General features: G+C 45.2%; 1 protein-coding gene, 1 long non-coding RNA gene and 1 other non-coding gene across 4 annotated transcripts; 2 read left to right on the forward strand and 1 right to left on the reverse strand.

The window, feature by feature from the left end:
- Window positions 1-21,847: 21,847 nt before the first annotated feature.
- LOC114689754 lies at window positions 21,848-25,626 on the forward strand. Of its 2 annotated transcripts, none has more exons than XR_003733963.2 (4): window positions 21,848-21,938; window positions 23,536-23,574; window positions 24,077-24,119; window positions 25,145-25,626. It is a non-coding gene; the product is annotated as an uncharacterized LOC114689754 (long non-coding RNA). The 2 variants fall into 2 exon arrangements; XR_005091088.1 differs by lacking the exon at window positions 21,848-21,938 and adding an exon at window positions 21,956-22,252.
- LOC114689809 lies at window positions 23,634-23,704 on the forward strand. Its single transcript, XR_003733974.1, has one exon. It is a non-coding gene; the product is annotated as a small nucleolar RNA SNORD93 (small nucleolar RNA).
- Window positions 25,627-37,112: 11,486 nt separating the features above from the next.
- Window positions 37,113-56,116, reverse strand: LOC114689787 (solute carrier family 40 member 1-like). The gene is given in 9 exon segments (XM_037204303.1): window positions 37,113-37,731; window positions 42,984-43,363; window positions 43,365-43,710; window positions 45,393-45,473; window positions 47,256-47,382; window positions 47,784-47,899; window positions 49,587-49,746; window positions 54,922-54,989; window positions 55,927-56,116. Coding segments are annotated over 9 exon segments (1,764 nt in total). The 3' UTR covers window positions 37,113-37,435.
- Between the last annotated feature and the right edge of the window lie 4,832 nt (window positions 56,117-60,948).

Raw genomic sequence — 60,948 nt, forward strand, 5'->3', positions numbered from 1 at the left:
CAGATCTTTGTGAGTTCGAGGCCAGCCTGGGCTACAGAGTGAGTTCCAGGACAGGCTCCAAAGCTATACAGAGAAACCCTGTCTCGAAAACCAAAAAAAAAAAAAAAAAAAAAAAAAAAAAAAAAAAAAAAAAAAAAAAAAAAAAAAAGCTGTGAGGATGAAGCCTGGATTGCCTTAGAGACCCCAAGATGTTGGAGATGCCAGGGCGATGAACCAAGGAAAGCTGCTAACAAGGAGCTAACAAGGAAGTGGAACCAGCCCAAGAGAGAGAAGTGTAATGCAGTCAACAAGGCTGGAGAAAGTTGGAGATCTGAAGAGCTCTTCGACATCAGACGTGGAGTCTGTCCTGCTGTTTTCATTCTTCTTTTGCTCCAGCATTTCCTCACTATGCTCCCTTTCCTCCCTGTGGTCATGCATATCCTGTGCCATTGTATGTTGGAAGCATGTGATCTGCTTTTTGATTTTGATTTTACAGGGGCTACTGTTAGATAAGTCTCAGACGAGACTTTGGACTTTTAAACAGTGTGAAGACTGTGAAGGACTCTGGGGACTTTGAAGTTAGACTAAATGCATTTTGCATTATGATATGACTATAAGCCTGTGGGGGCTGGGGAGTAGAATGTGGTGGTTTGGATAAAAATGGCCCCCATAGGCTGATATATTTGAATACTTAGTCATCAGGGAGTGGCAAAAAAAAAAAGTTAATGAATACCATGAATGTAATTCATATCTTGAATGTAATTCATGGTTACAATTGCAAATATTATTTTCATTAAAAAAATAAGGTGGAATGTAGTCACCATACATTTTATAATTTCATGATTTTCTTCCATTCCCCTTCCTTCTTCCAACTCCTTCAGTACTCCCCCATGCCCTCCAAAATGTTTGACCTCTTCAATTGTTACTGTTACACAAACACACACACACGCACACGCACACGCACACGCACGCACGCACGCACGCACATAAATATATAAATATAACCTGCTGAGTCTTTTCAATGTTGCTTGCACATACATACCACTTGGGATAATCAACTAGAGGCCTCATCCCTGAGGGAAGACTATTTCTCCCACTCTCTACATCCCTTAACTGCTTGTAGTTCTTTGCCTAGAGGTGGGGCCCCATGAGATTCCTCATTCTACATCTGCATGTCTACTGGCATTATCATTGTTCAGCTCTTATTTAGGCAGCCATATTGTTGAGATATCATAGCTGTAGCTTTACTGTCATTCCTGTGAGGTACATGCTCACAGCAGACTTCTTGACTTCTGTCTCTTTGTCTTGCCATCTCTTCTGCAATGTTTCCTGAGCCTTAGGTGCAGAAGCTGTGTTATGAATGTATCCACTGAGACTGGCACCCCATACCAGTTACTCTCTGCATTTTGACCAGTCCTGCTTTTCTGTAATATCCCTGTCTGTTGCAAAGACAAGCCTCTTTAGTGAGGGTTGAGAGCTACACTTATCTGTGGCTGTATGCAGATAGGATTATGTGAGTTTAGTCAAGCGGCGGTAGTAGGTTCTCATTAAAATCCTTGACCTCACTAGCCCCTAGGCTTCTGGTACCAGGCCCTGTTTTCCTCCTGTTGCGCAGGCCTTAAGTACTACTAGATAGCTGTTAGTCACTGCCAAGATCTGAGGGCCACTATTTAGCCCCAGTGTTTTAAATCTTTATATAACTCCTCGTTAACTGAGCTCAACAGACACTTTCTCATCTCTCTATTCAAATGCTTGGTTGATAATGCCATGAATTGGCATGTGGCCCCTCAGGTCCAATAGAACTGAGGTAATCTTTTCTCAAACCTTCATTGAGCCTTACTGTATGGTAGACTATCTTTGTGTTTATTTGCTTGTTCATTCATTAGTTTTAGTGCAGAAATGGAATCTGGAGCCTTGCACTTGTTAAGCATGGACTGTACCATTGAGCTACAACCCCAGCCAGCCCAAGATTACTTTCTAAAGAGGTGCTTTTCTTTCATTATTGAGTGGTTAAGAAGGGACTAAATAGCTTATTCAAATCAAATGTGAATATATATATATATATATATATATATATATATATATATATATATATACAAAATCTGACAATAGGCCGGGCGGTGGTGGTGTACGCCTTTAATCCCAGCACTCGGAAGGCAGAGGCAGGCGGATCTCTGTGAGTTCGAGGCCAGCCTGGGCTACCAAGTGAGTTCCAGGAAAGGCGCAAAGCTACACAGAGAAACCCTGTCTCGAAAAACCAAGAAAAAAAAAAAAAAGATTACACACAAATATGATAGACAATGGAAGAAACATAACATTGCCTAAGAAAGTCAAGAAACTTTGAAGAAAGTGTCAATCAAACCAGAAAGAAGAATAAACGTGAGAAGGAAAAATCAATAGAACCTGTGTGTTATGCTGAAAGAGGTAGGCAAGGGTGATGGCCCAGTTCTGAGTTTGTTCCATTTACCCAGTGAAGAGTTTTGCTCCTTGACAACTGTCAAGTGATGTTACTGTCCCTCAACAGTGATTTCTACTAAAAGGTTGGGAATGGGGGCAATACTGGAGTGGCTGAAGCTTGTCATTTATGTCCCTTAGATATTTCTGCTAAAGGAGGAAGGTTTAGAATGCGATTGTCCTTGATGTGTCCTCCAGGTTCAGGTCTCATAGCGGACAGGATTATGATAGCCAGAAGCTAAGGGGTCTTCCCTGTGGTCTCCACCCATACTATCTAATCAACACACTAGACAAACCTTAGTCTTCTGATAGAGTCCTACCCTTGCCCCTCCTCTTTTCAAATGCCTCCAGGCAGCTGCCAAGGATTACTCTGTAATCTGTTTGGTTTGTGTGATGGTTAATCTTTGTTGTCAACTGGACTAGATGTAGAATCACTATGACAAACACCTCTGGGTGAGTCTAGGAGAATGTTTCCAGAAACTGAGGATTTAAGACTCACCTGAACCTGGCGGCACCATCTCATGGGCTGGGGTCCCAGACTATGTAGAAAGAAGAGAGGTAAGCACCAGCATTAACCTCTGCTCTCTGTCTAGGAGGGGCTAGGAGGAGCTGTCCCGCTCCTCCCACTGTCATTTCCAGACCAGGAGAGACTAATCACTCAAACTGATCCCCAGTTAACCCTTTCTGTCCCGAGTGTGCCCTGGTCAGAGCAATGAGCAAAGCAACTGAAACATGGGGGGAAGGTGCTGGGGATTGAACTCGTGGCCTCAAGAATGCTAAGAATGTGCTGTGACTGAGCTGTAGCCCTAGTCCCTTTTTTTTTTTTTTTGTCATTGTTGTTTTGTTTGTTCGGTTTTTTTTTTTTTTTTTGGTTGTTTTTTTGAGACAGAGTTTCTCTGTGTAGCCCTGGCTGTCTTGGAACTTGCTCTGTAGACCAGGCTGGTCTCAGACTCACAGAGATCCGCCTGCCTCTGCCTCCAGGGTGTTGGAATTAAAGGTGTGGGTCACTATCGCCCAGCTTCCCTTGTCCTTCTTTATTTTGACAAAAAATGTATTAAACTGTCTCAGCTGGCCTTGAATTTGCAATCATATTCCTTAGTTTCCCAAGTAGCAGGCCTGTACCGCTGGGCTGGCTATAGATCACACTAAATCTGTCTTCTGAAAATAAGCATAATTTTCAGAATTACTGTGAGGGATGAAAGTAGTTACTGTTTATGAAAGGTTTTCACAAATATGAGTATGTTGAACATGTTGTAATCTCATAGTCAATGATAGATGAGAAATGACACCCTGAAAGACAATAGTGATTAAGTAAAAAATAGTTTTCCTTTGTTTCTTTTCAGAATCAACAAAGAAAATTGACTGAATCAAAAGAGAGCTAGCATTGTAAGATGAATAATCAGGAGAAACTTCACAAAGAACAAGGTACCTAACTAATTTTAACATTGCACTTGTTAGTCTTTTTTTTTATTTATTATTTATTTTGGAGGATTGAGTATGGAGGCTTTTCGGCAACTTGTGCTCTGGGTCACTAAGGTACAGCTCCCACCCACTTAAAGGTTTTACCATCTAGTTAGAGTTGAAGCATACAAATAAATTATGCTCCATATGACTAACTTTGGGGAAATAATAAAGATAAGATGAGGCACAGAGACTAGGTCAGAAGGTTTGCACATTCCTGATTCTCTCACTTAGCTGTGCAATCACGGTCAAGTCACTTAACCTCATGTGCAGAAGAGAACAATACCTGCCTCCATCATTTACTGTAAACACAACTCCTGAGCCTCAAACTGTGACTACCTGAGTGCAGTTCACTGAGCTAAGTCTCTCCCTCCTTGACCTCCACAAAGTGGTAAGTTAGGTAGCATCACCTAACAGTGATTCACACATGTAACAAACGTCATATAGCTGTCGTTCTTTGTAGTTGGCCTTTTTACTTTTACTAGTTTCAAGGATCAAAGTTTTCTAGACTTTTTTTTTTTCTCTCCAATTCTAAAACTTCTATGGAAAGCTTTCTGGGCACTAGACCCACCTGTTACACACACCCCATAAGTGGAGAAGAAAAAGGAATATGCAATATATGAATAATGGCGTATAACACACTCAAAGCATAGATGTAGAATTCCCAAGAGCGTTCACTTCAGTGTCCTTACGGTAGCCATACAGACACTTTTGCTGGCTTCTGGAGTTACATCTCAAGGGTTGCTAAGGAATTCAGTGAGCTCACAGGGCGTTTCCCAAGGTGCGCTGGCTAGGACTGCAGGTGATAAGGTAAGGCTCTGGGTCACAAGGGTGTCACAGGGAGTTAAGATACATTTTTACTGTCAACAAAGTTGTAGGCTTTTGTGAGATTCCCAGAAAACTTCAGGTTCACATCTGGGAAAGGAGGAGGGCCATATATGCTTCAGCCTTAAGCATGGCCATTGTTTCCACATTCTTATTTGAAAATAGTTCTACAAAAAAGGAATATTGGGCTGGAGAGGTAGCTCAGAGGCTAAGAACACTGACTGTTCTTCCAGAGGTCCTGAGTTCAATTCCCAGCACCCATATGGTGGCTCACAACCATCTGTAATGAGATCTGGCGCCCTCTTCTGTATACATAATAAATAAATAAATCTTAAAAAAAAAAAAAAAAAAAAAAAGGAATATTGTCTCAGGGTAGGCAGCCTTCATAGCAAACCCTGTTAACTGTGATGGAATTCTTTGCTCACCTGGGGGAGCCGGACTCCAGAGTGAGGAGCTCCTTTCCCTTCTCATGTCCGCCTGACTTTCCCTGTCTTCCTCTCCTACCCTGCTGCATTATCCTCAAAGACCCCATTCTGTTGTTAGTACAATGCAATGAGAAAAGAACGTAGCTTTAGAAAACAAAACTCTTAAGATCAGAAGTGCCAAGATTTGAATAGAATTCTACAATTGACTCAAAATAAGGTCCTTGAGAATTCGTTGATAACGCACCAGAGAAGCTAATTCGTTCACCATGGTTACCAAGAAAACAGTGCCCTGTTTCTAAAATGCAGCCAAGTAGATGAGCCAAATGAGAAAGGGAAAATTTTTTATGCATCTTCTTTCAAAAATATTCTGCTTAGGCGGGGGGGGGGGAGTGGGAGGAAGAATGAGAGGGGGATCTGTGGTTGGTATGTAAAATGAATAAATAAAATATTCTGCTTAAAAATATACAGTAGTACAATACCATGTGCTCTCCTGGGTTTTAATTCTTACGTTGATCTCTCTTGTTCTGCTAGGGTGCTTTTGAGTGGCAATTTCTTGCTGCCAGGATGCAGCTTAGAATTGTTAAGCACATCAAGTAAGCATGTGCATGAAATAAAATTTTAACAAAGAAGAGACTGATTAATCTCTTCATTGCAGCCAGGCCTGGTGGCTCACACCTTTAATCCTACATAGCATTCAAGAGGCAGACAGATCTCTGTGAATTTAAGGCCAGCCTGTTCTACATATCAAATTATAGACTACCCAGTGCTACATAGAGAGACCCTGACTCAAAACAAAACAGAAAAAAAACCAACCAAACAACAAGCTTTATTGCAGCTGCACACACTTGTAATCCACCACTCAAGAGGCTGAGGTAGTAGGATCAGGAGTCAAGTTTATCTTTGGCTATACTACACAGCAGATTCAAGGCCAGCCTGGGCTACATGAGACCCTGTCTCAATAAAACAAAGAATCACCGGGACACCAGCCAAATATATGACTACATTAGAAAAAAGGAGTTTCAGAAAACTCTCATACCCAGCCATTGTTGGAAAGAATTTGGTCATTTGTTTGGGGACAAATATACATATTCCTAATAACACTAAAGAGAACAGGCCCAGGTATAGGACAGACTATGTATTGTTATAGGAATCTAAAAGAAGAGTCATAGAAAGCCGGGCAGTGGTGGTGCACACCTTTAATCCCAGCACTCAGGAGGCAGAGGCAGGTGGATCTCTATGAGTTCGAGGCCAGCCTGGTTTACAGAGGGAGTTCCAGGACAGCCAAGGCTACACAGAGAAACCTTGTCTCAAAATAAAATAAAATAATAAAATAAAACAGTCATAGAGGGCTGAGAGTTGAGGGCAAACTTCACAGACCTGCGCTGATCTGAGAGCTGATTTCTCCCCCATGCTAAGTAAGTTCACCACTGAGCGATGCCCCAACTTCTCTCTCTTCTCCCAGGTCCCTGATTTTTTTTTTTTTTTTTTGAAGGCTTGGGAAACAGAAGACAGAAATGTCAGAGCATGCATATTATTCGGGGAGGGAGAAGGAGGGGGAGAGAGAGAGAGAGAGAGAAGAGAGAGAGAGAGAGATCACAGGAGAGAGAGCACTTGAGAACAGAAAACTCCAGGCAGGAAACCATGAGACAAGTTATAAGAAACTCGACAAACAACAAAACTGTTGAGTTAAAAAAAGACTTGGGCTCTAGCCAGTGAGCAGTTGCAAACCTGCCCAATATTTTAGGAGGAAAAAAAAACACATGAAAAGTGAAAGCATTTTAGAGCTTAGGTGGATTCCACCCCCCTCCAATTTTCTTTTCTTTGTCCCAACAGAAATTATAAAGCAGGGCAGAGAAACTACCAAACTAGACTGCTCCCTGGACTGAAGAAAAGATTTGTTGGGGACCAAACCATCTTTCTGCTCACATGACCAAAGTCCTTTTGTTTAGGACAATGTCACCAGCACTGATTATTTTTTCAATGGGGAGGGGCCACCGAACCTAAGAGAAATAAGATCACGTGATCTAAGTTTAGAAGGTATGAAAGGGCACACAGCGGACTTTCTCCTCCCCACTTCTGTCTTGGGGCCAGTGTTCTTACATATTCTTCTAGAGACATTTGCACTTGAAAGAAAAGACACACATAAATTTCAACCCATCCTCTTTTTAAATGGGGTGAGTTATACACTTATTCATCTCACATTCTAACTCAAAAAAATATATCGAGAATTCATTTGTCTGAATATATAAAAACAGCCTTATTTATCTTTTAAATACATAAATGAATTGGATCATAATAACATGTATTTAAAATCTATCTCTTCTGCACCTTGTTGCCCAATTCTCGCTGGAGGAAACCCTGTGTCTACCTTCTCATATTTCTTTCTAGAGGTAGTCTGGGCATATGAAAATGAATAAAAGATCTCTCTCTCTCTCTCTCTCTCTCCCCCTCTCTCTCTCTCTCTCTTTCTCCCCTGCTTTTAAAATAGACAAATAAGATACATACTATATATATTATCTTCTTTCTCTTCATTTAAAAGTATTTTTAGAAATGCAAATGAAGTCTCTGAATTAATAGTATTACACAAGCGTCAGCTTTCTAATTTTGACAGTGTGTTATAGTTCCGTGTGGTTGTCTCATTAAGGGAGAACTGAGTAAAAGACACATAGGACTCTGCTATTTTGGAGCTTCTTGTGAAGCATGTCAAAATAAAAAAAATATATAAGTATTTCTTGATGATTATTCAAAAACCATATATGGTTTCCTTCTTACAGAAGCCCAGGATTACTTCAGATGATTTATTTTATTTAACTTGCACCCAAGGAAGACCAACTATTTCTGTGTCCATCAACTATTTCTATGTATGTCCAATCTTTGATTTTATTGTCGGATGTCATCCAGTTAAAAAACCACAATGTGCTGGTTAGTTCTGCATCAGCATGAGGCAAGCTAGAGTCTCAGTTGAGGGATTGCCTCCATCAGACTGCCTGCGGGCAAACCTGTGAGACATTTTCTTGATTGGTGATTGATATGAAAGGGCTCTCAGCCCACTGTGGGCCGTGCCACCCCTGGCCAGGTGGCTCTGGTTTGTATAAAAAAACGCAAACTAATTGAACCATGGAGAGCAAGTGTTCCTCCATGGCCTCTGCTTCAGTTTCTGCCCCCAGGTTCCTGCCTGTGTTCCTGCCCTGACTTCCCTCAGTGGCAGAGTGTGATTGGGACATGTAAGCCCAATAACCCCTTTTCTCCCAAGCTGCTTTTGGTCCTGGTGTTTTAACACAGCAATAGGGAAAATAAACAAAAACAACAACAAGACAAACTCACATCCACAGCAAAGATCCTAACAGGAACACAGCAATAGGGAAAATAAACAAACAACAACAACAAGAAAAACATCCACAGCAAAGATCCTAACAGGAACACAAAGGCCAGAGAATCAGCAGTGTGCAGCTCTGACCTTTGCAGTCTCTCGTCACTTCTTTTTAAATCATTATTATTATTATTATTATTATTATTATTATTATTATTATTATTAGTTGTGTGTGCAGACAAGCATATGCCACAGCGCACATGCTCAGATCAGAGGCAAACTTTCAGGACCATTTCTCTCCTTCCACTTTTACATGGGTTTGGGGGATCGAACTCGGCAAGTGCTTTTACCCACAGAGCGGTCCCACGGGCCCAATTCTCATCACTTCTTCCATCTCCGTTCCCTTATCTATAACGATGGAATTGTCAACTCTGTTACTTCCCAGTTATTCAGAGGAATCAGTAAGTTGGTAATTGCAACAATGCATATTCAAGTTGAATCCACTGGCAGGCATGATTCTCTCCTACAGGCCCATATCTCAATCTTCTATTCACAGACAAGCAGTAAGAGATACTTTGTGTCAAGGTCAGTCTCCGTTGAAGGAGTGTTAAAGAGAGCGGCCTCTTAGTTCTTGTCATCTTTCAAACTAAAATGAGGGGCTGCAGAGACACCAGTAAAGCACTTAGAGAGAGAGAGAGAGAGAGAGAGAGAGAGAGAGAGAGAGAGGGAGGGAGGGAGGGAGGGAGGGAGGGAGGGAGGGAGGGAGGGAAGGAAGGAAGGAAGGGGACCTGGTTAAAGAAAGAAAGAAGGAAGGAAGGAAAGAGAGAGAGAGAGAGAGAGAGAGAGAGAGAGAGAGAGAGAGAAAGAAAGAAAGAAAGAAAGAAAGAAAGAAAGAAAGAAAGAAAGAAAGAAAGAAAGAAAGAAAGAAAAGAGAGAAAGAGAGAGGGGACCTGGGTTGATCCCTAGCACCCACGTAAAAGAAAAGGTTTTTTTGGTTTTGGTTTTTAGCAGAGGCACTTGCCTCTAATACCAGTACTGGGGAGGCAGAGGGGGCACAGAGGCCTTTGTGCTCACAGACATGCACTAGGGGAACCTGAGATGTTAAGCACACAGGGTTGTTCTACAAGGGAAGGAATAGAAAACCCGTTTTCCTCCCAGAAGCCTGGTGCAGACATATTTTCTAGCCTGGTAATCTTCGCACAACCTATGTGGCCGCAGAGTCCCCAGGACCAGACCCTCCTCCAGACTCATTCTTGTAAGCTTGTTTTCCCTCAGTCTGCAGAACCTCTCCTCATGGAAGATGCCACGTACTCGACGAAAGTTTTAATGCAGTCATGTCTGATCTGTATTTAGCCTATTTTGTTCCTCCAAGAGATTTAGGTATGGTGGCGCACCCCTTTAATCCCAGCGCTCAGGAGGTAGAGGTAAGCAGATCTCAGATCTCTGTGAGTTTGAGATTAGCCTGGCCTACAGAGAGAGTTCCAGATCAGCCAGGGATATACAGAGAAACCCTGTCTCAGAAAAACCAAAAGTGGGAGTGGGGGGGAGATTTAGGTGTGTTTTGTTGTGCATGTGGGATTGAGTTAATCATCACAAGAATAGTTTTCACCAGATTGTGCTGTGTTTAAATATGCCTAAAATAAACTACTCAGGGTCAGACTCTTGAAGTTTTCGTCCTGTTGTGCCGAACTGCCTTCTCGCCTTCTGCCTCCCACGGCTCTCTGCTGCCCTTAAAGATTGCAGACACCCGCAGGGAGGGAAAAACTGGAAGATTCCTGAGGCTTGCTGGCAAGGAGTCTAGCTGAACCAGTGAGGTCCAGGTTCAGTGACAGAACCTGTCTCAAAAAAATAAGGTGGAGAATAATTGAGGAAAACACCAACATTAGCCTCTGACTTCCACATACATGTACAACATGACCACACATATAAAGACACACATACACATATATTCATAGGCAAATACATAGAAAAACTTATTTAAGTGGCTATAGATATGTTCCTATTAAAGCACTTAGGAGTCTGGCAGGGCAGAATTGCAAACTTGAGACCAGCCTGTACTACACATTGAGCTATAGGCTAGTCTAGGCTGTGTAGGGAGACCCCATCTCAAATAAATAAATAAATGAATAAACAAATAAATAAATGGATGGATGGATGAATGAATAAACAAATAAGCAATTAAATAACAATTTTGAAATGAGTTTTTGGGTCCTTCTGGGTTGTTTTGGTTTTGCTTTTCTTTTTTCTTTTTTTAAAATTCAATCAGAAGATGTGCCATGTGTAGTTACAATGATAAATTAATTATTGCATTTGCACAGTGGACTCAACTTGAATACATATCCTTAAAGCTATCAACTTACCCTCAAAATAATTAGGGACAGTTAATAGCTACCCAACAGGTTGGCCTCTTGACAGTAGAACAGGAACATATCACTCTCTTGGACACACACAAAAAAAGCAGCTTTTGTTTAAAAGCTAAACAGTCCAAAGGGTTCTCATTGACTTTCAAAATATTGGACCCACCAACCCAAAGGGCCCACTGATTAACAAACTCCAGTCCAGTTCATATAGGCTGGAGAGTGGAATGCAGCTTTTATTTTTGTTTCTGTTTATTTTATTTTATGTTTTCTCCCAAAGAGATCTTTATAATAACTTTCCCTAAGCTCAAGATAATTATGTTGCCAACACTTGTCTTTAAACGTTTTCAAGCTAAGCTCAACATTTGATAATCTGTGGCATTAGACAGAACTTGAAATAGCCCAAAGCCTTCTTATAAAGGGAATTGGAGCGCCCCCTGCAGGCACATCCTACACACTGCGGACCCAAAGTGGACCGCTCTTTCCCAGGTGATGGCAGCTCATTGTTGGAAACCTTCCCAGTATACCATTTATGGGCACACCACTGGTGAGGGTAACCAGATAGCGTTCTCAGAATTAACTGCAAGGCAACTGTGGACACTCTGAACGTGCTGTCAGCCTGCTACAATCCTTTTGGCTGCCCTCCTCCTCCACAAGGACGGTCTTTAGCACCTCTGTCCTTCAGGATACATCGCTTGACAAAGCATAGAGTCTCAACTCAAACAGAGTCAACCAGAGTCTTTCTCAAAAGAAGAAAAGAAAAATGTGGAAATGGGACAGAGAAATTCTACTTCAGTCAAGAATGGATTCTTGAATGAAAGATGTAATATATAATATGGAGAAACAGAAGAGGCCATCTCTTCCCACCACGGGCCTCAAGAAACAGAAAGCTAGGAAGCAATGCAATAAAAAACGAAGCACACACAGAAGCAGTTCATCTGACTGCTGGGTGAGTCCAGTCCTTTCCAGTCTACCGCTTTCCCTCTGGTGGCCCACTTGATGCAGGGGCAAAGATTACGGCACGCCTATGGGATTTGAAGTGTAGGTGATGGTGTTTTGATGCTGTTGACACAAACAGGAAGGGAGGAGGAAAGAACCAAAGGGGGAGGAGACAGGAAGTCCAATGGATAACGGGAAAATAATGCCCCTGGAAGCACTCTGATAGTGTAGAACTTACCACCATTTGTTGGAGGTAGAATCAAGTTCTTAGCAGAGGCATAGAGCTTCGATCTTCACACTCAAATAGAAAATACAATCACAGGGGTAAAACAACCCACCCACATATCTTAGCTAACTTTTAGCAGATCCTGGACTTAAAAAATTCAAATCCAGTGTACTCTATACTCACATATTATTGTTTATTATGGAATATCTCCATTGAGCTACAGAAAAGAAAAAAATTTAAATGTTAATGTGAAAACATAATTTACAAAACTTTTCCCATTGACCTATTGCTTAATTTATTAAGCTCTCATCTCAAAGTAAATTCCTTCCCATAAAAGCATTGTTATTAAAGTATATTGACTAGATAAGTGATTATGGATATAGACAAGTTGTTCAGGTAGCTGATCAAATAGCATTTTGAAGTGGTTTTTTTTTTTATTCTAAGGTAAAACATGAACTGAGGACAGACATGTACATCAAAGTCTTTCCAAGCAGGACGTATCAAAGTACAGCACACCATCTGTTCAAACCCTGGCTTTTACAGCTCACTGGCTCTGTAGCCTTGGTATATGAGAGACAAAGTTACATTTTAAGTTTTAGTCATTATGCCATAGAGATCCATGACACAAAAATGCCTCTGATCTGCAAGCTCCTTGCCCATGGACAGACAGTTCCTGAAATGCTGGAGGTCATTGTTTATGGGAGATAACAAGTCACATATTTTTCACTCCCCTAAACCAGTTTGTTTGACCCACCTACACCAGATGTGCTTGATCACATGTGGGTGGGAGGTTCACAGGCAGGAAATATGTCAGGATATACACTTGTTCCCAACTGGATGTAGGCTGGAGGTACCTCAGGATGTGTGCTTGCCCCTGAATGGACCTGATGGGAAATGCAAAGAATTATGGGTTTCCCTTCTGAAACCACTGCAGACCGTGTCTCAGGGCCATTTCCCAGGAACCCAGAGCCCATCCACTTGGCCAGTATTCAATTAAAGCTTGCTTCAAATTTGGCTTTAAACTGGTAGTGGTCTTATTCCTGATTGACGGGATTAACAGATGATATAACAGATGCTTATAAGTGTTAGCCCTTATCATTGGCCAACCAGCGTGTAGGACTACACACTATCACTGCTGATTTCAGGCCAAGACTTTGAAGTAGACTTAAGGATATTTGGAACACGCATAGCAGAGTCTTCTTGGGTAGACTAAGCGGTACCGGGCCCTGGAGAAGCAGGCGGGTTGAGTAGACACAGTAGCTGAAGTCTGAGCAAAAGCTCACACTGGGATGCCAAGAGAAGGTTCCATAAAAGGTTAGGACCCCAGCAGAGAAAAGTGGAAAAGAGGCTGAGGAGACAGATTCAGTCAAGTGCTTGCCTTACAAGCGTGAGACCCGAGTCTGAGCCCCAGAACCTACCTTAAAAAAACAAAAACAAGAGCACAGGAAAACCTGCTTTTTACCTAGGAGTCATCCATTGGCTCTGCAGGGGCTTCTTCCTCCAAAGATGAGAAAGGATCACCTCCTAAATAACCAAGAAGGTTATGAGCAAACAAAAAGGAAGAAGATTGGATTCCTTTTTGCTTGTTTTACTTTGTAAATCACCGTACGAAGTGACGGGTCTCACTGTGACATTCTCACCCCGTGTGCCATTACACTTTGTTCTAATTCATCTCCTCCCAGTTGCCCTCTTCTGTGCCTTCTGTGCCCCTGTGGCACTTTAAATGAGAATGTCCCCACAAGCTCAGTTATTTGAGCCCTTGGCCCCCAGTTGGTGGCAATGTTTGGGAAGGTTATGAGGAGGTATGGCCTTGCTGGAGGAAGTACTTCACTGGGGGTGGCATTTGGGAGCTTGTAGCTTGCTCCTCTTCCGGTTCCCTCTTCCTGGTTCTTGCTTGCAGTTGAAGAGGTGATCTCTAAGCTTCCTACTACAGCCTCCATGCCTGCTGACTGCTGCCATGCCTCCCCACCGAAATGGACTCCTCTCCCTGTGGACTGTAAGCCAAAATAAACTCTTTCTTTCATAAGTCGCTTTTGGTTGTGGTATTTCATCATAGCAACAGAAAGGTAACTGACCGCTCCCCCCAACTCCTGCTGCTTCTTTTCTTTCCTGAAAATGCTCCCTCCCTCTAATTGCTTTCATGATACATGTGTTCCATTACCCCCCTCTTATGACCCTTACTCTTCCTTATGACAGTGGTTCTCAACCGGTGGGTCGCAACTCCTTCAGATCACAGATCACATATCAGATATTACACTACGATTCATAACAATATCAAAATTACATTTATGGAGTAGCAACAAAATAATTTTATGATCACCACAGCATGAGGAACTGTATTAAAGGGTCGCAGCCATTAGGAAGGTTGAGAACTACTGCCTTAAGATCTCTTCCTCAGGCTGGAGAGATGGCTCAGAGGTTAAGAGCACTGGCTGTTCTCCCAGAGGTCCTGAGTTCAATTCCCATTAACCACATGGTGGCTCACAACCATCTGTAATGAAATCTGGTGCCCTCTTCTGACCTGCAGGCTAACTTCATAAATGTAATTTTGATGTGTAGGACTATACACTATCACTGCTGATTACAGGCCAAGACTTTGAAGTAGCCTTAAGGATATTTGGAACATGCATAGTATGTGTAGGCATGTATGCAGGCAGAACAGTGTACATAATAAATAAATAAATAAATAAATAAATAAATAAATCTAAAAAAAATCTCTTCCTCACCTCTCAAGATCCCTTTTCTAGTTTTATGACCTATATACACACTATATATATATTCCAGGTTCCATATGTGAGAGAAACAGTATTGATCTTTCTGACTCTGGTTTATTCCACTCAACATAATGTGAAGGGGTCTCTGCAGGTGTCAGCCAGAGAAGTGAACCTTGAGGTGAGAATGAGAACTCTGTTCAGACTGACTTCAGCATCCTGGATTAAGACTTCCAAAGAGTCCTGTAGCATGAATCTTAAAAGTTCTTATTAATAAAATCAAACCCAAGGCCAGTTATTGGGGTCAAAGCTGGTAGATCAGAGAGACAGAACAAGCCACAGCTATCTCACCTCGCCAGATCCTCAGCTGGTCTTGTCTCCTTAGACTGGAGGCCTCTGAGTCCTCATCCGGAATGGGTCTCAGCTGAATTACTGCTCAAAAGCCTGAATGCTTAACGAGCCTAAATCTTCTAGTTTCTGGTCCTCACGCCTTATATATCTTTCTGCTTTCTACCACCACTCCCTGGGATTAAAGGCTGGCTTTCTGGGATTGAAGGTGTGTGTCACCATGCTTGGCTATTTCCAATGTGGCCTTGAACTCACAGAGATCCAGAGGGATTTCTATCTCTGGAATGCTAGGATTAAAGGTGTGAGTGCCACCATTTTCTAGCCTTTGTATCTAGTGGCTGTCTGTTCTCTGACCCCAGATAAATTTATTAGAGTACACAATATTTTGGAAAACACAAACCACCACAGAGTCCGATATCAGGCAGTTTATTACCAGTATATTTAAGCCCACTATAATAATTATGAAATGTAATTACATCAAACTCAACTGAGGTACATGTCATTTCTTCCAAGAAGGAGGGTTCTAGAGATAGAATGCCTGTACAGCTTCATGTCCTAGGGAAGGCTCTGGCCTGGGCTCATCATACGGATAGTGTAGAGATCACTTTGGTCCTGGTTGTGGGATCTTGGGGGAATCTCTGGCTGTAAGGGTCATTTAGATTACTAGCCACTTCCAGTCCTGGTTGTAGAAGCTCGATATGGCCTAGCCCAACAGATAACACAGGTCACCAGGCTGTCAATCACTTCCAAGTCTCAGTTCTCTGGATGGAAGGACAGGTTTTGATTTTTGGGTTTTTGTTTTTGTTTTTGTTTTTTTTTTTTGTTTGTTTGTTTACATCTTCCCCAGTGGAAAGACAATTCTGTGTGTAACATTCCTCATTTCTCTGGAGATCTATGGACACAATGACCTTTGTGCTATGCTCCCAACAATAATGGCTTCCACGTATGTCTGTTTTCCTGTAAATGCAATTTCATTTTTGTTAATAGCTAAATACAATATCATTGTGTAAGTATACCCCATTTCCTGTGCTCACTCATCTGTTGATATATATCTAAGTTGACTCTATTTCCTAGATATTATGACTAGTGCCACAATATCGTGAGTATGTAAGTAGTGTCTCTGTGGGATACTGACTTAGAGTCCTTCTGGTACATACTCAAGAGTGGTAGAGCTGGGTCATGTCATAGTTCCATTTCCATAACAACTGCTATAGTGACTACACAATTTTACATTACCACCAACAATATCTTATATAAGGGCCCCTCTTTCCCCACACTCACCAACATTCACTGTTTGTTTTCTTGGTAATAGCTATTTTAACTTGGGTAAAATGGAATCTCAAAATAGCTTTAATTTTCATTTCCCTGATGACTAAGAATGTTAAAAAATGCTAAGTACTTCTTGACTGTGTATCTTCCTCTTCCTGCTCCTTCTCCCCTCCATCATCTTCTCCCTCGTGTTCTTGCCTGCTGCCGAGTCCAGCTTTTCACACGGGTGCTGCAGATCTGAACTCAGGTTCCATTGCTTCTGCAACAGACACTGAGTACCAACGTAGCCCTCCTTCCAGCCCCGTATTCTCTTATGGACTGTCCATCTAGCTTATTAGCCAACTTGTTAGTGGATGGTTGTGTGTGCGTCTTGTTTTGTTGCAATTGTTTAACTCTGTGAAGCTGTGTTACTGTGCCTGTCTAAAACACCTGATTGGTCTAATAAAGAGCAGAATGGCCAATAGCAAGGCAGGGGAAAAGATAGGAGGGGCTGGCAGGCAGAGAGGATAAATGGAAAGAGAAAAAGAAGGATGAGGGGAGCAAGAAAAGAAGGAGGAGGACTCCAGGGGCCAGCCACACAGCCACACACCACACAGCCAGCCATGGAATAAGAGTAAAAGCAAGATAAGGGAAAAGCCCAGAGGCAAAAGGTAAATAGGATAATTGAAGAAAATCTGGCAAGTAAGAATTAAGACTCTGTGTGATTTATTTGGGAGTTGGGTGGTGGGCCCCCCAAGAGAGTAAGAGTGAAAAAAAAAAAAAAAAAGAACTGCGGAGGACCACGGGAGTCCACAGCAGGTGGCAGCTAGTGTTCAACAGTCGACCTGCCCGATGAATAACACTCTGGTGGGGAGCCCGTTAGGCTGTGGGGCCACTGGCTGTGGAAACCAGTTCCTTTCTGTCTGTAATTTTCTCAGGTGCCACCACAATATCTCCCTAAAATGAACAGCTGTGGGGTTCCTTCCATAGCTCATTGGTAGTATGTTTTTTGTTTGTTTGTTTGTTTTTTCTAGACAGGGTTTCTTCTCAGTGTAAACTTGGCTGTCCTGGATCTCGCTCTGTAGACCAGGCTGGCCTCGAACTCACAGAGATCCGCCTGCCTCTGCCTCCCAAGTGCTGGGATTAAAGGCGTGCGCCACTACTCCCGGCTTTCTTAAGCTGTTTAATTCTTATAATATTAGAATATTTTTCATAACTGACATAGGAAAGTAACAATATTTTCAGTCACAAAGACAGCTAATTTTAGACTTCAGAACAAATTTAAAACAAGCTAGCTGCCCCTGCAGAGAATATTCAAGGACAAATTCCCAAGTCTGTTAAACCAAAGCCAGGCTGACATCACTAAGACACACCCTCTGGAGTAATGGACTTCTGCCTGTACTCCCAACCCCAAGGTTCAGCCAACTAATTGTTCATTGTTAAGTCCTGAATTTCAATGTCACTTTCTGTCTGGGAACCCTGACCAACTCAGAGCTACGTGTACGGCCAAACGTTACTCACTGGCCAGTCAGCTCGATCTTCCTGACCTGAGAGATGAGAGAGAAATGGAACCAAAGAGATCTGGAACTAGAGAAAATTGGAGCCAACGATTCAGAATAGAGAGGACATTTTTCTTTCGGGGCCACCAACCAGCTCCCAAATCATGACACGGAGGCTTTGTTTTGTTTTGTTTTGGTTTGGTTTTGGTTTTTCGAGACAGGGTTTCTCTGTGTAGCTTTGCGCCTTTCCTGGAACTCACTTGGTAGCCCAGGCTGGCCTCGAACTCACAGAGATCCGCCTGGCTCTGCCTCCCGAGTGCTGGGATTAAAGGCGTGCGCCACCACCGCCCGGCTGAAGACTTTTTATTAGTTATGAATGCTCAGCCTTATCTTAGCTCTTATTTTAATCTGTTTCTCTTTAGCTACATTTTTGCCTCAGGGCTTTTAATCATTTTTTCTGCATGTGTTACTTTCCTGCTTCCTCCAGAGTCTGTCTGTCTGTCTGGCAGCTGCCTGGTTTCTGGCCTCGCCTGTGTTCCTCTCTTTCTCCTCCTTCTCTTCTCTGTTCTTCTCTCGTCTTCCTTTGGAGCCTACATCTCTCCTCCTACATATTCTCTCTGTCCGCCAGCCTCATCTACCCCTCTCCTGCCTGGCTATTGGCCATTCAGCTCTTCATTAGACCAATCAGGGCCTTAGGTAGGCAAGGTGAAACAAATGCAACACATCTTTACATGATTAAAGACGCATCCTTACATCATTAAACAAATGCAGCATGACAAATGTAACACACCATCACATAGTTAAGTAATATTCTGCAAGATAAACAAATCATGTAAACATCTTCCACCACAGTATCACTTGCAGCTAGAAGCAGGCATATGACACAGTTCTAGCCATGAGATATAAATAGAATCACCAAAGGAGGCTCTGGGAAGAGCAACTTAAAGAAGAAAGGGTTCCATCACTTGACATTGCCTGGCCTGAACTTTTTTTGTAACGATAGGGTCTCACTATGTAGACCAGGCTGGCCTCAAACTCACAATGATCCGCCTGCCTCTGCCTCCCAAGTGCTAGGATTAAAGGTGTGCACCACCACTGCCCGGCCCCTTCCAGCAGTTTTAAATTCACAGTGAAACTTAGCAGAGATAGGGAGTTCTCACATCAGTCCTTCCCTGTACACACAGCCTTCCATGTTATCAACAGCCCACACAAGAGGAGTACATTTTTTTTTTGTTTTTGTTTGTTTGTTTTTTCTTTTTCTTTTTCTTTTTTTCTTTCTTTCTCAGAGCTGAGGACCGAACCCAGGGCCTTGGGCTTGCTAGGCAAGCGCTCTACCACTGAGCTAAATCCCCAGCCCCCCCTCCCTTTTTTTTTTTATAAAGATTTTATTTATTATGTATACAGTGTTCTGCACGTATCCCTGCAGGCCAGAAGAGGGCACCAGATCTCATTGCAGATAGTTGTGAGCCACCATGTGTTTGCTGGGAATTGAACTCAGGACCTCTGGAAGAGCAGCCAATGCTCTTAACCTGTGAGCCACCTCTCCAGCCCCAAGGAGTGCATTTGTACCATTAGTAAACCAACACTGTGTCATGTGCTGTATGGATTTTGACAAGGACATAATGGCACGTGGCTACCCTTATATGCAGAATAGTTATTGTGTGCTAAAAAATACTGTTCTCTTCATTCACCCTCCCTCTGCTATGAGTTTTCCCCTTTTCTAAATGTTCCTGTTTGCTCACATAAAATGTAGCCTTTTTAGATGGACTTCCTTCACTTAGTAATACACCGAGCTTCAGTGACTTGATAGCTCGTTTCTGTGTAATGCTAATAATATTCCATTGTCTGGACAGTTTATTCACCAACCGAGGAGCAGCTTGGCTGTTCCCAGATTTTGCAATGATGGATAAACCTGATATAAACATTTCTGCATAGCTTTCTGTGTGCACATACGTTTTTTAGCTCCCTTGGGTAAATACCAAGAAGCAGACATGTTGGATCTCACTATGAAAGCGTGGTTAGTATTGTAAGAAGCTACCCACTGTCTTCTGCATACTTCCATGTTTCACTCCCACAAGCAATGAATGGGTCTCCTTATCCTCACACACATTTGAATTGTCAGTTCTAGGTCCTAGCCATTTTGATAAGTGTGTAAGTGACATCATTGTGTTGTTCCAGTTTTCAGTTCCTTGATGGCTTATGATGCTTAACACACCAAGAGCATGAAGAGTTGACAACTCTTTTGAGGGGTGTTGCTATAAAAAGAAATAAAAGGCAGATCAGTTGTGGCAGGATGTAGAGTTAAAATGGTGGGGTTTGGGGTTTGGTTGGTTGGTTTTGTTTTTCCATGGCTGGAAAGATGGCTCAACAGTTGAAAGAGTGTAGTGCTCTTACAGAATTTGGTTCCCAGCATCTGCTTCCAGTTGCTCACAGCTCCAGGGAAGTTGACACCCTATTCAGGCCTCTTCAGGCACAAGCATACACAGAGAAAATCAGACACAGACAAGACTTCCAGTCTGAATAACACAGTCTGGATCGTTCTTATCTACACTGGGGATCTGTGCATTGAATATGCAGCTTCATCTTTATGAAGTTCTTCACATACTTCCTAAAGAACTGTGGACAACAAGACTGCCATGTGTAAGGCAAAAACCTGGGGGGATTCTTTATTCTTTTGGTAGCCCTGCTGGGATCATAAACAAGAGCATCATATCCCAAGGTGCCCAGGGCACACACCTGTGCATCCCCCAGCTGCCCAAGGCCGTCATCCAGGCTGACTTAGGCAGATGGAACCGTTCTGCTTCATCAAGGGCAGACATTCTCTCAGCTCACCAACAAGCCTCCAGGTGCTCAGAACAGGCAAGCTGTCGGGGAACAGACCTGACATGGCAAACTGCCCAATAACATGAATGGGTTCATTAATCTATAAAAGCAGATTCCCACATGTGTCTGCTTGTTCATTGAGGACATGAGATTCTTAGATTCTCCTGGAGACAAAGATCAAGACTGGTAGGATCCAGGAAGGTGGTAATAATACAATCCCTTCCCGTTTCTCATTCAGAACCTGCTCAGCTTGTGACTTGAGAACTGAGACTCTCCCACCCAGCCCCACCCATACCTGGGTCAGGGTTACAAGTACTTAATACTGCACTGGGCAGTGGCGGGGAAGGGAGCAAGGTCTCAATGCCTCCAAACTGATTGCGGATCTTCTTCAAGAAGGATGAACCAATGGGTGTCAGCTGCCATAGCATAAGAGAGGACTGAACATTTGCACCGAGTTAAGTGCAGGATTATGGTATTGCACATGATCAATTAGGAACACTAGCTTCCTTTCAGCTAGTACTAGCAAAAGAAGCATGAAAGTTTAAAGTTGATACCTGTTTCTGATTGACTGCTTCTTCAGTGGCTTTCAGAGACTCCTCCTTCTGCCTCCCCCATAAAAGAGAACCTTTACCGGGTTCCTACTCAGAGCGTGGTAGACAGAGAACGGAGGGTTGTGGACTACCTCAGTTTCCCCTCAACATTTACATCAACACAGGATCTTACTGACATTCTTTCCTCCGAAAAGGGATGAGGAACAGCTAAACAAGAGTCCAGAGCATGATCTAGCTGAGTCTGGAACTGGAGATAGGCTCTCGCTGATCGTGTTGCAGTGCCAAATACTGCCAATGCCCTGGGATTCACACTGTGCACATGATGTCGCAGCTTCGTAAACAGGAGCAAATTCTGTTACATAATTAGGCATGGGGCTTTAAATGAAAATAAGCATAAAAGGGTGTGGGATAGTACCAAATCCAATGTATGGCTTTAAGAAGGCGGGTTGGGGTAGGGGGATTGAGAAGGAGGCGGAGATCCTTACACTTCAGTGGCGCCAAGATCCTCCCCTAACCTTCAGCGAGCAGAACGACTCTGCAGTCAGGGCGGTGAGTGGAACTGCCCTGGGTTGGGGGCAGGCTAGGAGGCGCTGAGGCCGCCAGGGGGCGCGCGAGGGCCCGGGAGCTGCTATAGGGCGGGAACCCGGTACGGGGCGGGCAGGGAGGGCTGCTTGTTCCAGGGAGAGCCACTCTGGTTGGCTGCGACCCGGAGCTCGCTGTCCGGCCCATTTTAAACTTGGTCCCGCCGGACGTCCTCCCTTTTCCGCCGCGGCGCGCTCCTGGTAAGTCCTGCCGGTGCTGCGGAAGGCGAGATCCCGCCACGTGGCCTCGGGGATGCCCACGGTGCTAGCCCCGCGCGCCGGCCCTGCCGGGTGCCGGTCCCTTCGGTGTGGCACTGGGGCTCGGCCTCCGCGCAGCCCGGATTTGTCTCCTCCCGGCTGGAGGCGCCGAGTCAGGACGGCCCCCGGGTCCCTGGCACACTCGGGGCTCCAGCTTGCCCAGTAGTCTGGTGACGGGGACATCGCCTATTTAGGAAGCGGATGAGATCAGAGATCCGAGAGTAGCAGGATAATTCCAGTGTTAGCAAGGAACAGAGGTAATTTCGCCCACGCAGCTGCGTCCTCCCTATAAGTGCCCTTCAAATGCCACTTTGCACAGAGACTTTTTTTTAAGGTTTGAGATTGTCTTCCCTGAGCCGATGCCACAGTGCCTGGATTAGCTAGCCCTTTATGCTGCCCAGCTTTCCTCGGACACAAACCCGGCCTCCCTGGGTTTTGTGTTCTGGGAAAAAAAAATCTGAGCCGCTGGTTCCACACTTGTACAGGGCATTAGATGCCTGACTTCTGTGCTCCATGATGTAGAAACACTGTTTGCCCAAGAGTTCCAAAGACCGGGCATAGGTGTCTTTGGAGCACTCGGGAATGTTGCCCTGCTCACTACCGCTTTTACATTTGTGAAGATCTAAATTTAGACGTGAGTGAACGACGGAAGCGTCTTTTAGTTTTCTACTGGGAGGCGAACTTTGTGTTTGACAGGTTCTCATGCTGGCCTAGGGAATCTTTCTGCCCCGGTACCCTAAGTGCTGGGATTTATGGGTACTGCAGTACAGGAAGCCACTGCCTGGTGAAGTCCATTTTAGAGGGAAAATCTTGTGGGCTGTTGTAAACAACTATCCAGTAATCCTTGTACTGCAACAAAGGAACACGCCATGGGTTTGTTTCCTTTAGGGGTTACGTTTCTGTTGAGCCATTCGGTTTGACACAGGTCTGAGAGCCTGGCAGTATGAGCCACAGTCTGAGGACTGGACACAGCAGGATCCAGGACCACGGTTTCTTTCCTCTCCCTGTTCAGCTTCAGCAAGCATGAGTGATGCTGCTTCTGATTTTGAAATCAATGAAAGTGCTTCAACTTGCCCTAAAGAAATACTGCAGCGAGTCATTTTGTGATTATGTGGTGGATTCAGTTGTAATGGTGGCACAGATGGAATAAAATAAACTCCCAGCTGTCAGAAAAGTGAAGATCACAGCTTTGTGCAGGAGTGCAGTTCAGAGGCAGGACTTCACCAAAGGCACCTAGTAGCCCCAAGAAAGGGTTTTTTACGTGGTTTTTTTTTTTTTTTTTTTTTGTTAGAAGATTTTATTTATTATGTATACAGCATGTATGCCTGCAGGCCAGAAGAGGGCACCAGCTCTCATTATAGATGGTTGTGAGCCACCATGTGGTTGCTGGGAATTGAACTCAGGACCTCTGGAAGAGCAGCCAGTGCTCTTAACCGCTGAGCCATCTCTCCAGCCCCTTTTTGCGTGTTTTTAAAGGGGAAAAATGCTATGGACTGGTACTTGTGACATTGTTGACATTTTTTTTCTTTTTTTAAAACAGGTGCTGTGGTGCTATGCCCAAGGTGTTAATGAACACAAGGTATGAGTTAAATGAAAAAAATTTGACTTGTCCCAACATAATTCCAGCAACAGAATTCTTGGCCAAGGATGAGAACTCTAACCTGATTGGATACGCTGCTCTGATGGGTTAAAGGATTTACCTGAGGCCAAGTTACTAGGAATTTAATGTGATCACACTACCTCTTTGTAGAAGGGGGGAGGGGGAGTGTGTAGAGAGATGGCTTACTACCAAGCCTGATTACCTCTGAGTTTGATTACTGGGCCCTCTGTGGTGGAGACAGCCTTGGACCTTCATGCTGTGGTGCCTGTGTGCACACACAAACTAATAAATGGAGTGTTGGTAAGTGAATTCATGCTTAAAGAGAAAGATACGGCTTTGCATTTAAAATTGTGTTGAGACATTACTGAGTAGATGTACCAAATGTACGGGGTAGTACACTGAGGATTCTTTATGCAAAAAGATGTTATAGTCTGGACATCAATGTGTTCCTTACTAATTGCCTCTGCTATTTCTCCTGCAGCTTGGTGACTTGAGATGAACTGGTACAACTTCAAGAAGAAAAGGTATGCAATTGTATATAGAATCAAGGTCCCCTTCATAGAGGCAGCCCAATTGCATATATAGAAACATGAGAATATTGTGCCTATAGAATTCATTTCCATTATTTAGTTTATTGTGTCTGCCCTAGCCTGAAAATTGCCACAATGTTGACACAAAAGATCTTTGTAATTTTTATCTATAAAATTTTTTTTTAATTTTGCCTACATGTGTCTGTACCATGTGCTTGCAGTACCCATATAGACCAGAGGAGGGCATCAGATACTGGAGTTAAGAGTTGTGAGCTGCTATGTGGGTGCTGGGAATTGAAACTAGGTTCTCTAGGAGAGCAGCCCGCTAGGTCTTTAACTGCTGAACCATCTCTCTAGCCCTAAACTTTGGCGACTCAGAATTGTGTCCCCAGGAGAGTGAGGTGTTGGATGGGATCCATTTGGTGTCCTGCCTTCGTACCTGCCATGTGTGTTCTTATTAGCTATAGAAATGAGCAGACAGCCTATGTGATTTACACTACCAGGTAGATACCACATTATGCTCAAATGCCCTGTAGGGAGAAGCAAATTGGGAGTTAAATTTTTTCAGAAAACCCCGTAATTTTAAGAGTCTTGGATACAGATGCACGGAGAACTTTACCCTCTTATGCAAAGCACTGTGGCTGGCTCTCCCAGACATAACTGGAATAAATGTGGCAATCTCAATGGCTCCCATGGGCCTGGTGGGGTGAGGTGGGGGGGTCACAGTCTGTCTCTATCTCAAGGTATCTCGGCTATCATAGGCCAGAACCAAGGGGCTCCCAATTTACTGACAGCAGTACAGAGAAACACGTGCCTCTTAAAGAAAGATGCTGTTACTATAGAAACGAGTCTGGCCAAGTAGAAGAGTATAAAAGAACTTAAAGAGGCCCCCACACTAGCCAACTCCAGAGCAGGGATCTGTATCTGGGGCCCTGGTTCCTACCCCTCCTCAGCTGCTGGTCTCTAATCTCATAATAAATGTTCTTGTTTCTAAGGTTTGTTTCTTTGTTTTTCCCAAGGAAATGGCCGTGAAATTACCTGATGGTGAGTAAGTCTACCATCAGCTGCCAGCCTAACCTGCTTTGACCCCTCACCAACCCTGCTCAGTTAGAAAAGACTCTCTCTCTTATCATGTACTGTTGCAAAGGAGCCCTCTGATATGGTCACATGGCTGCCTGAACTTAACCTGGGCAAACAGCCATTAGGAAATAGATTTCTCCAGAATCTTGAGACTTGGAGACTTTGTTTCTTATTCCTGCCTAAATGGCCAACTGTCATTGGAAAGGGGACATCATAAATGTGGCCTGGTTACATCAGGCACAGACCCCTCCTGGGGGCCTGGCTATAAAAGAAAACAAAACAAAACACTGCCCACAAGGGAGAAATCCGCCCTAACCTTTCAAAGGCCCTAGAAAACCTAATCTACTGCTCTCCCTGGCCAAGATGCTCTTCTCTAGCAGCCCTGCAGTTTATTTCCAATAAACTTTTCCTGTCTCTGGTGTGGTCTTGTTCTGTGGTTTCATTATGCCAACTTAAAAGTTCCAAGGGATTGGATGTGGGGGGCCCAGGCATACTCAGGGTGCACATATGTAAATGTAAAGACAAAACATTGATGCACACACATACATATTGAGATTTAATGTGTATGACTATTTTGCCTTGCATATATATGCCTAGTACCTTCAGAGGTCAGAGAAGGCATTGATACCCTGGAACTGGAGTTAGAGGCTGTTAGTTACCAGGTGGTTGCCAGGAAACAAATCTGGGCCTTCTGGAAGAACAAAGAGATCAACAAAGAGATCCTGTCTGCTGAGCCATCTCTCCAACTATATTGTGCTGTGGGATGTTCTGTATGTCCTGTGGGAGCCCGTTCTCGGGTTCCTCGTGGCTTTACCAAGCAGGTCCGCATAGAGGATGATTAGGACCACGGGCCTGAGTGCAGGTGTCTGAAATGGTTTGCACTTGGCTGTGCTGGGGAATGGTCTGTATGTCAAGTTGCTCTGATTGGTCAATAAATAAAACACTGATTGGCCTGTGGCTAGGCAGGAAGTATAAGCAGGACTAACAGAGGAGAAATAAAAGAACAGGAAGGCAGAAGGAGTTACTTCCAGGACAAGCAGCATGTGAAGATGCCGGTAAGCCACGAACCTCGTGGCAAGGTATAGATTTGTGGAAATGGATTAATTTAAGCTATAAGAACAGTTAGCAAGAAGCCTGCCACGGTCATACAGTTTGTAAGCAATAGAAGTCTGTATTTACTTGGTTGGGTCTGAGCGGCTGTGGGACTGGCAGGTGACAAAGATTTGTCCTGACTGTGGGCAAGGCAGGGAAATTCTAGCTACAAAATTGTATTAGATAAGTTGTCAAATACTTGTGTCCTGTGGTAGAGGTAACTGCCACATGTAGTACCACATGCCCATTTGACCATGTAAGATGGGGGTGGTTAGCCAGTGTCTACTACTGACTTGTCAAAAGGGATAATTTTACTTAGGTTTGGGGTCATAAGAATCAGTTGTGAGGAAATTATACCTAGTTAGGCAGCCGCCACATTCCCACAATGACTTGGGATGGTTTATCAACAAATACTGAACCGTACAGTAATTAGAAGAGGGAGGGAGTCAAACCCAGCAAGAAGACAACAGGGAAATAAGTCACAATTAGATTTCGTGCTGTCCGCTGGAGCCTATTTGGCTCCGAGCTCCTGATCAAACCATGACCATGGAGCATTATTTCAAAGCAGAAGAGGAGTGGCCGTCTCCCAAGAGTGAAAAGATGCTTTTCCCTGTAATCTCAGGCCTGGATACCTAAGGGAGGAGCTCGAAGTGGAGGTGGTTGAATTTGGCTCTGGAGTGGGCCAATGGCTTGTAGGAAGCCTGGGTCCGCTTCCCTGGATGTCAAGCTGAAGCCAGGCTAACAGGCAAACCCGGGGTGGGGCTGAACAGGAACAGTCGGGGGTGTGCTTGAAGGGTTTTATTCTGTATTCAGGAAGATTGCCTTTGCAGGATTGGCCTTGTATTTATAATATGAAGAGTTCTGATCCCGGGACTCTGATACATTATGCTTTTTCAAAGATTATACAACCAGGGTTAAACAGCCTCCTGATGGTGCTCACTGTAACCTCAAGGAGCCAAAGGTCCTGGCCCTCCGAAATTGACATCTACATCCCCAGGACTCCAGTCTGTTTTGGAAACAAAGAGATCAAACTCAAAAATGTTTGGGGTGTATGTCACCTTGATTTGTTTCTGGGACCAAAATGAAGCATAACACCATTAATAGTGAGCAAGTCCCCTGGCCTGTTTCCCACGATCTATAGCAGAGTAGCACCCACGGTATGATTTATTGGCCTCCCACGGTGGCACTTGGGAAATCATAGTTTGAAACTATTCTGACATGGCAGCTGCCGTGCACATGTGACTATTCAATACCTGAAATATGGCTGGCACATTTGGTGTGTGCTGTGTTTTAGAAATCAGATGTGAAGAGTGTGGAAAGGAAAGATTTCAGTTTTACAGTGATTGTCATTAGGTTGAATGAAACATAGTTTGAAATTATGTCAATATGACATGTATTGTGTTTCTATTGGACACCACTGGTCTAAGATACAAAGCAAAAGAAGAAGAAGAAGCCATGGAAATAAGTGGTGGCCCACAGTGCAATAGACTAATGTTGCTCTTCTACCATGCAGAACCTGGCGGGATGGTAATTAGCACTTAGGATGCAGGATTTGCCGGGAAGCAGCTATCTTTTCCAAGGGTAGAATTTGAGAGGTGAGGGAGCCAGTGCTGCTTGGCCCAAATCCTCTCACGCAGCTTGTAGTCCTGGAGGTGTGAAATAAAAGACCTGAGTGTATTTTCTAAACAGTCTTTTGTCCTCACGCAATCTGCATAAACATTTGTGTGCTCACTAGGGAAATCAACATTTAATGCATGATGCTGCATGAAAGAATAAGCTTTCCTAGTGAGAAACAGATGCAGAATCATTCTGGTTCTTTCATTTCTGTGTGTGTGTGTGTGTGTGTGTGTAGTAATGCCTTCCAGGCATTTCTACAGAAGAGAAATTGGGGGAGGTGGTGGTACATAAATATCACCTGGACTTGTAGAAAGTTTTTGTTTTTTTTTAAAGACCTTATGGGGGGGAGGCCTTATGTTAAGCAAAATGTTTCACAAAATTCTCTTTCCCTAATTTTCACTTAACTACTCCAAAAAGCAGTCCTGTGAAGATTCCCTTTTGTAGTTTTCTTGCTGCTAATGACATTTTGTTATCTTCTGCAAGATGGTAGGGATTAAACCCCAGGGCCTCAGGCATGCTTTTTTAGCTGGGCATGGTGGTACATCTCTAATCCTAGCACTTGGAGGAAGAGGCAGGTGAATCTGTGAGTTTAAGGCTAGCCTAGTCTACAAAGAGTTTTCGTTTTAGGACAGCCAGGGCTACACAGAGAAACCCTGTCTCAAACCACCATCCCCTCCTCAAAGTGATTTCCCATGGGGCTACAGCCCTAGCTTGTTATTCTCTTTACAGTGAGGGAATTCTTCCTTTGGTTTTCACATTTAATTAAAAGGGGTCTTAACTGTGGAAACACTGGGTAATATCTGGAGACATTGGATTTTTCATCACTGGATGAAGGATGAGCACCTAGTTTAACCCTAGGTGCTACAAGACATCCTACCAGGGCAGCCCCTACCACAAAGGATGGTCTGACCCAAAATGTCACAGTGCAGAAGTTGATAAATGCTGTCTTAGAAAATGCCACTCCCCGCCCATCTACCTACTCTACTTACGAGGAGGAGAGGGAATGAATTCTGTGGGAAGCTGGGAAATTAGTTCCTGATGAGGACGGGCAGCCCAACACTACTCTGGTGATCATTGGGGCTGTTTTCCCATCACTGCCTCAACTGGAATCCCAACGCTGATGGAGGTAAGGAGTCCCTGAAAGTCTGCCGCCAGACTCTAATGGGAGGTGTCCGGGCAGACGCCAGGTGCCTTACCCATTTGTCTAAAATGAGTCACGTTTGCAGGGAGCGAATGAGCCTCTTAGAAGAGCTAATGGAGGCCTGCTGCACTTGTTCTTCCCCTGACTCTGAGGCCGGAGAAAACAGGAGAGCCACAAACACTGCCTTTGTGTCCCTATCGGCTCCCAACATTGGAAAGGAACTAGAGGCTGGAGGGATTTGAGGGAGAAAACCTCTCCAAATTGATAGAAATGGCCAGTAAGGACTATAATAACAGAAAATCAGGAAGATAAACAGGCAAGGAAAACTGCTAGGATGAACATGGCCACTTTCTAAGAGGAACAGAGATCCTGGCCTCGGGGGGCCCCCAATTCCCTCCTCTAAGACGCCCTCTAGGACTTAAGAAAGACCTTCCACCACCTCAGAAACCAATGTGTGTGTTGCAAAGAGGTGGGCCATTGGAAACACGCTAAGCCCAAGTGTGGTGGTAATCTAATTGTACTGAAATATTATTTTGATTGTATGTTAATAAATAAAGTTGTCTGGGGGTCAGAGCTATTAGAGCCATAGCAAGAGTGTGGCGGTGGTGGCACACGCCTTTAATCCCATAAGATCTCTGTGTGTTCAGGGTCAGAGCTATTAGAGCCATAGCAAGAGTGTGGCGGTGGTGGCACACGCCTTTAATCCCATAAGATCTCTGTGTGTTCAGGGATACAGTCAGCATTGGAGACATATACCTTTAAGACCTAGGGGGCTGTACATTCAGACAGTGACGAGGCAGTCATGTGTTTGGGTTTACAACCAATGAGAAGGCAGAACGACATACTATAAAAAAACAAACCGACAGGAAGTAGGTCTCTTTTCGCGAAGCTGGGACAGCAGAAGGAAGGGTGAGATTTAGCTCTGAGCTCTGACCTCTTGGCTTTCTCTTTTACATTGTTTCTGTGTTTCTTATTTAATAAGACGGTTGGTTACATCAACACCCAAGCCAAGAAAAGAGCCTTCTGCTTTGTAGAGGAGTGAGGGTGTTGAGGACATGGAGTCCCCCTCAGAGCCCAGGATAACTTCAAAGGAGAGGGAAAGCCAATTGACTGCTTGGTCGTTACTGGGGCTCAGCTGTCGGTCTTGCCACTTCCAGAAAGACCTCTGACTGACAAGCCTTTGTCCAGGGAACTACCGGGACCAAGCCTTCTCCCTGGACTACAGCATGACAACAGGACCTAGGAAAAGGTAGTGTAACTCACTCCTTTATGGTCATTCCTGAATGCCCATACCCTCTCCTTGGTCGTGACTTGTTACACAAACTATGGGCCCAGGTTATCATACAAGAAAAGAGGATATCTGTCAAGCTGCCTAAGGAAGAAGAATTTGAAATTCAAACACATGGCATATTTGTGAACCTGTCCCTGGGAGAAGAATACCTCCTCACCCTACAGAAAAGGACCTAGTGTCCAACTCCCCTATACTATTGGAATTTTGGTGAAAGTTCCTCCAGGTATGGGCTGAGAGCAATACACCAGGGTGGGTCAAACACCAGACCCTAGTACTTGTCCAGTTGAAACCATGGGTGGATCCCATCCGAGTTAAGCAATATCCCATGTCTTCAGAGGTGCGGGCAGGTATCAATTTGCACATCAACCACCTATGGGATGAGGAAATCCTAATTCCTAGCTGGTCCCCATGGAATGACTCCTTGTTACCTGTACAGAAGGCAGGGACTAATGACTTTAGAACAGTCCAAGACCTGAAGGAGGTCAACAGGAAGGTGGAGGATATCCACCCCATGAAAACCAATCTCTCTCTCTCTCTCTCTCTCTTTTTTTTTTTGGGGGGGGGGTTTTCGAGACAGGGTTTCTCTGTGTAGCTTTGCACCTTTCCTGGAACTCACTTGGTAGTCCAGGCTGGCCTCGAACTCACAGAGATCCGCCTGGCTCTGCCTCCCTAGTGCTGGGATTAAAGGCGTGTGCCGCCGCCCAGCCGAAAACCAATCTCTTGGTACACCCTTCTCAGCATGTTTTCATCAGAAACACGGGTGTATACAGTTATGGACTTAAAGGATGTCTTCTTCAGCATCCCCCTGGTCCCTCAGAGCCAACCTCTGTTTGCCTTTGAATGGACTGACCTAGAGACTGGTTTCAGTGGACAGTTGACATGGACTCCATTACCCCAAGGATTCAAAAACTCTCCCAGTCTTTTTGATGAAACTTTACATGCAGATTTGGATGAGTACTGCCTCAGTTTCCCCAGGCTACACTTCTGCAATATGTGGGTAACTTGGGGATTGCAGCATGAACAAAACAAACTACAAAGACTCTACAGAGGGACTGCTAAGAACTCTGCAGACACTGGGATGTTGTGTGTCTGCAAAGAAGGTATAACTCTGCACCTAGAAAGCTGGAGACCTGGGGTTCGACCTCCAAGAAGGTAAGAGGTCTCTGTCCCTGCCTCAGGAACAGGCTATTTTGGTTCTATCAATACCAATGACAGAGACAAATAAGAGTTCCTGGGGATGGCAGGGTACTGCAGACTTTGGATTCCTGAATTTGCTGAAATTGCCAAACCTCTGCATGAGGTGACAACGGATTGGAGGGTAAATCCCTAGAGACTGAGTCGGAAGATAAAGCTCTGCACCGGCACCGGCATTGACCTTGCCCGATATTGCCAAGTCTTTCCACCAGTGTGTAGATTTAAGAAAGGAAGGAAGAAAGGGAGGAAGGAAGGAAGAAAAAGGCCACAGACAAAAGGGTATTAACCCAGAAACTTGGGCCTCAACATTGTCATGTGGTCTACTTATCAAAGAAATTAGATCCAGTGGCTGGTGGGTAGCCAGCCTGCTTGAGAATTATTGCAGCCACTTCCCTACTCACTGAAGACTCTGGCAAACTGACTCTGGCACAGAAATTGATTATTACCACCACCCCTCCCATGCAATAGAGAACCTATTAAAAAGTCTGCTGATCAATGGATAACAAATACCAGGTTAACACATTACCAAGCTCTCTTGCTAAACCAGCTGTCTTACTTAGGGTTTATATTGCTGTGAATAGATATCATGACCCTGGCAACTCTTATAAAGGAAAACAGTTAATTGGGTGGCTTAAAGTGCAGAGGTTCAGTCCATTATCATCATGGCCAGACACAGCAGTGTGCAGGCAGGCATGGTGCTGGGATGTCCACTCCGAGAACAGAACTGATATCTCTGGCCCAGGCTCTCAGATTAGGGAAAGGAATGACTGTTAACATTTACACTGACAGCCAATATGTCTTTGCAACCATACACGTGCATGGGGCTGTTTACAAGGAAAGAGGACTCCCAACAGCAGAGAGTAAGACCATTAAAAACAGAGAGTTTGGACTTGCTGTCAGCCCTATGGGACGCCAAGCAGGCCTCCATGATTCACAGCTTTGGATATCAGAAGGGAAACTCGCAAGAGGCAGAAGGCAACCAGAAGGCTGACCAGAGACAGCCAAAGAAGTGACCTGTTGTCTGCCAGGCATTGCACTGGCGGCCCTCTCAGCACCAGAGCCACCAGAGTTCCCCACATACTCTGATGATGATGACTTTTTCCAAAAACTTCCCAATACCTCCCACAAGAAAGGATGGGAGGGATATGTCAGATGACAGAATCATTCTTCCCCAAGTCCTCGGAAGAACTTGAGCTAAACAACTTCATGAAAGTACACACCTGGGTAAGACTAAGCGAGCCTCTCCTTTAAGCAGGCAATACCTTACTCCCTCCCTAAACTCAGTCCTCTAAGATACTGTTTCCAAGTATCCTGCCTGGCTATAAATTCTGCACCTCAAACTGATTGGAAATAAGGAAAAAGGGAAAGAGGTATGGCACCTGGAGGTTTTGGGGAGGTTGACTTCACTGAGGTAAGATCAGGATGTTATGGGTACAAATACTTACTTGTGTTTGTGGATACCATTATGGATGGACTGAGGCTTTCCCAATTAAAAGAGAAACAGCTCAGGTTGTTGTCAAGAAATTGCTTGAAGAAATTATTCCTAGATTCAGAGTTCCAACTGCCATAGGATCAGACAATGGACCTGCCTTTATATCTCAGGTGGTCCAAGGGGTCACTGAGGCCCTGGAGGGTAAATTGGAAACTTTGTGGTGTTTATCACCCCCAAAGTTCAGGATAGATAGAAAGGATGAATTGGACCCAAAAATAGCCTTTAAGTAAATTATCCTCAGAGACTGGCAAGGACTAGATGGCACTACTTCCCTTTGCCCCCCCCCCACTCTGGGCTAGAAACACTCCTTATACGGAGGGGAGGGTCTATGAGATAATATTTGGAAGGCTCCCTCCAATTTGCCCAAAACTCTGGTCTGATCTAATTGCTGAAATATCTAATTTTGCCTAACTCTAGTCAGTACAGGCACTACAAAGAACTCAGGACAGATTACTCATTGCTCTGCCATCTGTATGACCTGTCGCCTGTCAAACCACATGACTACCAACCAGGAGATGGAGTCTGGGTGAAACATCATAAAAAAACAAAAAACTCTGGGTCCTCACTGGAAAGGTCCTCACATTGTGATTCCGACTACCCCAACTGCAGTCAAGGTCAATGGTGTCAAGCCCTAAATTCATCATTCCCAGGTCAAATCCACCTCCAATCAAGGGCCTGAGAGGTCAACAATTGACCAGGAAAAGTCTTCTGAGATCCCAAGGACCCTCTAAAACTAAGACTTAGCTCCCAGCCCTCCTAATAACTCTTTTGCTATCCAATTTGGGAGGGCGGCAATACCCAGGGCTCTATCAGCCCAAGCTATATTTATCTGGAGGTTGTCAAATACTTGAACAGGACAGATCATTTCAGAGATGCATCAGGAGACATACATCTCAGGCCCTAAATTTAAGTTAGACCTTTGTATCCTATGGCCTACTGGAGGGGTCATCCTCTATGTCCCCTGCAAGAACAGAGAGAGTAGCAGGCCCATTAGACAGAAGCAAGAAAAATGCACTGGGACAAACAGTATTATGTCTGTCCAGCAGAAAAGGGGTCCACCTGTAGCACTGAAGGCTAATTCCATTGTGACCACTGGGGGGTGTGAGACCTGGACCCTAGGATGAGGAAATAATAGGATGAATACACAGATAGCCAGATGGAAAAAAAAATCTTCTTGTGCCATCCCCAGGATATGCAATCCTTAAATTTATTGCCTAAACCTTAAACAACAGGTCTTGCTTCTTCCTTTTAGATGGGACACAGAGCTAACCAGGGGACTCCGGGTATACCAGATAGGCAAAGACACAGGGATGGAGTTCACCATCCAGAAACTATCTTTGCTTAGTCCTCCTAGACTCCTGGGACCTCTGGACAAAAAAAACACCATCTCTCCCCACAAAAAGAACCAGGCAGATGGGGGTCTCAACCACTGTCAGCCCCAACTGGGGAGGCCAAAGAGCACCCCCTTTCCACCTTCAGATCCTCTCAATTGCAGGTCCGCCCTTATTTGGGATAGTCAGTGTTACTGATGCCTATTTGAATGCCACTCGTCCTAACCTCACAGGTGATTGCTGGCTTTGTCTAGACCCCACACCTCCCTACTACATCAGGATCGCCCTCAAGGAAAGTTCTGACCACCCCCATCCACCATATAAGCAGTCTCTCTTGCATCCTCACAAATTTTTTGTCCTTGGACCTCCACCCTGACTCTGGGGACCTCCAGGGAGAAGGAACCTGTTTTCACTCTTCCAACTACCCTCCAGCAACATCACCCTACTCGTCGGTTGGCAACAACTCTGATACCTATGTTCTCCCTAGCACCAAGTGGGCCGCTCTAAATGAAATCACCCTTTGGGCTGCTCCTACACCAACTTGGTTTTCTTGGACCTTTGGCTTAACACCCTGCCTCTCTCTAGGGCATTTCACGGAAAAGAAAAAAAACCCAAGCTTTGTGTGTTCCTTCATATTGTGCCTCAGGTCCTGTTTTATGAGGGGGAAGTGGGAAAGATGCACATGGGAACCATAGGCTTGCTGCACACCAGAGAGCACCTCCCATTCTTGTCCCCCTCGCAGGGTCAACGGCCATTGGGACGGCAGTCTTAGTCACCGGGGACCGCAACCTACAGATCCTGAGTGAATAAACTGACGGAGATATCACCTCCATTCCTGAAGAATCAAGTTGACTCCCTGGCTGAGGTGGTCCTGCAGAACCGCCAGGGGCTGGACCCACTGCTCTTTGAGGAGGGAGGCTTACGGATGGCTTGGGGAGAGACACGTTGCTTTTATGTCAACCATTCAGGTATTATTAGAGAGGCTTTAACGAAAGTTAAAGAAGATCTCTGCACTAGGGAGGAGGAAGGAAAACAAAGAACTGGGTCTGAATCACTTTTCAACTGGTCCCCCTGGTTGACAACCCTCGTCACAGTCTAACAGGTCCCCTGATCCTCCTCCTTGTTCTGCTGTTTGCCCCTGAGTTACATCTGCCTCCGCACACTTAGTTCAGGATCTCATAGGAACTGTCAAACTCACGATTTTAAGAACCCATTACAACAACCCCTTGTTTGAGACCCAAGATGAGGATTCATCTCATTAGTCACAAGACAAGGCGGAGATGTTGAGAACAGACAAAAGAAACGTAGCCTAGGTACTGCCATTTTGTTTCAGACTCCATTTTCATCACAAGGTGAAGTTAAGTTCAAGTTCCCAGGCCCTGGGGGAGCTGGGGACTTTCTAGTAGCTGATCAGCTTCCTCATTAAACAATAAAAACGGCCTGCAAAATGTTGTTTTTCTGCCATTCCCCACAAATAATAGCTGTTTCTAATCACAAAGAACAAATGAATTTGATTGGTTGTACATTTGACATAGATCAACCACGTAAGGAAAGTCCTTAATCCCTGAATTTTGTTTGGTGGAAAATTGTAACTATAACTTGGCATAGAAGGTTGTGGGTTTTGTGCTTAAATACTTGCTGAAATGAATGTTTGGGGACGTGGTTAGCTCCCTGGTCTGTGCTATTGCCCCTGACCATTCAGTGTCTTTCCTTTTCCCTCATTTTCCTGCTGCCTAATTCAATAAAAATCTTGCTTTGTGTGGACTGTGGTGACTGCTTGGGTGATTTCAGATTCTTGGACCCTAACAAGACCACAACCTCTCTGGCTTGGCCCAAGGTCTATAAGCCAGGTGAAGATTGGTTTGTCTTCAGCAAATAGCTTCATGAGGCCACTTAACCAGAGGACTGTGGGAGCCCGTTCTTGGGTTCCTCGTGGCTTTACCCAGCAGGTCAGCAAAGAGGATGATTAGGACCACGGGCCTGAGTGCAGGTGTCTGAGATGGTCTGCACTTGGCTATGCTAGGGGGGAGGTCTTTTGCTCCACCCTTTGGCGTCTCTATAAAAACCCTGGGGCAGAGACAGTCGGGGGCCCGTTGGAAAAGGTTCCAGGCCCTCTCGAGGCTATCCTTTATTTTCTATCTGTTTATCCCCGCAAGATTCTCTGCAGTAAATCCTTCTATCTAATATTTCCTGCTGCTCACACTCAAAAAAACTCTGGGAAGCTGTGGGGTTGGTGGGTAAACGCCCCACAGAGGACACACCAGCCAACAGGAACAGCAAACTCTTATCCAAACAGTCAAGGCCAAACATCACTGACTATGCCTTGTCTGGCTAGAACGTGGGACAGAATATTCTGATTGATTTTAGCTTTCAAAGACTAATAAAATATGAAAACCTCGAGCCACCCCCCCACCCTACCCCCTACTCCCCTTACCCCCTACTCCCCATTAAAGCAGGACTCGAGTAGCCTCATATGACTTTGAGGTCATGTGTGGCTGAGGATGACCTTGAATTTCTGATCCTGCTAATTCTACTTCCCAAGAACTGGGATTGCAGGCATGTGCCACCACACTCAATCTTTATTTAATTTTTATTGAGCCAGGGTCACTCTACATACCTCTGACTGTTGTGGAACTCACAGAGATCCACCTGCCTCTGCCTCCCTCAAGGCATGTGCCACCACACTCAGCCACACCAACTTTTAAGTGGTGCTGGGGATTGAACCCAGGGTTCCATGTAATGCTAGGCAAGCACTCGGCTAACTGAGCTACACCCCCAGCCCTGACACTGAGTTTTTTCTTGTATTGGTGGAACTAAAACCAGTCCCGTGAAGGAGCTGAGAGGAAGAGCTTCCTGAATTCCGCTAATTGGGCGCCCTTCCGGTTGTCCCCCTTGACCCTCAGGATAGTACCAGGAAAGGAGCCAGAAGAAGGGGATGCTGTCGGCAGGAAGTGGCACGTTTGCTCTCAGCTGGAACCAAGACGCAAGAGGTACACAAAACAGCTGGAACACTCACTTGGTGGGAAGATGTGCCCACGGCTGCCCAGACCGCTAAGGAGTGCCACCTACCACTCACATCGGGGGCGTCCACGAGCCCTTCCCGGATGTCTTGATCACGTGGGCCTCCTTAGTCTTACTCCTTCTTGCATAAAAGAAATAGAGCACGTGCCCAGTGGCCACAAAGAGCATGGAGAGGAAAACCAACATGCCAAAATGCTGCGGCCTCGGGGCCAGCATGACCAGGACGAAGTGAATGAGGTCCATGAGGTAGTTCAGTGAGCTCTGCACGCCGTTCACAGCCCCTCGCTCCGCTTCCGGAATGTTCTCCTGGAGAAGCTGAGTCACAGTGAGGTCGAAGGACCAGAGGCCTACAGGGCAGTCACACAGGGAGAGAATAAACGTGAAGAGATGTCAGAGGACCTCAGTAAGATTGTGGCTTGTTGCATCCCGTAAATGGGGCTTTCTGCTGCTCGGTTTCCTTATCTGTGGGATGGAGCTATTTCAAACAATGCCCACTGGAGGGGTCCATGAGATCGTAAAGTGTGGCATACTGCCTGCCTTCTGTGCTTGGAAGGTGCTGTCAGAGTCCGGGGTGTTATCGTTATTAGTTACAGGTGGTGGTGTTTTCAGACAGGGTCTCACTGTGTAGCCAGAAGGGCCTCAAACTCACAAGCCTGCCTCAGCCTCCCCAGTGCTAGACTTAATAGACCTGGAGCCCGGGGCCCACCTTCAACATAGTTCTTTACCCATGCCAGGACACAGGGACTGCCATGCCTAATCCGCAATTATTTTTCAAAGAATAAAATGGCTTTTACACAGAAGTTTCCTTTCGGTTTACCTTCCTAACTAACACTATCAGAGGCACCCCAGCTTCGCGGTGCATGTGTTTCTCTACGTCCCGGATGCATTGCAAGGCCTGTACAAGCAGAGAGCAGCGTTTCCTGTTCTCCCCTGAGGTAGAAGGTCGGTCGGGCTTCTCTTCCCCAATTTTAACCCCACAAGGATCTCTCTCTCTCTCTCTCTCTCTCTCTCTCTCTCGCTCGCTCGCTCGCTCGCACGCACGCACGCACGCGCACACACACACACACACACACACACACACACACACACACACACCTCCCCGAGACAGGGCTTCTCTCTGTAACATCTCTGGCTATCCTGGAACTCGCTCTACAGACCAGGCTGCCCTCCAACTCACAGAGATTGCCCTGCCTCCACCTCCTAAATGCTGGGACTGAAGGTGTGCGCCACCACCGCCCAGCAAGAGATTTTAATATGCTTCAGAGGCAACCTGGGGACCCGATGTTCAGTCATCAAACAGAGTCAGAGCTGCCAGCTGTGCTGTGCCTGTGCTGCGGCTGCTGCTGTCCCTGAACGGCCACAGCCCTGCTAGGGGTTCTGGTCCCTTCCCCCTTGGAGATCAATCGACATCCAGCTTCTGCCAGCCTGGTGGGTTTCCCAGACAGACAGCTACCTACCGTCTGGATTCTTCCCCAACACTCAGCACTGACTCTGCAGAGGCTTCCTATTTGCCTCTATTCCAACTGCCAGACTTAGCTCTGGACTCAAAAATTACATGGGCACAATGCCACATGCTTTCTGTTGTCTACCTTTGCAGACCTTTGCTCGTGCAGGTGTTCCCGGGCTGGGCTGCCCTAGTCACGTTGCTATGGCACCCACCACAGGCTCTGATGTTCTTCCCATCCCTTTGGGCTGTCCTGATCACACCACATGGCCTGTAGGTCCCTCCCAGCTTGCTGGGCAAGGACATCACCCAGTGCTGGACTACAGCCCAGAGCTCCATTCCCCTGCCCTGGCCCTCAGCCAGAAATGCTCACAAAGATAGAAAGGATTTGTAAGATGCTGCAGCAGTACAATGTGAAGTGTGGGCTGATTATACACTGAGAATTCGTTCTAAATCAAGGGCGTAAAGAGTCACAGTTCTTAGATTTTAAAAAGGGAAGCTACTTATGCTGGTTTCCCCCCTTTTTCTCTTTCTTTCTTTCTTTCTTTCTTTCTCTCTCTCTTTCTTTCTTTCTTTCTTTCTTTCTTTCTTTCTTTCTTTCCTTCTTTCTTTCTTTCTTTCTTCCTTCCTTTCTCTCTCTGTCTCTCTGTCTCTCTGTCTCTCTCTCTCTCTCTCTCTCTCTCTCTCTCTCTCTCTCTCTCCCTCTCTCTCTCTCTCTCTCTCTCTCTCGTCAACTTGACATAAGCTGGAGTTTTCTGGGAAAAGGAAGCCTCAATTGAGGAACTGCCTCCATCAGATTGGCTTTAAATCTGTCGGGTAATTTCCTGGCTGAAGTGGAGGGCCTTGCTAGGCAGGTGGTCCTGAGTTATGTAAGGCAAAGTAAGCAGGTCACGAGGAGAGCAAGCCAGTAAGCAGTGCCCCTCCCTCCATGTTCTCTGCTCCAGTTCCCCGCATCCGGGTTCCTGCATCCGGGTTCCCGCCTTGACTCCCTGCATTGGCTTCCTTCAGTGATGGGCTGTGAACTGTAAGGTGAAATGAACCCTTCCCCCTCTAAGCTATGTTTGGTCATGGTCTTTACTGCAGCAATAGAAACCAAGTTAATATACCACTGCGAAGAAATGTACTGAATCTGGCTACATGCATAGTTTTGTAAGTTGACCTCTTTTGGAGTGGAAACACTTATTGAATAAACGCCTAAGACGGCCCTGTGATGCTCCCAGCAAGGGAACCACTCATCCTGGCTCCCAGGTTTGACCATAGTGACCACACTAACAGAGGCCTATATATCTTCTGGACAGTGGTTTTTTAATTCTATAGTTCCAGTACCACACCACCCATCAACACCAAGGTTATCTGCAACCCTAACAGCAATGAATGTAAATGGTACTTGATGGTATTGGGTGGGCAGGAGTCAGGAAGCCTCGACGTCACCACACAGCCCTGCGGTTCTTCTGTCTTGCTGCCCACCTCACACCCCACCCTCATATCACAGCACTCAGGAAAACACTAAAATCATAGCTAAAATTCAGTCATGACGACGGCGACCAAGACGAGAGTTAACTGACAGTTAACTATAGTTTTGAAAATGCGCCGGGCGGTGGCGGCGCACGCCTTTAATCCCAGCACTCGGGAGGCAGAGCCAGGCCGATCTCTGTGAGTTCGAGGCCAGCCTGGGCTGCCAAGTGAGTTCCAGGAAAGGCGCAAAGCTACACAGAGAAACCCTGTCTCCAAAAACAAACAAACAAACAAAAAGAAAATGCTGTGCTGGCCACATTGCCTACAGGAGTTACCTCAAGACCTCCCTGATGGGGAAGTACCATTGTCACTGTCCCACCTACACATCGGCAAACAGTAACTAAGGGGCCTAGCTAACGTCACCGGACAACCAGGTCTAGGAACACCACCCCACCCCCGAGAGTCAAGACAGCTCTGGAATCCTCATCTGAGATACAGTGAGAGAGATGTCCTTGCCTCAGAGAGAGAGAGAGAGAGAGAGAGAGAGAGAGAGAGAGAGAGAGAGAGGAAGAAGAAGAAGAAGAGAGGGGAGGGGAGGGGAGGGGAGGGGAGGGGAGAGAGGAAGGGGAGGGAGTCAAGTTCTGGAGTACTGAACACATTCCCAGATGGCAGGCGCTGCTTTCGTGCTTTCCAGATACATGTGAGCATTTCCTCTTCATCAGCTAAGCCCTGTCATCCCTGGTGCGCAAGAGTCGCTGGCAATGTTTTTTGTTTGTTTGTTTGCTTGCTTGCTTTTGTTTTTCTATTTTTAACTAAATACTTATCACAATATATTATGAATTACATAAGTCTTTTCTGGCCAGTCTTATCTCAGTCTGTGTGATGAATGGGTAGAAATGGAAGTTAAATCGAAGATAATTCACTTGTCAGGTACCTCACTCAAAATACTTGAGGGTCAGATAATCTCTGGATGGAAGAACTGGCTTATTGTTGTTATTGTTTTAGACAGGGTCTCTGTGTAACCCCAACTCTCCTGAATCTCGCTATATAGAGCAGGCTGACATTGAACTCACAAAAATCTGCCTGTCTTTGCCATGCAAGTGCTGGGGTTAAAGGTGTACACCACCATACCCGGCAAGAGCTGATTTTTTTTTTCCTTTTTGTTTTTGTTGTTGTTGTTTTTCGAGACAGGGTTTCTCTGTGTAACTTTGTGCCTTTCCTGGAACTCGCTTTGTAGACCAGGCTGGCCTCAAACTCACAGAGATCTGCCTGCCTCTGCCTCCTGAGTGCTGGGATTAAAGGTGTGCACCACCACTGCCTGGCAAGAGCCGATTTCTAAATCAGTTGTTTAGAAGCAGAAGCATACTTTCCTTCTCCTGCGTATATATTACATCAGAGAAACGAGGTTCCAAAGCTAGCCCATTTATAGCCTCTTGAAGCAACCTGCACAACTCATTTCTTCTCTTTCAATGTTCCCAAGCTGTATTAGAGCAAGGGTTCCTGGAATTGAAGACAGAAGTCAGCAGCAAACATCCCAGCCCTCTGGTCCTACCATACCAAGGCCCTAGAGATGATGTGATGATCTGAGGCCCGAGAGGGCAGAGACTTTGCTTTTAGTCCAGCCACTGAAAAACGTGGTACCCAGTGAGGTCTGTGCAAAGGAACGGGGAGCTTGGTTTGGATTCACATCTTCCACTCACTGGCATACATCCTGTCCCTCTAGTTTCTGACCTGACAGGGGCTGGTCTGGGCTTTGAACACAATGACTCCAAATTTGGGAACTTTTGAATTTGTCAAAGGAATGAAGCTTAGAAAGCCATCCTCAGGAACCCATGGCCCAGACTCTTTCCAGCTAGGAAGCTGTAGGTCTAATCACGAGAGCCAGGGTATTGCTCATTGGTTTCTGTCACTATCATGGTTCTAGGATGACACTTTCAGGTTGTCAGGCACTAAAGGGCCAACGTTTAGTTGTTTTCATTTTAAGAAACACCCTGACAAAAACAGGTATGTTCTCAGGGGGAGGTATGAGTGACATGGTGTGATGACAAAGTATAGCTAACTTTTGTGTGGGGACAAGAAGGTTGTCGATTCCTGAGTAGCCCTGCTCCCATTTCCCCAAGAAGTGACTACCTCTCCTCCTACCTCGTCCCTGTTCTACAGAGAAGGGGTTCCATGAAAGCTCAGCTTTCCCACAGATACTGTCTGCAGCATGCCCATGCCCGACTCCCAGGACATAACTGCAGCATTTCCACTTCCCCAAATCTTCAAACTCATCTTCCCCGCACTGTCCACGGTCTGGAGCAGCCATCCCTCTCCATGACATGTGTCTAGCTTGTCCTTGGGAGATCTCTGGCCATGCCTTCCCAGAGGAAGGTTTCCCTAGCCCCTGAGACACAACCTGAATCTCCCTCTGTGTTCTCAAGCCTGTCTTCCTCTATTTTGATCCCTTGGCCACCCTATTTGTTACCGTTTACTTACTGCCTTCCGCTCAGGCTATCACACCATGGGACTAAGGCTTTTGTCCGATCAAGTCACTCTTGTATCCCCGCCCTCCAGGGCAGTTCTTGACACATAACAAGTTTTTGATGAATGATGCTGAAGATATATACAGTGGGTTAACGGGGAGACTAATGTTCCTAAGATTACTTATCAATACCACGGGCTCTAGAACCCCACATCCCCATGTGACCCAGTGCTCACCGATTCTTGCCAGGATCACAACTGAGAAGAGCAAGATGATAGAGATGTAAGAGTCAGGCTGCTCAGGGTCCTGCTGGCCATCAAACAAGACTGTACTATTGGTCCAGTGGATAGGAGAGCAGTCGGGGAAGATGGGTTGATTTAGATTTCTTTCAAAGGTGTAAAAATGTGCCTGGTCATCTTTTAGCATCTCATGGTTTGAAGAATTCTTGCTTAATGGGAGGGAGAAGGTAGCCATATCAAAAGGACTTCCAGGAGCAAAGACAGAAAGCACACAGAGTGTTAGGCTACCTAAATGGAGCCAACTGGAAATGATCCCTGTGGTGACCAAGCCATAATGCTTCCGGAGCCGGGTAAAGAGAATTGTTCCCATGAGGCCAGACAGCTGAAAGGGCTGTGAGGATGCTGAGGAGGGAGCCTCCAATGCCCTGGGTGTAGGCATAGCCTGTGGTGATGCAGTCAATGCCCAGAACTGTCATGTAGAGGAAAGCCAAACCTAAGCCAGCCAGGAAGACAGTTTGTCGGCAGTACATTTCCCATCCCTCCAGGCATGTGTGGAGCAGCCTGCGGGTGTCCTGCAGGCAGTGAAGAAGCCCTTTGGTTGTGGCTGCTTGTTCTTCAAGGCTAAAATTGTGGTCCTTTGGTTTTTCCAGAGTTCTGGATGTGTTGATGGATCTGTTCATGGTTTCCAAAAACTCCGTTTCACCTAAAATAAAATTCAGACAAGCTTAAACTCAATACACAACAATCTCCCTTAGTTGTCCATCCCAGACTCCTCTGCTTCCACGTTGGACAGTTCCTATGCATACCCCCAGCTTCCCTTCCTCAGGCACCTGGGACTTGCTGCAGGTGCTGGAATATGAGTGGTATTCTATAAGTTCTCTAGAGAACAAATCTCACCAAGGAGTGACAGAAGTTGCTGGACCAACACTCCCATCTTCTTGGCCTTTAGTGGGACGATCCTGAGGTACACCCTACACAGCATCTCTGTGTGAGCTTTTCTCCCTGCCCTTTCCTGTCTCACTTCCCTTCACTCTCCTGGATCACATTCTAAACAGAGTACTTTTCACCCTGGAGTCTTGTCTCAAGACGTGCTCAGGAGAGAACGAAGCTAAGACACAGAGGGCAGGCATGGGAAGTGAAGGGCTGCTTCAGGGAGTGGAAGACAGACTGTCACATGCTGGAAATGTGGGGATGAGCTCCTGGAAGTTGTTGTGGGTGCTTACTTGGTTACTCTTTCTAAAGTGGTAGATACTTGAGGAGGTAGATCAGAAATACACAACTATTTTAGAAGTATTCAGCACAATGAAGTCAAGTCCTATAGAGGTCTAGAGGAGTCACGTAGGGCTCTGAAGGAAGGAGAGGGCTGGGGGAACAAATAACAGGACAAGAGGTGGGAGCTTTCCATCATACAAGAGAACTTACTGCCAGCTAACTAGAAACAAAGGTGATAACAAACCAACAACAATGGAAATACAGTCAACACTGACTTCAGTCTTACTGTGTGGGAGGGGATAAAACTAGGCTTTGCATAGACAACCCTACTTAATCCTCACAGTGTTCTGGTGAAATTAGTTCTGGTAATTGTTCTTACTTTTCAGAGAGGCAGAGAATATGAAATGAAGTAACCTTGAAGGCTCAGACAGGCATCTCAGAGGAGATGGGAAGGACACACCCCATCTATTGATCTACCACTTATGTATTTACCCACCCATCCATTCATCATCTAAATATCACCTCTATATATTTACCTCTCCAAATGCATGCATTTCATTCATGAATCTGATTTAGTGGTCTTTATCTAAAAACTAACTTGAGAAAAATGAGTGCTAATCATAAACCTGTAAGAGAACTGAGTCAACCAGGCAGATGGGTGACTTTGTCGTAGGTGAAGATGGCTCTTACTTGAGGAGAGTGAGGTCGTATCTACTGACATGCCTCTGCTCCTGTTCATCCCCACATACTTAGAAATTTCTAATTTTAAACAAACACTGCAGGAATACACTCTATTATCTTGATCAAAGGGTAGCCCATACTCCTTGACACATTTGTATCTCTTAAGTTTAGGAGCGTTGGGAAAGGTGTTCATCAGCAAGACGGAAAGGAGTTATTTGTCTCCCAAGATGCTGGGGCAGACTGTGCAGGTTGTATCCTGCATTCCCACGGGGGTGCTACTTACACTGGACCTTCTCTCAGTGGAGTCCCTGAAGTTAAACACAATCCAGTAACTGTACAAAGTAACCCTGCCCCTGCCCCACCAATGTGGCCAAGTCATATGAACTTCATGACCTCTCGTTTATTACTGTTCTTAGGTACAACTGCAAACAAAATATTAAGACTGTGGTTAGACACATGGTCTGGAAAGAAGAAATGAAACACTAACAAGAGCTCCCTCTGAGTTCGCCTTACGTTGGATGTGCACAGCTTCCTGCTGCCTCTCTAGGAAGCAGCCCGCTGTGTGCCGCTGGGGTTTCACAGCCAACTGGGGAACTAGTTGATAAACCCTGGACAGAAATAGAAACTCTACAAGAAGTGAAACCAAGTTCCATCCAAGAATGAAACCACAACCAATCACATGAGATGCCCACGTCATCACCTGGCCCACGGACAGGGGTGCGAATATACTGATGACCTGGTCCAGCCGCCGCACTGCTGGGAGTGCGCATTCATCCCTGCAAGGGAGAGGAGGAGACACTGAGACTCGGCGGATGGATGCCTCCTTCCTCCTGCTGAACTTGACACCACATGTTCCCTGGGCTTGACAGCCAACCCAGAGTCAATGACGGCAGGTTTTCTGCAGATTAGCGATGGCCTTTTCAACCTGGAAAACAACTGCAAGACCAGCTGTAGTGGAATGTGAACAGATTAGTAAAATGACCAGGCTACCCATGGTCTTGACTATGCTAATCATAGTAATGGCCACTAATTAATAACCAGCACAGTGGTGGGGGAAGGGAGGTAATGGGAGGGTAGAGGAGGACGGCTTGAATTCTTACATTGTGCCCGGCATACAATCTCAAACCTTATACCTGCACTCATCTCTGTGAGTCCTCACAGTTCTAAGAAGGCAATGGTACTTCCATTTTACAAGTTATGAAACTGAGGCATGCAGAGGGGAAATTCTTTTCTCGAGTTTGCAGAGAAAGAACATTGACTCCAAAGCTCATGGATTCTACCACCACTGAAGAAAATATTCACAAGTTCATCTTCAAACTTGTAATAGACTTGAGTCCAAGTCTGCTTTACCTTGAAGTCTTTTAAAATGAATGCACAGAGAACAGGAAAGTTTTCCTGACACCAAGACAGAGGACGCACTGAACTATCACCTGGCCTTTATTCACACAGCTCTTATTCTGGGTGATGTTACAGAAGCCACAGTACATCCAAGTGAGTGCAGTTTAAAAGAAAACATGATGATAAGGGCTTTGACTCTTCAAGGAGTGTATTTTAGACTCCTTAATAGTGCCCTTTATCTTGGCCATCAACACTCAGGCACTACAACTGCTCAAGTATAGGGTATTGTGAGATCTTCAGCTCTAAGTGGGCAATTAGAACACGCTGCAATGAGAGCTGTGCAAGCTTTGTAAATGGGAGGAAAAGACAAGATGTCAGGCCGCTCCTTCCCACTACTTTACTAGAAAACGAATTCCGGCTTCTGCTATCAGCAGTAATCAATGTTCCCACTTGGGATAATTTGGGGGTGGGGCAGAAGGTTATTACTGATGTGAATTTAGAAATCTTTTCATTCACTTACTGTCTAGGTCTAAAATGGCTCCAGAGCATCTGTAAATGAGAAGCTGCCCTCCCGACCCACCATCTGCCTGTGCGTAAGGTGAGAACAGTGATGGTCATTTCTTGGGTGTTCCTTCTGTGCAGATTTGTGCTAAGCACTTACAAAATCCTGATTTCATGAACTCCTTCCTTCCCCAAAGTGAGCTCAGAGAGAATGAAGGTGTATGTGGACATGCATGCATGTAAGTGTGTGTGTGTGTGTGTGTGTGTGTGTGTGTGTGTGTGTGTGTGTGTGTGTGTGTGTGTGTTTGCCCCATGCTGCAGATGAGGAAAGTCGAGTTCAGAGAGGTTAAGTAACTTGCCCCAGGACACGCAGCTGGTAAGAGAGATAGCGGGTTTCAGCTGAAGTCAATCCCAGCTCTGGTTGGTTCCAAATTCCTGTCTTCTATAGGCTATGATATGGCCTCTCCTGGAGCCCTGAATGGCTCACCACTCTACTTCTCTGCCCATTGGAGGGCTGGTGAGGGTGGCACTGCTCACCAGCCAGCTGGCCTCTGCTGTCCCCCGTGAGGCTCACAATCCAGTCCCTCTGAATGGTGATAGTAAGTGCAGTGCCAGCCAGGTTTGCCACGGCCGCTAGGGTAATCACCACAGCATACCAGACCACCTACCAGAGGAGGGAAGAAGAGGCCAGGAATAGACCTTCCGGCCCAGGGTGGAACACGGTCATTTGTCTGACAGCCAGAGGAGCATAGAAATGAACCCTTTGAGAGGAAATGAAACCTTTGAGAGGAAAAGGCTCTGTGTTAAGTCTAAGCCAAGTGCACGTTCTTCCTCTCTCCCGTCAGCACCAGATGCGATGCTAATTTGTACCTTGCAGACAGACGCTGCGGCTCTACTGCCACGCTCGCTCGCTGTGGGGTTTGGGCTCCAACTCAGAAACCAGGGGCCACAAGGGCACTGGTGAAGGGGCACAGTGGGGCAGCTCGGCAGAGAGCGCCTCCCAACAGACACTTGGGGGTGTTGATGACATGCACTCTCGTGAGGCAGGTGTCAGAGGGGAGACACAGCGAGCCAGCCATGCCGGAGTCGCTCCATCTCCCTCCTGTAGGAGAACACCAGCATCAGGACCACACAGCAGGCAGCGACGGAAGCATTCTGAATGAAGAGCGAGGCGTGAGCGACTGCAAACGGAAACGCACAGGGCCGGCCATTTACTGGTGGTTTTAAGAGGCCGATCACGGCTACCTAGTCACCACGCAATGCAGAGCCATTGTGTCTGACCTCGTGCTCGTGCCCACCAGGCTCATTATTTCCATCAGCGGCTCCAGGCTTAGGTAGGACTCAAAAGGCAGGCTCCGCGATCGATCGCCAAAGCCTTTGCAACACAATCTGGAAAAACCAGAGCTGAACTTTGCAAGTGAAGGAAGGGACATGCTGGGCAAGAAAGACGATCCAAACAAAAACAAAACAAAACGCACAAACAACAGTCAAAGGCAAAACCAACCAAACAAGACAACAAACACAAAACCAAGTTCCAGCTGATTTAAATAACTCCAAATTCTATGGCTACCTCGGACTTGCCTGGATTTAATCTCTAATGGAGGCTTATCAATTGGGCCTAAGGAGTAATGCTCGGGTCTTAAAGCAATTGACTTTTCTATGATCTGTCTCTCCAAATCTGCTGGGTGTGATAAAAAAAAACAGCAGAAAAAAAAAAAAAAACTGCACAGTTTAGCAAGGCCTAGGTTTTTACTGGACAAGGGAGATTTTATGAACATACTATCACTAAACATTAAAGGAGATCTCAATTTGAGCAAATAAGTCTCCTGATGCTGAGGCTAGGTATCTGGTACAGGGGAGATCTTTTACACATAGCAACTGTCTTGACTGAAAATAAACATATGTATTGACTGCATAGGTTAACACTAGAATATTAAGAGAAAACATGCTTTCCAGTAATTCAGTCCTAAGAACTTGTACTTGGTAAGAACTAAAACCCTAAGTCTGGTGGTGGTGACAGGTAGTCAGAAGGTCTCTCCAGTCCCGCAGCTGTTCGGACCCATGTAAACACGCAGAGGCTTACATTACTGACAAACTGTATGGTCTGTGGCAGGTCTCTTGCTAGCTAGCTCTTGTATCTTAACTTAATCTGTGTGTTGCCCCGTGTTCCATGGCTTACTGGTCTGCTGGCATGTTGTTCCGTGGACAGCAGGCTGGCATCTCTTCTGCCTCTGCCTTTCTTCTTCCTGTCTCTCTCTTGGATTTCCTGCCTGGCTATAACCTGACTCGCCGTAGGCCAGAGCAGCTTCTTTATTAACCAATCACAGCAACACATTCACAGCATACAGAAAGACATCCCACAGCAGTGGCACATGCCTTTAATCCCAGCACTAGGGAGGCAGAGGCAGGTGGATCTCTGGTCTACAGAGCAGGTTTCAGGACAGTCAGGGCTACACGGAGAAATCTTGTCTAGGAAAACGAAACAAAACAAAACAAACAAGCAAGCAAATAAACACACATATATATATATGTATATATGTGTATATATACACACATACACACACATATATATACCCCCGTTTAAGGACTCAGGTATGTATGTGACGGAGTGCTTGCCCAGCATGTGTGATGCTCTGAGCCTGATACATAGCACTGCACAATAATCACCCACTAAATCACACCGATGTGTTTAAAATGGAGACACTGAGATGTGACCCAAAGCTGAACAACTCTTCCCATGGAGTTTTTCAGTTAAGCCCCATTGCTGTTCAGCACAGTTTGGTGATTGTATTTCATGATGTAAAGTCCTGAAGCTGGTGAGGTCATAACCTGTCACAATGTCACCTGCATCCCAAAGAAAAGTATTACCTTTATTTCTTGGTTTCCTGTCGATCCAGTCACCAATTAAAACCCCAAATATTAACACAGAGCCGGCCACCCCTAAGCCAAACACTGCAGTAAGGAGAAGATTGTGTCCATAGGGCTCTATCAGGAACACAGACTTAGCAAAGTGCCACATTCCATCTCCCTGCAAGACAGAAAAGGCAAAGCTTTAATCACTGAGAACGGTGGAGGAAAAGTAACTCCAGGAAGATAAGGTTGGGCACATCAACCTTAAAAACAGAATAGCAAAAGCATACTTTGATGGAGAGCAACTATCTTTATTTATGCACTGTATTTATGACCTTAAAAATTTTTTAAATCAAAAGAATAAAAGAACAAATAAGCTAATGAGACAATATCAAACACTTAGAAGAACAGGATGTCACCACCACCAGGACACCCTGAGAACATCTGTGGGTCAAAAGCAACAGGTGAACCAGCCCTGGAGGCCTGTTTGCTTCAGAATATCAGCCGCAAGAAGCACTTGGAAGCACACCCTCAGGGCAAGGCAGGTGAAGGAAAAGCAAGGCAATCCTTATGCGGGCTCTCAGTCCAGCTGTCCCTTATCTGCAGGGTCCAGGAGATCTCTCCTTAGACCTGAATTAATCAGTGCTCACCAGCATTATCATTCCCATCAGCAATTTCGGCCTGAGGTCAGGGACAAACAGCTAGCACCCTCCATGCATCTGAGAAGAGACAACTGTAGGCCTTTTGAAAATACCTTAGGCTCCAAAGTATTCTTTTTTTTTTTTTTAATTTATATTTTATGTCTAGTGTTCTGCATGCATACCTGCACACCAGAAGAGGGCATCAGATCTCATTACGGATGGTTGTGAGCCACCATGTGGGTGCCGGGAATTGAACTTAGGACCTCTGGAGGAGCAGCCAGTGCTCTTAACCCCTGAGCCATGTCTCCAGCCCCCAAAGCACTCTTGCAGTCATTTTTAAACAGACTGTCCAGCACGTGGTCAAAGACAGCCAGTCAGGGAAGGCAAGGGAAACACTGCAAACGAAATCCACAATGAGCAATAGCAGAGACAGGCCCACGGAGACCGCACAGAGCTGGGTAATCAGCCACAGGCTGTAAAATTGTGGTTATTCTACCAAAAGCAATGCCAACTCTGGCAATCTGAGCAGGGAGTCAGAAAGCATTTAAAACAAACAAACAAATAAATAAACAAAACTTCTAGAGCTGATCATAGAACAATAGAAGCTAAACTTAAAAGCTCAACTGTTAGCAGCTGGATACGGTGCTGCACACCTGCTGCAAATCCTAGCTCTTAGGAGGCTGAGGCAGGAGGATGGAAGGTAGTAGATTAGATAGAATTCAAGTCAGTTTAACTGTTAATATATCTGAAGAAGCAACTTAGAACGAAGCCCAGAAAGATAAAATGATAAGGAGATGAGAACACAGTAAGACCAGGTAGAAAGAAAACACAGTACATCACAGACTTAAATAGAGCATTAGTTACTGTTAGGTCTCAAACCTGGGACAAATGGTTGAGATACCTATTAACATATCAAAGCAGACCCTGGCTGCCAGGTCCTCCCAGCATCCCTCAGTCCCTGCCTGTTACAGGGTCCTCTTGGCAAAATACACACCCCTAGGAAGGTATGAACTCCCCTGCCCAGGGGCTGGGCTGCCCTTCCTTTCCCCAGCTGCTCTTCCCTATATAATCCAGCCATTATGGCAATGCAGCCCTTTTTACCCTTTACCCCCCTGGCCTCTTGAGCTCCTGGTCTCCTGGCTTTCCCCTCTCCCCTCCCCCTCTCAGTCTCACAAGGCTTAGGGTTGCAAGTCCACTCTGGTCTCGCCCAGATGTCCTTGCCTCTGCCTCTGCTTTCTCTCATTTCTACAATAAACCTTCTCCTCCACCACACCTAGGAGCAGTCATGTTCTCTCTCTCTCAATCTCTCTCTCTCTCTCTCTCTCTCTCTCTCTCTCTCTCTCATTCAGTTATCTGAAGAACCAGCCTGCCTCCATTTTAGGCTTAAAAGCCATCTTATAGCAAAGACAAACTAGATTTGTTCCTGTTTATGATTAAACCTCTGTTTCTCAAGGACTGGGCTATGCCTCACCTATAACCTTAACTACAAATGGTTCTATACTACATGTTCCAGAAATAGCAATCATGTTTTTGTTTCAAAAAGTTGTTTATAAACATCTTGCAGCCCTACCTCTGTTTCAAAAGATTATATGATCACTAATGACTACCTTGTTATGTCTACTTTGCAACCATGTCTTTGTCTCAGGAGGTCATTAGGACTAACTTGTCATGATTTTCTGCTCCTGTAACCCTGCCTATTTTGCCTGTCAAATCCCCATTTGGAAACTGCTATTCCTGAGCTATAAAAGCCTTATCATCTCCATATCCAATGTTGACCTCTTGTATCCCACCTTAGAGGAAGACACCCTGTGAATTTAAAAATGAATTTAAAAATCTTGCTTTTAATTAATTGCTTGCATTAATTAATTTGGCCATGATGATTTGGGTCAGTGGTCTTTCTCCTATCTTTGGGTAAGCATACTGACTAGTAAAGGTGAACTAACTGTGCCAGTTAAAGGCTAAGGTTGACAAATGGAACTTTACAATATAACTATATTCTGTTTAAAGATAAGCATTTCTAAAAATAATAATAATAATAAGAAGAAGAAACCACAGAAGTAAAGGATGAGTAATGATGTAGCATGTAAATGTTATCCCACAGAAACTCACATCATTAAATTCACATCAGGCAAAGCCTACTCCAGAGTTTAAAGCTTTACCTGAAACAAAAGGAATTGCTTTATACTGATGAAAGTTTGATTCATTAGAAAGCTATACAAATGCCTGTTTCCCCTGTTATCTATGAACAGGGCTTGAGGATATACCAAATTAAAGCGAAAAATGACAATGGCTGGTGTTGTTAAGTCCCTATCTAGCTCTTCATAATTGATAGAATAAGAAAATAGATAAATATGTATTACATGTGTGTAGTGTGTTTCTGTGTGTGGTCAGCCTGAAAGTCATATCATGAATGTTGCAACAAATTCAGAATACACATCATCTAAAGCACACACAGCATATTGTGAAATTAGCCATATGATGGGGGGAGGGGTTGTGTATCTTGATGTTCCCTGACCTTGAAGCAATTAAGAAAAAAACTATTACTCACAGAAGCCAGAAAACTCTCAGAGGCTTATGGATTGGTTTCTAATAAGTCCATAGGTCAAACCAATAATAAATAATAAAATATTCTAACAAATGGTATTAAAACTTGTCACATCCATGATCAGAGAAATTTGTGATCTTCCATGTTTCTATTAGAAAGGACAGGCAAAATTTAATAAGTGAATTATGTGTGTTTAGAAGTTAGAAATGGGTTGGAGATTTAGCTCAGTGGTAGAGCACTTGCCTAGCAATCGCAAGGCCCTGGGTTCAATCCTTAGCTCAAAAAAAAAAAAAAAAAAAAAAAAAGAAGTTAGAAATGGGCGGGACAATCTGGGCGGTGGTGGCGCACGCCTTTCATCCCAGCACTGGGGAGGTAGAGCCAGGCAGATCTCTGTGAGTCCGAGGCCAGCCTGGGCTACCAAGTGAGCTCCAGAGAAACCCTGTCTCGAAAAAAAAAAAAAAAAAAAAAAAAAAAAAAAGAAAAGAAAAGAAAAAGAAAGAAAGAAATGGGTAGGACATGATGTCCCATGCTTGTAATCTCATTTTTTTTTTTTAAAGAGGCCGAGGCTTAAGTTACACAGAGGGAGCTGAGAGCCTGCCACAAGGGGAAAAAAGGTGAGAAAATAAACAACAAATGAACTCAAAGGAAGAAAAAGAAAGGTTAAAATAAAGGTAAGAAACAGAGTAGAGGACGAGACTCTTGCTCAGTGGCAGAGAGGCTGCCTAAGAGAGCAGGACACTGGCTTCTGTCTCAGACACAGAAAGCAATCCAGCAAGAAAGAGGGAGGGGGCCGGGCGGTGGTGGCGCACGCCTTTAATCCCAGCACTCGGGAGGCAGAGCCAGGCGGATCTCTGTGAGTTCGAGGCCAGCCTGGGCTACCAAGTGAGTTCCAGGAAAAGGCGCAAAGCTACACAGAGAAACCCTGTCTCCAAAAACCAAAAAAAAAAAAAAAAAAGAAAGAAAGAGGGAGGGGAAGGGGGAGAAAGGAGGGAGGGAAAGGGAAGAGGGGCTGGGGGAAGGAGGGAGATCAAATCCAAAGAAAAGGAAAACACACATAAGAGAGGATATGGAGCTGGGGGAGGGGAGAGGATCCAGAAGGAGTTAAGGGCAAATATTATCAAAACACACTACGTGACATTCTCAAAGAATTAATAAAATATTAAAAATAAGTTAATTTTAAAAACCAACAGAGCCCCAAGTTGGCTTTTGGGAAAGACAAATTGATAGAGTCACAACATGCTCCCTCGGTTGGGCATGCCTGGCAGACCTAGACACTTCCGCCTAGCCATTTCTGGGTCAAAATAGCCATTTCCGGGTCAAAACGTCTCAGGTGACCAGGACCCCGTGGCTTTGCATGGTTGTGTAAAGTGCAGTGCAACCATGTGATCTACGCGCATGCTGTGCATGCATGGAGTAGCCACGTGAGCCTGTGCGCGCAGGCACAGCCCAGCCTTTATAAGCCAGCGCCATATACCTGGCTTCTCTCTTTATGCACGAGTCCTTCCAACAGACCTGAGCACACCTGTCTCTCTCTCTCTTATCTTGTTAGTGGATTCTGTCATGTTTCGTGACGTTTCCTCGCAGGTTAAGAGTGCTGCCAAATAACTAACACTAATAAAGTAAATTATGCTACCATATGCAAGGAAATATACACAGTAATGAGAAGTTTCCGGGCTGCTTATGACAATGTAAGGATCAGGAACATGATAATAAACAAAAGAAGATAGAATATACACAGTAGGATCTCATTTATGTAAACTTTGAAGACTAAACAGCTACATCATTGAGGGTTGTCTACACCAGAGTTACCCTGGAAAAAAGGAAAAAACAAAACAAAAAACAAGGGAGCAATGCCATAAAATGAGACCCGCAGCTGCTTCTCACTGGTGAGGAGGGGAGTGGCTGGGAATGGTCCCTGGGAGATGGCTCTGGAGCTGGCTGCCCCCCAGCTGTTCCCTGGGGTTTCACATTACTCACTTTATGATTTTTTTTACAGTCAGGCTTTATCCATATGTTTTGTGCATTTCCTCTATTCATTCTGCAGTTGGTCATTTAAAACACTTTTAAACAAATATATATTTTGCACCCATTATTTTGAGACATTCCAACATCTTTAATATAAGTTTTCTTAACAGTGTAAAAACATTAATTTCACGTTTCGTCTTACCCATATTGACAAGACACAGCTTACATAAATCAAAAATCTTGGACTCATGAGGTAGATCAGAGTTGCTCCTAAAACGTAGATATAAAAATCATTAAGATTATTAAATCCACTGGGCGGTGGTGGTCTGCCCCTTTAATCCCAACACTCAGGAGGCAGAGCCAGGAGGATCTCTGTGAGTTCGAGTCCAGCTTGGTTTACAAAGTGAGTTCCAGGACAGGCTCCAAAGTGAGCATATATTCAAAGCAAATTTGCCAGTAACTTTGAGAAAGTAAACTGTTGCTTAGCATGAATATGCGTTCAGGAAATAGCCTAGGCTAAATAAAGATGCAGGCCAAAGAAAATTATATAGAATATATCCGAATTAGGGAATTCCCAGAATTCCCCCCCCCCCCATTGGCTTAAAGTCGTCATTTCTCACTGTTCTGAGTGACACTGAGGGAATATTCAGCTACGTTCCTTTCCTCAAGTGCAGAGAGAAGACAGCGAGGCCTGACGCTGCACTCCATACTCAAAGGGAATGGCCCATTGGATCAGGGGAAAACCTAGCCGCCTCAGCCAGCCCAGACTGGAGGGGTAGGACAGGCACCTTCCGCGGACGTTACCCCTGGACAAAATCAGGGAGCACAGAAGGACATGAGCTAGGAACATCCTTTGGGGTTCGGAGAACAGCGGTGCAAAGGTCTGGGGAAGAAAGAAGGCAACAGAGAATCTAGAGGTTAGGACGTGAAGTGCAAACTATGGGTGATGAGGAACTGGTGTGGTACTCGCTCTGTAATTCCCTCACCCAGGAGGCTGAGGCAGGAGGGTTGCCATGAGGAAGAAAGGAAGAAAGACACATGGAGAGAAGAAGGGGGCAGTGTGTCTCTCTCTTGGATGTGAACAGTGGTCCTGACTCATCCCCACTTCATCTCAACACACTTTTGGTCTCTCTTCAGCATTGCAGCCAGGGCGGTGGAAAGCCAGGGCATAGAGCTCTGCTCAACGCCTCTAACATTCGCGTCTTACTCAGAGGAAATCCCCAAGTCCTTCCAATAGCTCGAAATGTGCCATTTCTGACTCTTCCCTCATCGTTCACTACACTGCTCCCTTTGATGACTCCCCGCTTCAGGAAGCTCTTTCTTGCCTTTGCCTCTTCCGCTTTCTGCTCCCTCTGTCTGGAATGTTCTTCTTCAGGCCACGCACATGACTGCACCATCCTCTCACCTCTTCGTCTCCTTACCTGAAAGTCCTCTTCTCAGTAGGTCATCTCCACCCACCCAGTCTGAAAAATGTATGCTGGAGCTGGGCAGAGCGGCCCAGCTGTGCTTCTGACTACTTGGGAGCCCAAAGCAGAGGAACCATTTGAGTCTACCGGTTTGAGACCAGCCTGAGCAATAAGGACACCTGACCCAAGAAAGAAAAAAAAGGGAGGGGGAGAGGCAGGGAGGAAGGAAGGAAAGATGGGAGGAAGGGAGAAAGGAACATGGGAAGGAAAGAGAAGGGAAAATATTTTCTAGATCAATACCAACCAGTGGAACTTTCTGGAATGGTGGGAAGTAGCCTCACTGACTGCTGGGAAAGTGTGCATGACTACTGAGAACAGGAAATGAGGCACTTATGATAAGGACCTGAACTTTTCACTTAACATTGTTGAAGGAGGGAACTTGCCACGGAGCTCACGTGGGGACCAGAGGTCAATCTGTGGAGTCAGTTCTGTCCTTCCACTTTCTGTGGATTCCAGAGATTTGTGAGAGATTCCAGAGTTCTGTGGATTCCCAACTCAGGTCATCAGGCTTCCGGGGCAAGTGCCTTTGCACCACCAGAGACCTCACCAGTCTCATACTTCCCTTTCTTTCATTTCTTTCTTTCTTTTTTCTTTTTTTCCTGAGACAGGGTTTCTCTGTGTATCCCTGGCTGTCTTGGAACTCACTCTGCAGACCAGGCTGACCTCGAACTCAGAGATCTGCCTGCCTCTGCCTCTCAAGTGTTGGGATTAAAGGCGTGCACCACCACTGTGAATTTTTCATTTTAACAGATTCAAATACAGCCACAGATGTTTAGTAACTTCTATGTTCTAACTGTAGCACCTACACACTTGCCCACCTCCTTTGTTAGTATTTCCTTACCATCTGTCACTAATATACTACATAATTCTATATATACTATGCTATGCTATACTATGCTATATATATTATATACTATGCTATACTATACTATGTAATTTAATTCTGTGTCTTATTTATAATTTGTTCTTCCTGCTAGAAGGTAAGCTCCACAAGGAAAAGAGGTCCCAGCCACGTCCCCAGCACCCAGGACAGCTTCTGGTGCATGGCCAATGCTTCAGGGGGAATTTGAACAAACTAGGACAGACCCCGTATGCTCTGTGCTGACCTAAGTCTGCTCTCGGCTGGTTAGCTCTGAACTCATCTCCTCCATGGCTGTTCTCACGTTCTTCTGGTCCCTTGCTGGGATGTGCCCCTCTTTTCTAGTTTCTCCGTGATGAACTCACTTGCTTGCACTTCAACACACTACTCTGGCCTTGTGGGCTCAGCTCCTCAGAGACTCATGCAACCAGCCTCAGTTTACCAAGTTTCTTACATATAAGCCAGACAACAAATGGCCACTAGGCACGTGCATCCCGGAGTCCTGTCAGCTACTGCTTCTCTGTGCTGCTTCCAGAGGAGAGAGCAGCACTTCACAGTAGTGCTCAGCTGTGGACAGGGCAGACCTCGGGCGAGCCCCACCCGCTAGATCATCAGACAGAAGCTGGGTGACAAAAGCCATGTGTACACACTCAAGATGTCTCTACTGCACCCTCCCAAGATCCAGAGCCATGCCTCCTCCCCGATGGTTCTGCGCCATTACTGCTTATTACTTCATCCCAACACCCGCACAATGAGTGTATTGCACCTTTTGTCAAAGGAAGTCAAGGGAAGGGGACATTGGGCAGCTCCAGAAAGGCCTAGTTGTGACTCTTGTTATGGTCAATAATAGAGCCCAAATGGGGTGGGAGAGCTGGCTCAGCTGTTAAGAGTACTGACTTCTCTTGCAGAAGACCTAGGTTCAATTCCCAGCACCCACATGGCAGCTCACAACTGCCTGCAACTCCAGTTGATCCAGAGGATCCAACATCCTCTTCCGGCTTCCAAGGGCTTACACACACACACACACACACACACACACACACACACACCATTCATTTTAAAAAGAGTCCAAGTGGCAAGTTTCCAGTTGTAAGCTCACTTGGGCCGGAGGGGAAGGGAGATTAGGATGATGATCGAAGCTTTCAGTTTTCTCTTTCCTTTGAAAAGAAGTGACTGGGATTTAGTTTAGGGCTTTGTGGAACAGCCGGGAACACCCTTCTTGCACAAATGAAGGCGCATGCTCCCATCTATTACAGTGCCTTGCACTTAGAGGACACTTGGCCCACTGTGGCTAAAGATGAGACAAGGAATGGTGGCCATTCTGAATGAGCAGATTGACAGCCTTTAAAAGTTCACCGTCTACTGAAATGCATAGCCAACTGAAGTGATATAAAGGTAGTTTTGGTGGAGGGTGAGTTCCCATTTCGTTGGGTTCGAAAGACCATGCAGTTAGAAAACCCAAAGTCTCCTTTGGCGAGACAGTTGTCTGCAGTCAGACATCAGCAGATCACTGAGCACAATGAGTCTGGGTTTTTGTTTCATTTAACAACACCACCTCAGTGTCGAATGAAACAAGCCCCATTTCCTTTCTAAGAAAAGGGGCACCTGTTCAGTCCGGGAAGTGACAAATTGCCATCTTTTCCCTTTTGTTCTGTGTAACAGAGGCCGGGTATGTGCCGCACTGGCAATGTAGCCCTGCGGAGACACTGACTCCCCATGGATGTCAGTCCTCAACGATGACGGGGAGTCTGATTTCAGTCTGCTTCGGAGCTAAGATGGGCCGACAACTGCTCTAGTCACTGAGTACCCAGCAGACTGGGCGTTCCGGGGGAAGGTTTTGCTTTCAGATGTAAGAGGAGTGCTTTCTTTGCTCTCTCCTGCACCCTGTCCTTGCCTGTGGCCAATGCCTCTAGCTGCACCAGCTGCCATGCAGTCATGACTAACAGTCAAGAGCCAGTCTGCTGAGGGTACCCAGACAGATGGGCAGAACCAGCTGGGGATCTGGATGGCACCCCTGAGCTGCTGAACCAACCAACCCTCCCGCCTCTCTGTCCCTCCCTGCCTCCCTCCCTCCCTCCCTCCCTCCCTCCCGCCTTCCTTCTCTGTTTCTGGGTCAGGATCTCACCTTGTAAAAACGGATAGATTTAAACTCACTGTGTGCTGGGACTACAGACATGCATGTACCACTATGCCCAAATTGACTATTGAAATTCTTGGTTTGCAAAGAACAAGGGTTCTTCCAGTTTCAGCCACTGTCAGCTGTGTGCTATGTGCAGCCACAACACTCCAACTGCTGTGCAGATCTTTAATTACCATTTCAGTGACTGCCCATATAACCAACATCTAGATATAACTATTGCTAATATTTTCTATATTTGCTTTGTTTGGGTGTATGCATGCATTTTAGCTATTATTATTATTATCATTATTATTATTTATGGAGGGAGGGAGAGAGAGATGTCAGGAGGGATATTATGTGCCTGTAGTGCATATGGAAGCCAGAGGACAACTCTGGAGGACCAGCTCTTTCCCTCTGTCTTTACTCAGGTGTGAGCAATTGGACTCAGGCTATAAGGCCTGGGCAACAAGGGCTCTCTCACACACTGCATTTGCATTTTAAGGTGGGGAATAAGTTGTAGGTGCTTTATTCCTTCAGTACTCGTCTCCTACAAAGAACATTTTCCTCCATACCCACAATGCGTGTATCTCTTCCTAAAATAATATTTGTTCTTTGCTGCCATTAGAGAACCTGCTCATATTCACTTTCCTCTGCTGCGTTTTTGTGGTTGGAGAGAGTTGTCATTTAAATGAGACTCATGGGACTTGGGAATTTTTCACTTTTTCTTTTAACGAAAAAGGAAGGTTCACTACTCCTCCCTCTTGAGGTTAAAGTCACTTCCAGTGCAGGATGACTTATGAGGGCCACAGAGCCCCCGCAACAATATGAGAAAGTCTGGGAGTGAAGGCTGTAACTGACCACCTCCGCACACTGTGTTCTCACTTGGGAAAGTGTGTGTGCGGAGCGGATCTCCTGGGAAGTGTCCGCTCTTCTCAGAAGGACACACCAGACAGCCGTAGGAAGCATCTTGAATGTCTAATGCAGAGCTAGGGCAGGCTTTCCTCCTGATGACTACGGGGTCACACTCCACAGTTCACACAGTGACATGAGAAAAGTCCCAGGAGATGATTTTAATGCAGTGTTGGGGTAATTATACTGCTAATTGTGTCTATTAGTCAACACTGTTTATGAGTATAATTAAAATGTAGACTTAGCTCAAACTTTGGAAGAAAGAGATGGGAAAACAAAGCTAATTGTGTTATAACATTTAAATTAGTGAAATCAATTATGACTTATCTAGAACAGTGTTACAAAGTATTACAGAAACAGTATTAAAAGAACAAATGTTATTTGATTGTCTTTGCTTATTTCGCTAGCCTTCCATTTTGCATAATCACAGCTCCTGTGTTCAGAGCAACTGTAACCTGGACCGATGTGAATGAAGCAATGTTCTCAGAGGAATGAAGGCACCCACCATCTCAGGAAGAATTTATGGAAGTCACGGCTAGCCAGAACTTACCCACAGCACTCACTTCTCTCTTTATGTGCCTGTTGTCTGAGGCTTTAGTCTGTTTCTCCTCCTTTCCAGAATTTTCCATATCAGTCAATTTCCCCACCATAATTAGATGCTAAGAGGAAACAGGTTTCAAACAAGAAGTACATTCCAACATGCTTAATCAACTTCATTCCGACTGGATTCTGTTACACTAATTAATATCACCCTCATGTCACTGTAGAGAGTTAACTGTGTGATCCATTATAAGGGCTTTATTGCACATGAACAAAGTCATAACAGTAGTCATCAACATATACAGGCCTATTATTAATGCTCAAAACCAATTATTT

The sequence above is a fragment of the Peromyscus leucopus genome, chromosome 3, assembly GCF_004664715.2.
Source record: "Peromyscus leucopus breed LL Stock chromosome 3, UCI_PerLeu_2.1, whole genome shotgun sequence".
Lineage (NCBI taxonomy): Eukaryota > Metazoa > Chordata > Mammalia > Rodentia > Cricetidae > Peromyscus > Peromyscus leucopus.